The sequence below is a fragment of the Colias eurytheme genome, chromosome 5, assembly GCF_061535395.1.
Source record: "Colias eurytheme isolate Ceu_HAF_F1 chromosome 5, ilColEury1 Martin Lab GWU primary, whole genome shotgun sequence".
Taxonomy (NCBI): Eukaryota; Metazoa; Arthropoda; class Insecta; order Lepidoptera; family Pieridae; genus Colias; species Colias eurytheme.
Genome location: NC_142984.1, coordinates 5,414,944 through 5,474,978, shown reverse-complemented (window position 1 = coordinate 5,474,978; position 60,035 = coordinate 5,414,944). Strand labels below are relative to the sequence as shown.

The following is a 60,035-nucleotide window of genomic DNA, read 5'->3' as shown; positions in this document are numbered from 1 at the left end:
GTAGAACGGAGCCATAATCACTGTTAGCGTTATCTTAGATATAATTGATATTTAAATGCAGACAGTAATGTTGAGACTATTCAGAATACGTATTGTTATTTCTACATAATATGAATATAAAATTGTGTTTTTAAACAAACGAATATTTCAAAAATCCGATACACTCCAAAAGTGTAAACGGCCAAAGTAAATAAATAAAATTGAAAACCACACATTCGATACGCAAGTGTTTTATTTCATTTCAAAATTCTATTCAATCCTAAACAATTTGAAAACAATTTCCTCAAAATAAAGTATAGGTGTTCAATTGTAAAAACGTTTCATACGACAATAGATTGTGTTGTAAACGAAAGATAAATGATCCAATAAACCATGTATAATCTATTGCTATATAAAATAAATTAAGTGTGCTTTGAAACTGATGGTGTTTCAATTTATTTCCTTTCACTCTTGCAAATTGTACTGTTCAACACAGCACTTATTTAATATAGTATAAACTTTTTGGGGAATAAAGAAATTTCCCTTGTTTTGATTTATGACATCCCTATGGCGTTTTAGTTGCGTTTTATTTGTATGTAGATATGTATATGATATTATATTAACAACGTTTATAAAGAATTAATTTACAAACTGAATATTCCCGTATAAAATGGAAGAAAATAAAGTGCAGTCATTATTTAAAAACAATTAGGATAAGATATATGGGATCTCATTTACGAGATAAATATGAATAATCGCAAAGATTAAAATGAAGTGAGTTTGTCAATTTTGAAATCAAAACAAGGACGTTACTTGATATCGGACTTTGAATAATTACAACAACATTACTTAGCCGTCAAATTATTCATCAATATCCGGCGCCTCAATTTAACAAAAGGCTTGAAGAGAACTTGAGAAAATTCATCAAAACTTTATTGAAGTTAAAACAATACATCAAGGCGCTAAAACATCGTAATAGCCCCAAGATTGATCGCTAGCAAGCATTATCTAACGAAGGCATTGTGTCCAGCGCCGGCCTTCTCGTTCCTCTTGTAATGGCCAAGTTCGACAAATCTATACGGCTCTAATTGTATCGCTGTGTAAACGTTAATCCATTATGTCTTTTGCAATCAGATAATGTATTTCCAAAGAATTCAATGCTCTACATGCCAATTGTAATATGCTGCATTTACCCTTGTTTTTGTAAAATAACTAATATTATCGTAATTTCGACGTATCAGCACAGACCCTTCATTATCTACTCACTAAAGACAAACAATTTTAGTAACGTTTTCAAGGATGCAGAGCATAAAGAACCTCGACTCCTATAAAGAACTACCCTATTTAAAGTGACTAAACCTTTTTAAACTTTTCGTATAATTAAACGATAAATTTTATCCAACAACCGATAAAAAGAATTTCTAACTACAAAGTTTGTTTTCAACTGTCCATGTTTAAATATTGATTCGTTTTCTGGGAGTGATTCTCATTTTTTCATACCTAAATGTACAAGTTTCTGTTCGTGATCACAAAATAAAAGTTTCCGCAGAGCACTTTCCTTAATTCTTTTTTAATGCGATAAATCTGAAGTCTACTTATTACTTCCTCGTTTGATTTCATATTAAAATTGTCTTTAACGTACTGAATAAGTAATTGCCTTTAATTTTACTAGCTTTTGAAATCTCGTTTCTATCTAATATTAGATTCCAACGAATGATTTAACTTCGTTACATTATATTAGCATTTCATTTCAGTGATATAGGTATGTTATCAAATGTAGCAATTAAGTCTCCGTCGACAATCGACATTATAAAATGTTACCAACTTGGATTTTGTATTTATTTGTTTTAAATTGCTCTTTTTAATCTTAATTTGTTAATGGAAATAAGTATTAACTAGCATAATGTACAATTTCCTCCTGAGAATAAACTTAAGGAAACTTGGTCTAAAAAACAAGCAATGGATTGGATTGTTGAATTTGCTATATTAATCTTTAAATATTATTCTATATGTATTAGTAGTTTAGGGGTATTATAGAAGATGTATTTGAGTTGTACTAGTCTAGATTTTATTAAGGGTAGAGAGAGACTTTGTTTAATTAAAAAAACAAGTTCACAAAAATGCATTTTGAGATAAGAAAAAGTTTACAATGAGCTTGGAGACTTATAGTTTTAGTGTACAATACTCAGCTTTTTGCTTAACTAAGAACGATTTTTTTAATATTCCTTCCCTTGTATGTCTTTCTCCTTACGGGGTAAGGATTAATCGAATAGGGTAAGATTCAGCAGATCTATTTTTCTATTCAACCGTCAATGATTGGGCCCGAATCCGAGTCAGTAGGCTTCGCACGTATATCGTTCGTCTATCGCGAACTTCATACTCTGCCCATCTGCAAATTTTCGAAGTTATCCACTGGAGGACACATTTTTATAGGATCAAATTTAATCTAAGCAGTAGGGATCAGTCTCAGGAGTGCCCTGTGCGCACGTGTCTACGCGACGTGAACACGGGTTAACGATTTTTCACAGAACGTTATTACGTGTCCAGTCAGAACTTCACTAAAAACTGATGACCTATATTGGAAGGGCTTTCGATTCTCCATTAGTACAACATCATTTGACTTGCAAAACTGCACGATAAAAAATACATTTAAAATCATAGCGCTTTATTTGATGGAATGTTAGAATGTACTCTAGTGTGCGAATACCTAAAATTTTTAGGCATATTTGATTTGGAATACATTCCTGGCTTAAAGTATAATAAAAAATTGTGCCTATGTTGGATTTAAATATATTTAACAAACAAACAGTTTCAAAGTATCAGTGAAAAGTACATGGAATGATAACTTTAAAATACAATAAAATTGTTTCCCATGAAAAACTATTTTCATTTCAGTTATCATCAAGACCTCGCACTTTCCCAAGGGCTTAGCCTGTAGCATTGTGCGAAGAAATTTTCTTAGAAAAACAATAAATTTTCCGAGAGCAATGCTCGAGTGAGTTTTGGTGTCGGCTGAGCGGGAGCACGCTCACCATAATATATTGAATTTGAAACGAACAAACTTTAACGTTCTCTTCGCCGCGTGTAAAAAGATTTTCTCTAAATGTTTACAATGCAATATTTTATTTCGCGTCAAAGAGTAACACAATAATGCCACTCTCGCTTTTATCAATCCCTTTGTCTTGGAGGGTATTTTTCTTAAATAAGGTTATTAAATAAATGGCGTTTTATTTTTCATTCTTTTGTCTGTTTTTCTTGCATTGCTACACAACGATAGAAACGTAAATATCTATATATAAATTAAATTTGAAAGACCTTTGAAAAAAAATCGTATGAAAGTATTTACCTGGTGTTTTGCAAAAAAAAATTGGTGAAAAGGTGTGAACTCTTCAAAGCTTAATCTCCGACGATTTGCGAAGGAGGAAAAAAGGGTTCCCGAGGCTTAAATGCGACGGATCCTCTATATAACCAACCCGCTTTCTGTCCGCGCTTATCGTCTTTCAGTCCTTTTTATTTAGTAATATACAATAATATTATGGAATAATATGTCCTGATCAAAAAAGATTTACGAAATGATAGGATTCGATAGGTATGTGTAATCATTCATAAATAAGATCCCATATGGAATATTAGGTATACCTTCATGTTCTCATATTCTATTGTTTAAATTACGTTCTGAAAAATTACTTTTTTTATATTAAAATATTAGTTGAGTATGCATTATACTCAAAATATATCCAGGAATCTTGTTCATCCACACTATATAAATAGGAATGATTTTATGTCAGTTTGTATTGCTATTTTTTTACGAATGAAATTATAACAAGCTAGTAAACTATCAGATTATTAAAATATCATGTCATTTAATTACATTTTTTCAGTATAGTTTAAACAAACGTACACAATACAACATGTCAACAAATGCTGTATTACACATCAAAACTATTAATTAATATTACAGAAACTTGGCACATTGCTTACAAATTCTCCATTAGATCAATTGCCAGCAAGTCCTTGTGATACAACTAGTTAACTGTCTACGGCGCTGGAACGTTCATATTGACGCAAATCTTATTAATCTCGTTAGCTTCGGAGTCTAATTAAACGTGATATTATCCTAATGTATATTTCTGTTCGTGTAATCACAAACAATGTTCGCTAATGTAACGATTGTTTTATTTGATATATTTCCAAACAATCAAGTGATAAGTTCGAATAGCATGTTGATTTTCATTTATTACGAGTCGGTGATATAAATGTAACCAAATATTGATAAATGATTGGAACTTAGTTAATTAAAATGACATGTCGTAAATGTAAACGTTTTATTTTATATTTATAGATTATTGAATCTTTTTGCTGGTGAAATAAAAATAAGCCAACCTACACGTGCGCATATAAGATTTTTTAAGAGGGGACTTAAGTGACCTTACATACTTGAAAATCATGCGGCCAAGTAGTGAAAAGGTTAACTGAAGTATGAAATATAATGTTGTTTTTCTCTACGGATATCTACGTAACTAAAACGTAGCTCTCCAACATTCCACCGATCAAATCACAACATGCAGTCGGAAGCCTCGAATATCACTGGCTAGTTTGTGATTACAAACTTATATAGAAAGCTTCATGTTTGAAACTAAAACAATTTATTGAACACCAAAAACTGTATAAATAAAATTAGATAGATACTTACAGTGAACATGCGGAGGCATTTTTTGTTATGTACAGCAATATCTGAACCAAAAATAAGATTGTTTAAAAACTAATACATTTTTTTACACCACAGATAACGTAAATTATAGACTTGAGTTTGAAAAGCAAACACATATTTAAGAAAAATACTTAATTAAATAAAAGATCGTGGTTAAGACAACTTAAGGTTGAAATTAAAGTCATCAGAATTAAAATTATTTGCCTTAATAAGTATTTTTCCATAAAACTAGATCATGGACTAGTAAATTCTTCAAATGTTTGTTCTTGGAAATGTCAGGAAAATATTATAATGATATTGCGCCATAGAATTTACAGGTCATTTCCTCGTAATACTCGCAAATAAAATTCACATTATAACAGGTAATTGAAAATCCAGTGAAATTGTGTTGGATACAATTTAACAATTATTACTGTTATTAAATTAAATATTTTCATTCCATTATTGATTCCTGAAATTAATAATACCAGAATAAAGTATCTTAAACATACTTATCTTGTTTTTATCAAAATAATAAAGTAGCCACAAACAATTCTTTCAAGTGCCTCCATGAAAATTTTATTAGATTTTCCGAGGCAAGATTGCGGAAAAACTCGTACGATATTTTAATAAAACTAAATAAAAATAATTATAGGCCTACCGGATTATACGCAACTACAAGGTATATAAATGTTGAGCGTATTAAAATATACTAAAACCAATTTACAAAAAAGGTGCTGTCGAATAACGTATACCTAATCAATGTATTATTATTCTGCGTTATATTCATAATCTTTGAATCCGTGAGATTTATTGTGACCAACATTACCGAAACAGATGTTCATCCAAACCAAAATATCTGAACTTATATTAAAGTATTAAGCATAAGCTTAAGCGTGTCATTATTTCAAGTGAAGTTATCACCTGCCATATTCTCAGCGAGTTAGGGCGCGTTCCCACTATGTCGTAACGACTAATTTATCGTTCGACGACTGTCGTCTCTACCTGTTCCCATTATAACGATTGTTTGTCGTCAACATTTTTTTATCGTGTAGCGACTGTCGTATCTAGCTGTTCCCATTGGATCGCGACGACATTTTATCGTTTCCTGGCAGTCGCTTTGTCGTTTACACATCATCAGCAAGCTAATAATATAATAATAATCAAAAGCAATCTAGTCGCCTCTGCGTTCGCTTGGTGATTACCAGTGCGTTTACTCTCCTGAGTTCAATGGACGTCATAGAGTTGCCGTCCACAATTTTTTTATCGTTTTGCGACTGTCGTGCTTGCCGTTCCCACTGTCACGACAAAGTGTCGTCACTGCAAAAACTGTCGTAGACGACAGTAAATTGTGTCGTTCTAAATGTGAACACCTCCATGTAAACATATAAGCCACGACTCTTAAAACTACACGATTATCTGTCGTCACGACACGGTGGGAACGCGCCCTAACGCTTCGCAACAAACTTTACGTGATCACATTACCATGGAGAGTTCTAAACTTATTCAATGATATGATAAGTACAGCACATTAATCTTATATTAAAAATAACATTTGCAATAAGCGACTCGCTTTCGTAGCAAATTCCAATCTTTTTACCTTTTAAGGAAAATACGTTATTAGCAAGAGCAGAAATAAAACGTTATTGTTCGGTCGATTAAATAGTAAAAGAGACATTTTTATTGGAATATTTTTTGCAATAAAATTATTTTTGTGTCCTTTGACTAAAATCTGTTTTTGTACAGGCCACGCATAATATTTCATTATTAAATATATTATCCACATAATATGACATACTACTACTAACTACATAATAATATCCATTTATTGACATTAAAATACATTGATACATATTAAAAATAACTTTGACTACTCTAAACTCTTGCAAATAAATAATTTAAGAATTTTTTTGAAATATAAACCCATTTAGGGCCGATTTTTCAATGCTTGGATAAAACTTATTCGTCGAATAATGTATAAAACTACCATTTTAAAAACGTATCTATTCTAATTGCCCGTATAAGTATTAGTTTACGTGATATTTTAATATTATCGTGTAATACTTTATTGGACGGATAAGCTTTATCCAAGCATTGAAAAATCGGCCCTTAAGCAATTTAAAAGTAACATTTATTTACCCCTATTCCAATATCCAAAATACTTAAATATAAATAAACCAACTATCAATAAAATTGATTACACACAAATCAAAGTTCAAATAGCTATGATAAATACTATTATAGTATTCAATGTAAATTTGCCATTATCGTGAATTCCGACAAAGTTAAGACACGGTTGTCTTAATACGCGCCGGCACCTGCTGCGTTCACATTGAGTTCACGCTGATGTGCCAACACGCTCATATTTACACTACGCTTTCAATGCTTTCGTTTAGAAATTAATGCTCTAATTTGTTAAGTGTTAAGATGTTTGATGCTTTTATTGTTCCTTAGTTATTACAGATTTTGATAATGTGGCTGGGCGGGTGATAAGTTTATGTTTGTGAAGACCGTTGCGTTTGCTCTACCTGTAAACAATCAATGGTCGATAATAACTTGCTGTAAGTTTAAAGGAAAAATTATATTATGTGAACTGCAACATTGCTTTATTGAACATTTGAGAAAGCTACGAAATATTCTGTATAGATAAATATTGTAGGATCTCTAAGTTACGAAAATTTTAAAATTTTGTAACAATCTGAGTTTGGTTTTTAGGCTTAAGGAAGCGAGAAATTTAGAATTGTTACTTAGCATCAATATTTTATGTATCTACTTAAAGTTGAATCTCGTCATAATTAACATTCATTTAAATTTGAGATTATTCATAGCAGAAAGCGAAGTTGCGTAGGTATTTAACGCAGCACCTGCCCGAGGCGTCTCAGCGTGGCCGAAATTAATGCGACGCAAAGTCGGCAAAAGTCAATTACACTTTATTAAAACCGTCTCCATTTATATCAATTTGACGCAAACTGTTACAAATACTGGCAATGTTCTGTTCTTTCATCCGAGCGCGAGGTGGGAGTACGCACGCGCCGCGAGCGTACAATGCTCGCAGACAAAGCGCCGAGGCTCCGCGGAGCGAGCAGTAGGCAGCCGGAGTGCCCCGAGACAGCAGACGCGTTTTGGCGCCAAAAGCCGGCCCGTCTCACGCTCGCGCCACGCGACTTTATAACTGGCACCCGCTCAACCCACAATCGCCCAATGAATATTTAATTGAACCGATTCCTTTGCCGAGCCGGCGAATCAATGAGCGAACTTCATTGCCGCATCGGAAAAGTCATGATAGTATTTCTGTTGACATTATCGCAATAGTCGGAAAAGTTTGCTGGTAAAATGCCGATCGGTTAAAATTTTTAAACCAATATGAACTTTCTGCGATACGATTTGTGTTGTAAAGTTTTTTTCATACTTTTCGCAATTAGCAGTCCCATCTTGGCGGCTGACGGTAAGCAATTATGAAAAATATATTATAGAGTAATTACCTAGATTTATATTTAAGTTGATTAGCCGAAACTGATTTCGTTAGCTTTGATAAATGCTTCATCACAAAACTTATTAATCAAGAAATTGTATAATAAATTGTATTGCTTAAGAAAAGAGTGAGTGGGACGAATCTAATCGTTTTGAAACTTTTTACTTTGCGTTGTTACTCACAGCTTTCTTCTTTCCACTTTATTTAAACTTGAGTTAAAAGTATATTCTTAAATATTCTTTTTTGTTATTTTTTAACACCACGTACCTATTCAATAAAACCTACAATAGAAGAAGTAAAGTTGTATTGTGGTCTATTTTAGTTTTATTAATGTAAACACGTATAATAATTTGATATATTTTGATCCATTTTCTTACCATTAAAAGCTTATTTCTAAAAACAACCATCATAACAAACGATGCGATGCTTTACTACAATATCCATCTTCATATTTTCAGCTTTCTCCTTGTTTGTGTACATAACATACTATTATTGTTTTTATAGATAAAGCCTCTCTAGGAAATATAAGAATCAGTCGTTATTTTTTGCAAAAAAAACAAGTACATGTCTACTAATTAATACAGCATGGAACTCTTTCTTCACAATTTAATTTTACATGTCGTTAAAATTAGTAACTTAGAATATTAAATTTAGCATTAGATTCTTTTCTGTTAGGTATTGCTGCAAAAATATTTAAATGAATATTAGTTTAACTTTTAATTAATATAGTACCTACCTATGCTGCTACTTTCAGCTGTAGCAAAAGTGAAATTAAACTACATATATGTGAAAGTGAAATTATAATATAAATATTAAAGTATATGTATATACAAATAAACAAATATTTTATAGCAAATATTGTAACAATATGTAGAGTTTAACAACTCCGTTTTATTTTTACTAATGTTCGGGATGCGTTTATAATCCTACTTACCTTACTTCAATATAATCATAATATGGTATATTTATATAAATGTTTATATTGAATGAACACAACATATAAAAATGGTAGTATTAGAAGTCCACCTCCTCCGGACTTATAAATAATTCAATGTTTTTCTTCTCCATATTAATAAACATCGTTATGTTATTGTAGCTGAATGATAATGCGATAATTACTAAGATTATATAAAATTAAACACATATATGATAATAATATAATAATGTCTAATGAAACCCACTTATTTTAATTGAGAAATAATGAACCCAGAAAATATTTACAAATATAAATATTATATGGTATTGAAAAACTCACAATGAGATAGTTTCTGATATTTTTATTACAAAATAAGTTACAACTAATACATCCAGCAATATTCATTGTCATTTAGTTTGTAAGTTAAGTATCGCTCCAAGTAATATTTTTATTACTTATGTTACAATAAGTTAATAAGTAAATAATAACAGACGTTATTAATATAAAAGACAAGTGTTTAATATTTTACAACACTTAATTAAATATTTTTTAAGTTAATAATGTCGGTGGCCGGTGCCTTTAAATGTAAGCTTTCATGGTTATAGTTTAACCTCGAATTTAGCTTTAACTCTGATGTGCACGACAATTTTACCAATTGAATACAAAGCTTGCAGAAACTCTGATACCTACAGCTAACCACATTTACTACAATTGTTAGGAAACTCGCGGTCAATTTTCTATACAAATATCTATATCAAAATTCAAAATATGAAAATGTCATCATCGTTACTCAAAATGTATCTCAATGCTCAATATACAAAATTTTAACTAAATTAAGAAAATAAAAAGTTCGAAAATGTATTCCTGATATTATGTTAAGCGCGTGGAAGTGCCTGCATACATGGACAAGACTTTATTCTAATTATATTTTTTAATGATCCATCGCCTTCATTATTTTTACTCGGCGCCGCATCGATCAATGTTCACACATAATATTATGTTCCGAATATATTAATATCTAAGCATTATCCTTGGACAATGAATCATATTCAATATTCCGAAAGCCGAGACGAATTTGTCCCCGTTTATTAATCCGCAAAAACGTATAGATTCCGACAATTGGCATATTTTTCTGTCACGCCTGTTTCACTCCGATATCTATAACCCCATTATTCAACGGATTAGCTTTTTGCTGGATGAGCCATAGAATATTCAAAAGAGAATTGGATTTCGATCAATTTATATGACTATTAATCGCCCTTTGCATACATATTAATTGGTCTTTGTTTACTGTATACAAATCATTTTGTAACATTTGGTTAACAATAGCACCCTGAGTTAATATTGAATATAATTTAATTTTAATTATTGCGGATTGAGTCAACCTCGTCAACTTTTCATTCATTAATTAATTTTATGCTATAATTACAACGATTTTCGCATTGTTTTAAGAGACAGACCCGTACTAATGGTAATGTTCGGAACATCGTATAAACATTGAACGTTTTAATGCAATTCAAAGATAATAAAATAGCACAAGCGCGGTTTTCGCAAAGGGCAATGCATTGCGGCGTAGCCAACTGTACACTGTTCATTTACGTTTCGACCGCAATTCCAAAGTGAATTACTATCAGCACCAACTTGAATGAACTTTCCACGTTTGCTTGCTTCGAAACTTACCTAGAATCCTCGTGTATGATTATTTGTGAGTTGGCAGTGCTATGCTTCAATTTGTGTAAGCTCGAAATGCCTTTACAACTTTGTAGAGTGCGAGTTCATTGGTACGCCAATTGTCACATAAACAAGCCTCGACCGAGTTGAGTTACTCGACCGCAATGCCAGAAGTTACTTCTTTGCTTCATAACTTTCAATGACTTTAAGATCCACAAAGTTGACAACAAATATTCTTAAAAGTTATGCTATCTGCTTTCGCAGATTTAATATAATAGCATATTTTGCAATTTGCAAAGCAAACTATTCTCTTAAACTATCTCTCAAATTATGTTAATACTACATAAACTATACTAACTAGGTACATTAATGATAAAGTATTACAAGTATCATATAATCTTGTAAGAGTATATTCATTATAACTTGCAAATATCCGTTATTAAAAATATAAAGCAGATATGGACCGGACACTACGTAGGATCGTGTAGGCGAGTATAAGGATTCTTTCTTTCTCTGTAAAAACAGATTATTCCAAGAACTAGAACTAAACGTAAAGTTCTTATTTTTTCAGTAACGCCTCCTACAGACGAATTTTTTAATTAAAATCGACCATATAATATAGAAATAATAAACACAATCAGTATTTTATGAATTTGTTTGGTAAAGAAAACTATTAGTAATTGCTTTTTATTAAGAAATACCCTAAAAACGAAAACTGCATGGCAACCTATCAATAATACAATTTCTTATTTTTATTTCACAAGACTATTTTGAAAATTATTTTTAAATATTTCTGACAATTTAATTAAAATAAACCAACGAACGAAGTTGGTTGTGTTCGCATAAATAATTGCGGGCACAAAATTACTTATATTGCAATTTCATTTGTCCACAAAATTAACATATACATATACGTAAACATAATGGTTGTTCATGAGTGTCGAATGACGTTAAAAGGTCATATTTTTCGGAAAATTTATGAATAACTAAAAGGATAGGTACATATTCACCACAAACCGCATTCCGTTAAAATATTTTTGGTATTAAAAATTAATATTTATATTTAACGAATTTACTCTCGTCAAGATAATTCCCGGATCGAGCCCTGTAAAACTCATATAAATTGGATAAAATATGATTTGCATGCTATTGTTAAAACTGGCGTACACTAAAGGCAAAAATGCTCCCATTACGAGAGCACAGAAGGGTGATTATAACCACACACTGAAGCATTACCTCTTGCTTTAAATCTCTCCAGTTATGTATGATGAGACTCGCTGTTAGCCACTTGAGACTCTTTACGTGGGAGTCTTGTTATGCAGCATGAATTGTGTTGTGTTTACAAAGGGTCCTCAACACGTCCTTGTTGAAGATCAACATCATGGTGATACCAAATTCACGGTATGATATGATCACCTTCGTAGTTCATATCAGTGAAGCCGGAGATCCATAAATTTATTCTTTGTCATAGGCATATTGACTTATTTGACCAGTTAAAGTAAAAATTGTAGTTGTTAAATGAACAAGATTGGACCGGGGAGGCTCATGAGCCTCCACGCAAGTTTGAATTATATGCCCATATCTAATGTTTAACCTATCCTTATGAAACCAACCTACGTATACTTAATTCAAACTTAACGACTAACAATCATATCTACAAAAAAAACCCTACAGATATTCTACAAGAATTCATAATATCATAATTTATTCAAGAAGTTCAAATACATAGACGTACAATAAAATGTAGTATGCAAATTGAAAATATTTGAATTGTCTATAGCAGGTGTACTAAAATAATATTTGACATAATATTCTCGTCGACGCGGACGGATAGAACGGCATAGTTTGTTCCGCCTAATTAGGTATGGAACACAAGACTTCATAGTGGCACACCGCAAAGGTCATAATATTATTGCAAACTTACGCCCTCGCGTTCGTGTGAATTACGCAATATGAATACACAATTTACAGGAGCACATGTGCTTTGTGCGGTACAGACAATGTTTTAATGCAATAATGCAACTTCGTTTTTAGCCTTTTTTCAGTACTGCGGTGGGACGGATTTATAATTTACTAGCCGGCGAACTTCGTACCTACCGCCTTAGATTTAGATTCCGTGACTATGCTAAATATGTACCAAACGGCGACAATTTCCTTAAACTTTTTATCGTTTTAACATAATGAATATATACCAATTCATATCAAGATAATCTATTGAACATTATGAAAATTTATACAGCCATTTTTTGAGTCATATATAAACGCTTAATTCTGGCTTTGATAGAAAAAAATCGGTCCTCAATATTTTTAAATAGTTAACTACCTATATTCTGTTTATTACTCATACAAAGTATTTTCTGATGTTTGATTTTACGCGAGTATTATACATTTAGAAAATAAAGACTTTTTAACGGATTTTACGAGCGTGCTCACGGGGAGACTCCCCGTGACCACGCTCGCTGTAAAGTGTTCGAAACGTCGGGAAAATAATAGAATGAATAAATCGCGTTTAAAATCCGTTAAAAAGTCTATATTACTCATACAATCTAAAATATAATCTCGTGTAGGTATAATGCATAATAATACAATATTATTTACACATGACAATACAATATAAACAAGGCTAATGGAATCTTAAGACCGAGTCGGATCATAAATCATTAAGCTCGGCTCAAAGGATCCACAGAATACAGAAAAAGGTAAAGGATTTTGCAAGCCTACATTAATAATATCGCAATCTTAAACGTATTTAGTAAAAATTAGATAAGAATTGACGCAGTGTTTTTAAAAAATAACGTAATTTCCTTCTTGATTGAAGCAATAAAGGTTAGTTTTAATAGATACCATTACAATTAACTTAATATCCATGTTGACATTTAAAAAAAATATTAAAATGAAAATGGTATCGATAAAATATTCACCAGATAAATTTATTATTTCCAATTAACAGGAAACCTACACGTAGGTGTAGGTTTACTGTTAATTATAGGGATAGGTTTATTTTATTTAATGCTATAATTTTATTAGCAAATTAATCATATTATATTGAGCATAAATTGAGATGTAGGTAACATAACTCTTTTTTTATTATTATTTTTATAAAATAAATAATAATACTTCATTTAGCTCTAACACTGCCTGAATAAGTAACCCATCTAGCAAATTCATTATGTAGTCAATATAGTAGAATCGACAAGTAAAAATATATTAACAAACCTACATCTTGTTCGAAAATCGGACCCAAGCTACAAATAACGGTAATGTACTAACCCAAGCTACAACAAACAAATCGATGCCCACAGTCGGTACTCTAAAAAATATCCGGGACATACGGACCGGACGTCAGAATCAAGCTTTTGTTCTTATTATCGCTTCTTTGTATAATTTAATTTATTTCATGTAGACGACCCATACAACAATTATATTACTATATTTAATTATACAAGAGGAACTTTGTAAACTTTTTAAAACGGGCTATTTGAAAATTTCTGAACGGTTTCTTAACTTTATTGTTTTATTTAAAAATTGAATTTATAAATCATATAAAACATACTTTTTTCCTCGAGAATCACATTTTTCATTTTCTTAAGTGAGCTCTTTAATTAATTTTATTCTAAAAAAACATTTTATTCCATAACCCTCTTTAAACAACTTAACAAACATAAACTTGTTATTAACTAGATTACCATAGACACCGTTTATAATAATCTGTGGTACATTGACTCTAACGTCACATCTGTGTGTTCCCGCCAACATTTAATGAAGCCAATTTTCCGCGCCCGCTCCACCTTGCTTTTCCTTTTGAATTTTCTCGCGTATTTTCCTTGTCATCCATCTCCTTCCGCGTTTTCGCGTACACAGATTACTGTTGATTTCAAATTCCTCTACCTCTGATTTGTTTTTCTTTTCCCAAATCTGAACGATTCTTAACTATTTTCGATGTTCAATTTCTTGTAAAAGTATTGAAGGCTATCAGCTAATGTGAGAACTGTCCATGTAACTAGTTACAAATTGTTTGAAAAAGATGTATTTATTACTGTACATCTGTTAATAATTTACATACATTAGAGGTATAGTGCACATAATGAAAACAAGGAGAAAGACAAATGTAGGTTAAATATTTTTGATCTACATATTATATTATCTATAGTCCTTTTCACCTATGATGATTCCTGTGACACTTCATCGTGTTCCGAATTACGTATTTTATGCTTAAAACACCAAAATAATTTTAGTGCATAATATTTTTATTTTATGGCGGCATTATTACCAAAAATATAAAAATGAAACATCTTAAGCTTATAAATCAAAAACCGTATTGTTTAGTTTAATATAATGAAAAATAAAATAAAATAACACAAAAATATAATACCTACGCAATTCGTGTACATGAAATGGATCGTTGAAAAATCATAGAGTTGGAAAATCATATAATCGGCGCCCATCTTGTGATCGTTTGTCAATCGAGTCAATCGTCTGTACGAGTGCGTTAGCCTTGTATAGGTACAAGTTGCATTTTTATATTGATACTTTACGTGGTATTCTGTTATTGTTACTAATTGTTATTGTTGACTTTTTGTTGCTGTTGTTTGCTAAGTTTCATTAGTTAATTGTTGGTGAAATGATGAAAAAACTAATTTTGGTAGGTACTATATTCAAATCGATTTCATTACCATATAAAATATTATCGATTATCGAAAACAATTGATATGATTTCAGTAAAGGACATTTCTACACGTGTCAAAAATCGATGTGTCACAGAAATCATCTTAGGTGGAAAGGACTATAATAAGCTAAACTCAATCAAAGAAAGCACGACACAAAACATAAAATGTGACAAATTAGAATTGAAATTTAGCATATTAAAATATTCCCGAAGTAAAATACTTTCCTATTACCATTCTTGGCACTTTATTTTGAAATCATAATGATAGAAGGAAAGCATGAATAAAAGTCTAAGAGGCCGGCACGGGTCGACACGGGCTCCTATAGTGCCATATATTATTTCGTATGTGCGCAACGTTTGCCATATTTCTTGATGTCTATGCCGATGCCGGCACCAGTAGCATTTCACGCGACGTTTACCGGTTTTTCGATGTGCGGTTTCCGCGCCACAATCGTATTTTATTAACGGTTGAACAGCGATGCATCGTAGTCACGAACTAAATGCGGAAAATGTGGTTGCTCACGCGGTATTGTGTAATTCACCTTCGCGTCTCGCGTTTCCAATCTGACGATATGAGCCGGAAACCATTGTCAGGCACTCGTGCTGACGGTGTGCTCAACGCTTTAAAGTTTCGCTCTCGCAATCTGCTGGCTGACCCCAATGTTATTTTTCTCCGTTGTCGAATAAACGATATGCTGCGAGTGTGTTTATTCTTTCTCCTTAGTTTTATTTCGCTTGCTTGCGAATAGATCGCTTACCAGCTCAATTAGTAAATGGATGTATCCGATAATTGCATTACGTAACTAGAGATTCTCTTTTTAAATCTGACAACTTATAATTAGTCAGATTTTAAATTGATTTTGAATTGTTTTAAAAAGTGTTTATAAGAAGTTGCTAGTTGATAGTATGCTAAGGAACAAAAAGTACGTAAGAATGGTGCTAGCGTGTGAAATAGACATGGTGGTGCCCAGGTACAATTTATGCATCTGATTGGTGTCGCCTGCGAGGTGGCACGACGCTCGCACCGCCACTGTCGCCATCTTTGATTTATAACAGCAATATAACGCCAACCTGTCATGCAGATATTCTTATAACCATCGTCTCGAGTTGATATTAGGCACTTAAAGAGTATTCTTTTCAATATTAACTTTTGTTATCGGTTGTAGATGTAGCAATAAAAGTTTCATTGTTAAACTTTAACTTGGTCAAACTTTGAGCGATTGGTAATATAATTTGATAATTAAAAATTCAGTAGTAGCAAATCCCAATAAGTAATTAATTTCAATGAATTTAACAGTGTATAAATAAACATGGTTACTTCGGCGAAACTGAATTTATTTCCTTTTTATTATTAAAAGTTGGTGAATAGGTACTTACTTTTGGAGCGATCATGCAGTTTTCTTATTTATGTCTTTATTAATTATTCGGTAACTTTTAATTTATTGAATAAAAAATAAGATACAACATAGACCATATATCAAATTGATTGATTATTGGCTATTTCTCTATTTTCAATGTATATATTGAATCAATGTTTATGCTTTCCTTGGTAAAAAAGCTAAACCTATTATACTTGAAATACTGAGAACATTTCCAATAGTCTCATTAAATGCGGAAAGCAGCGCATTGTCGTTCGAATTGGAACTAAAGAGCCTTGCATTCCCAACTTTAATAACTACACAACTTCTAAAAGATTTAAGTATCCTTATTTTATTTCTGCAAGTGAATGGAATAAGGGATTAAATATAATCTAAAATACGTTGACGATAAACAAAGAATAATCAAAATTAATATTTTATGGTGTAAACATATCAAATGCCATACACGTTGGCTACTTTGATGATTCATTAACTTGCTACTGTAGCGCAAAAATAAACATTGTACTTTTCAAACACTCCTCCTTTATCGTATAAAACAGATTGAGAACAAAGATTTCAATTTAAATTATTTTACGATAATTATTTACTGTACACGTACCTTACTTTCTGCGTTTCAAAGTTTAATTAAAATCTCACTCTAAGGCGAGGGTCGATAGTTTCATTAAAGGCGCTAGTCGCTAATTGAGCGTCATGTTTATAGATTACTTCAATTCTCTGTTTCCCAGATCTCGATCGGATGATGCTGTATCTAACCATTACATGGGCTAGCATCGATACGACGTAATTGCTCGATACATAGGTGTTCCAAATAACACGTATCGACAGCGCGTTCAAGTGAATCTTGTTGCATTTTGCATAAAATCGATACTCATGAATGTACCATCGAAGCGGTAGCGCTGCATGAGACTCAACGATTCACATTAACCAGACTCGCTTTTATTTCCAAAATAATTCAAAATAGAAACGAACTGCTTATTTTTGACACTGGGACTTCCCAGTTTAAATAAATAATAATAATCAAGTATGTCTGTAACTTGTCGTCTGTCGAATGACTGTCGATCACTAAAAACTTTAGTCGTGCGTTCTATAAAATGATTGATTGTATCAACATATTTAATCGATCGAAGATGGTAGATTTCAAGTTCGCAATAATCACAATCCGGCAAAATGGAATACTGTTCTGGAATTTCAAGTCCGTAATCTGTGGCAGTTAATTTACGTTAAAAGAGGTAAGCGGGGATTCGCGTATTCGAAACAGGAGCCGGGGTTCGCGGAATCTAATTTGCTCGAACGTGGACTTTTGTCTCAGTGCACTGGACTATGGCAATTAGGTAAATACGGGCGGCGAGGACTGGACTCATCGCGTGCATCTGTAAACACTTATTGACCTGATGACACTGGCAGTTAAGTAATCAAATTTCGAGTGCCCAAATGACATTTGCTTGCCAACTCAGTTCCTATATTTAACCAATGGAACAGCTCTTTATACAGCTTCTGGTAAATCATTCTACGTGGCATCGTAAAACACAATTCTACAGCATGTACTTTAATAAAGTAAATTAAACATTGAATCGCAATTATATTTATTAGTGGATACATTGAAGTATAAACATACTAAAGATATTATATTTAGAAATAGTTAATTTCTAAATATAATATCCGTAATAACCGTATTATAGGTACATATCATTAAATAGATTGTAATTGAAATAAATTAATATAAAGCAATTAGCAGAGATTTTAATAAGTTTAACCTACGAAACGTACTTTAAGCTTATTAAAAATTAAATTAAAGTCGCGCTTATTTTCTCTCGACACGGACAGGGTAATTGCGTTCAAGTCAGGCGTTTCCTCTTCCGGCTACGGTCACTTCTTCAACTCTGTGTACTTTTTGGGTTTCAGAACTTAAAAAAAACAAACTGATCACCTCTTTGACATTTTGAAAGGCATCTAATGCTACAAAGAATACCTTAAAATTGTTTCACATTTTTTACGAGGAATATTCCAAGGTATTCGTTGAGTCGCTCGAATATTTTAAAATATTTTCCAAGCTCGACAACACCATTTAAATTTATCATTTTAACTATTTAAACCACATTTTAGTTTCCATGAGGATAAATAATGTAAAGAGTTTTTGGAATCCTTTTTAAGGCGATGAGCTTAAAACAACTTGAATTTTTATAATTCGAAGTGTATAGAAAAGATCGTATGTTATAATTTCGTTACGTATTAGCGAGTTCGGTAAAAGCGCCGCAGACGATCTGTCTTACGCTGTATATTAGAAACAACATTTTCCAATTGTTTGTACGCGCTCGGTAAGCTCTTCTTTCATTAGAGACGTAGACGTCGCTTGCAAGAAGCCCGTTCTCTGTACAGTCAAGATTGATGGGCCCTGGATGGATTTGTTCTATTCGCGTTGCCTCATCAATCATTCGCGGATATTTTTCCATGTCTCAGGTTGTTTATCCTAAATAGATTGTAGCCTTTGAAACATCGCTCATATCGACATGTATACCGCATTTACATAAAATATTTTCTGCTTGTTTTTGCTTTTACATCAAGTACCTCTGGCCATAGTTCTCATAGAATGGGTGGTTCTTTTTCATTTTATAATTCTGAAGTTTGTTCACGGGTTTGCTAGAAGTATGGAGGCTAGAAGAACTTAGATATTTCTGTGTAAAATACATAATAAAGATGTGGTACTAGTATGTATATCTATGTATCTGTAATATAATTGAACCGAGTCCAATATATGACAATAAATTATACAAAGATAAAATTGCGTTGATAAAAAGGGGATATTACTGCGGTTTCCGATGTAACGGAACAACAAAAAGCGCCAAATGCGGACAATATAGAATGGAATATATTATCACGTGTTTGTTTCAGAGTCCCTATTTCCGCGGTTCGTGGAGCCGGTTCCGAATGTTACGGTCACTGTGGGACGCGACGCGCTGCTCGCCTGCGTGGTGGAGGACCTTAGAGGATATAAGGTACACGATTTTATTATCACGAAATTCATGTGAAACCTAAAGCCTAATGTGTCTTTAAATGTAATTTTATTTTTGGAGATCGCGTACGTTCTAGTAATATGTTAAAAATCGTGTACATTAGAAAAAATTACACTATAAAAACTTTTATTTATCCTTATGCGAAATGTAGTATAATAACCCCCTCTTTATTCAATATATTATATACATATATACGAAAGTCCTTTAAGACATCATTGTATTCTTATTAAATTAATCCATTTATTCACTAAAACGAAAAGTCAAAACTATATTACATTACAATATCATTCAAATAATAAATAAGAAAATGCATAATCATTTTTATCGAAAACAACAAATAACAATATCACTGTTTCCTTTCTATGTAATAACGCTATGTAGTCCATAAAAATTCACTGCCGTTGTTAAGATTGTGCTATCGCATTATCATCTTGGGAAGTTTGGATATTCAAGCGTTGGGTTAACATATTTTGATCAAATATAACTAAGATGTTATGGTATGTATTAGTCTGTTAGCTTGGAGGATTAAATCGTTGTTTGATTTGCATTATTAAATACTAGCTGTTGCCCGCGACTTCGTCCGCGATTCGGTATTTTTTCGTCATTCGTCGTTTAAAAAAAATACGTGACACTTTATTTTTGAATGTTCTTAATTGTCTCTTATAACATTTAACTACATTAAAATTGAATACTCTGATAAGAAAATCTTAAAATCATCGAAAATCATAGACATCGAATATCTGAGGAAAACATGAATGAATGTGATTTAAATTCTACATTTCTTAGTAATTAAAATAATAATCTAAATTAAATGTAGATTAACAGTTTGAGCGCACCATTATAGAATATGTACCTAAGTAATAAATTACGTTAGTTTACATAGTAACTTTACTAAAAACACGATGACTTTCTTTCGCGCTCGGTACCACAAACTAAGCATGTTTGTGGTACGTGGCCCGCGTCACTTTACCCCCCACGAGTTCCCCTCCGTTGCTATGCGAAAATACATTCGTCGCCCTACTGTAGGAAAAATTGTAATACTGTGGCCTGGGCGTTATAACACGCTCAGGGAATTCCTGAGTGCTGATAGACTTCCGTCTATCGGCATTTATACCAATTTTATATTAATATCACCATCTTGAGGAAAAGCTTCTAATGTCGATTTAAAACGCATATATACGGATTAACCTGATGAATTAACATGTTCTAAAATTGTGAAATGAGTTCAGTTTTAAATTCGAGAAATATTGATTTCTTGTATTCGATTATTCGTCGTAGTCGAATACAAAATATATTTAAAGAAACTTAGGTTGGCCTTCAGGCAAAAGGGATCCTATCAAATGATAAACTTGACCTTGTATCTTAAAAGTAAGAATGAAAGGAGCATCTGATAATTGTTGAGCACCAAAGGATCATTTAAAACGCAATACTATAAGAGCTAATATTGTCTAAGAACTGTTTAGATTGCACATGTTCCTCTAAAACTTAAAAGTAGTGATTTCAAAGGTTCCAGCGTATCTTCAAACGAAAGCCGACTCCTTACTCCACTTTAAAGCATTACAAAAAGAACATACTACGTTAATATCGCCTATACAAAAGATGATCTGTAGGTAATCAATTGTGAGGTTATAAGCAAACCCACTTTTATATTTGTCGGCCCACCGCCGAATTTGTAGATTGATCTTCTATGTTTACCTCTAAGTCATTAAGACTATGTCGAAATCTGTCTGCAGTAAGACGGGCCTCTCGCTATTCGTCCGTTGCAAGAGACCAATAGTTTCAATTCTTAATCTTTCATTAAACAAACTTATTAATCGTTCTTGTCTCAAATAATGGTAATATTCGCGTCCCTACTCTAGTCATTGCTTATGCTCATGTTCATCTTCGAGAGATCGAATAATATTATGGTGCACCCTATTATTTGTCAAACGGTCTTCATATTGAGTAAAAGTTTCAGATTCTCGAGATAAAATATGACGATCGTGATCAGCTGTGAGACGTAATTCCCTCTCAGTGAGGGTTTCGGTCTCACGGGATAGTACAATATGCCATTTGCGATCAGCTGTGAGACGTTATACCCTCTCAGTGAAGGTTTCGGTCTCACAGGATAGTACATGCCGTTCGCGGTCAGCTGTGAGCCGCAATTCTCGTTGTGAAGCGGTTTCAGGTTCGGCATAACACATGTTGTTTTCGGTCAATAGTAAGCCTCTTATCTCTAACGATCCTTGAGAACTCTTATTTCTCATTTTCTTAACTTTGCTCGAATTTCGATATAAAGATTTTTTAGGTGGCACTGATGCGGGTGAATAAAAATTAAGTTAAAGCCTGATTCCCACGACATGTTTGCTTCACAAATCCGACCGCGCCACACCACACCACATGCCATGGAAATCGGCGCGCTTGTCGCTCGCCAGTGCTTGCCATACGCACACATGCCGTGGGAACGCTCAGTTCAAATCGCGACGGATGGCGACAAGCGCTTGTCGTCTGCCAATGCTTGTGAAGCAATACATATAATAAAATTGTGGAAAAGTGATGTCTGTACAATTAAAATATGTAGAAAAAATTAGCAGGTGTTATTATTATCGAGAAATCGAGAGAAACCATTTTTTTCTCTTAAAAGCTCCCCCCCCTCCCACTTCCCGAACTCCGATTGACCGTAATTTATTTTTCCTTACATTTTTATCATATCCTTTTCTAATGGGTTTCATCCTACTGCGATTTTTTTTTGTTTCAAAAATTATCTACCCTGGTGTATAGGTAAATTTTCCACATAAAATGTCCTTTAAATTATGTCGTATTATATTTTTAACCCCCGACGCAAAAAGACTGGTGTTATGTGTTTGACCGCTATGTATTTCTGTGTGTGTGTGTGTGTGTGTCTGTCTATGGCACCGTAGCTGGCTAACAGGTAAACCGAATTAGATGCGGTTTTTTTGTTAGGCAGAATATTTTCCGACGCTGGTTCTTAGATAAAGTGTATCAAAATTGGTTCATCCACTTATTATACCTACATAGGGGTAAAAGTGGGAATGAAAAAAATGAAAGTTATTATTTTTAAAGATCGTCGGGAAGTTTATGAAATTATTTATTCCTTTTTCTATACACTTTTCTTCGTCTAAACGGTTTAGTTACGTGCTCTCTCTCTCTTCAGCCTTTAGTTACGTGCGTGAGACAGGAAAGATCTAATTTGGATTTGTTGCTGGATTTGATAAAAACTGAGTATCGATTAAGCTGATCAGTGGCTACACCATAGATTATTAAAAACATCCGTTTAAGAAAGGAAGGAAATAGAATTTGCTCCTCTCCCCCCCCTGGTTCCTAAAAAATAATATGACATAATTTAAAAGAAATTTTACGTAGACGTACACGTACGTAGAATTAGTTAGGCATTTCTTTTTTGATTTTCGATATTATATACTAATCATAATTTTTAATTACATTATGTAGTAACTATTTGGTATAGGTTAGGCATTTCATTTCTTGATTTTCTTTAATAATTTGGTACGTAAGTTTTTTAGCTCAGTTTAGTAAGAAATTTTAATAACAATTCTTTTAATTATTTATGGTAAAGTCCGGTCGCGGAGCAGGAAGAATTTCGTACATTAACCTGTCACTGTCACTCCCTTGTAAAAATAATGTGTCTTGCTCGCACAGGTGCAATGACCGCCGTCCTTAGGGATTGTAAACCTTTAAACTGAGAGCGTAAGGTTTGTGTTTGCTTGATTGGTGTCAGGTGTTCAATTATGATTTTGTGAATTCAAAATTTATAAGAATAAACCTCAAACTCTTTATGTCCAATCAAAATCCGCCTAAGTCGAAATCGCGTGTTAGAATAACGTATTTCTGTAATATTGTACCTACATAGTAAATTATTTTTTGAAAAATAAGGTCATAAAGAAGTTTCACTTCTTATGTGTGTACACGCACACTTTTTTTATATAATATATCGTTGTTATTGAAAAAGTTAAAATGTAACTAACTAATAAGTATTGTAAATGAATAGAGGACATTTATTTAATAAATTAGTAAAAAACATTTTCTCCTCCAAATATTTCATGTAAACTGCACTTCATTCAAAAATGTTTGTGACCACTGTCAGTAGGTAAAGAGGTCATTGTACGAAATTCTTTCTGCTTCGCGACCGGACTTTAGTACGTATTTACTCAATAATTGTATCTTAAGTAGTAATTCAGCATGGGCGTAGCCACGGTGGGGCTGGGTGGGGCGCTTACCCTGACTTTGATCTGGTAGGTACTAATTGTGAAGGGGAGTGGGCGTGGGCGTGGGATTGGGACTGAACGTGGCATATGGCGTGGGAGTGCGAGTGGGCGCGGGAGTGGGAGCATGAAAATAAAAATGATTTTTTATTGTTGCCCCACCTTGAGCCCATGGTCATAGGTCCCATAGTCACTATTCCACGCGAAAGAAGTCGCGGGGACAGCTAGTAGACAAATATAATCAGAAAGCTTTGAACTCCTAAGCTCAACCATAAAAGATAGACATTTATGATGTCGGAAGATATTTTTTATATAATATGGAGAACATTTCTTTCATACTTGATTTCTGTGTAGCTTTAACCATTAAGATACACGCATTAAGAACGCACACGCGACGAAAGCTTAAAAATGGAGTTGCTGCTCTGCTCACGAATATGAAAAATAATAGTTATTTAGGAAATATATTTCATGTGCAGAATTGACCTCTACAGATTTAATATAAGTAGGTATACATATATTTAGATTCCAATTTCCATGTAACGTTAAATTCGACTATACAATAACTAACAGACAACGCAGGTTACTCTCGTTTCCGTAAGTTGAGGCGGCTACATATTCGGTCCTAATAACATGACTTTTTGTGAACGAAACGACAGCGCGGTTTAATTCGATGGCAACACCATCAGAAAAAAGGAAATATTTTTAACTTTGAAAAAATATTATGATTTACACTATTATTAATACTATTTTAACATTAACACAAAATATAAGACTGTGAGTGTGTAAAAATAAATCCAGCTAGTTTCACATCACACTTATGTTTATAATTAGGTATACGACATGAAAATATATTAATTACCAAGCAATAATCATATAGATAAATACTGAACAAAAGTATTAACAGTCAAAGTATATTATTTTTTACTAACAACATGTAAATGATGAAGGAATAATAATTATCAACGAACTAACCTTTTTGTATTAGAGTCCCGCCTCGTGATCGAATTATTAAAACACGAAGATTTTTAAAAATGTAACCAATGAACACAATCAATATTAGATTAACTGTAATGGTGTCTAGTTTGACTTAAAATAATATACATCTACCCTCACTTTTAAAAATGTAGTATATTCACACGAATTATAAGCGCACCTTATAGGGAAGGGAAGATTTATTATGGGTTAAAGAGTTAAATAAATAACTAACATAATTATATTTAAATTATTAATTTTTAACATTGTGTTCAGTAGTGTTAACATGTAAATTGATTTGATTTTTACGAAATCTCATAGATGGCGCTGAATCAAATTTGTCTTTATAGTACTAAGATTCATTAAACAGTTTCTCTGCCCAAATTACGTAAATGACGTAGTTTTTATAGTGTAAAGCTAGATAATAGCATGGCTTACTCAAAAACAACATTTAAACATGAGTCTTTAGATTGTACGCTGTCGTAGTACACGGAATACGTAAGAAAAGTAAAGGTTCACAGCTCCTCCCCCGGAGGTGATAGCATGATTATATGTTTAAAAAAACCTCACTCGACCTGTTAGTAATATTCATGCAAAATTTGAAGTCAATCTATGCAGTACTTTTCGAGATTAGCTCGGACAAACATACAGACAAACAGACAAACAGACAAACAGACAAACAGACAAAAATTCTAAAAACTATATTTTTGGCTTCTATATCGAATATAGATCATGGAATATGTATTCTTTTAAAAAAATATTCAATGTACAGTTTTGACTTTCCTACGATTTTATTATATGTATAGATTATTGTAAAGATCTAGATGCTAAACAGTCACCTAATAAACAATAGGTTTATGGTATTCAAAATTGATAATAATTGTACTTTACATACCTAATAGATAGTAAAATAAATCAACAATAAACTAAAATAATCACCAAACTTAATATTAAAATACAACATTACATTTCTTTGCGTATTATGCAACAGCAGCTTTTTTAATCTTCATTTATTTAGGGATTTTTGTGCAAAAAGACGATGTGAATCCCATCGTACCTTTTACAGATGCTACACTTAAAAAAACATATACAATATACATAAACTAAAAATTAAATAACATTCTAGCTGTGTCAGAGATCCACAGCTTAATAGGAGAAATACAAGCAAGAAGAGAAATGTAAACAAACGCTGCATACGCATGTTTCACAGCGATTTCCGAGTAAGCACGATAATCAAACAGATGATTGAATCCACATTCATCAAAGTTAGCCGAACAAGATCCACATTACATATTCTACTGAGAGACCAGTTACAACTATAATTGCATAAACGGATACATAGTAACTGAAATTCCATACAACTTCGCTCGTGCGACGCACTAAAGTTTTAACAAGCCAACTTAATATCACTTTGCTCTGAAACGATTCGCCAGTTATTAATCATGCAGGACGGCTAGTTAGGAAAATTGGAGTGGCGTGTAATATGCAGATTTAATGTTAGAAAAAGGATTATGTCCATTTTTCTCTACACTATTAAAAGTTACACTGAAAATGCGTTTAAGTGTAGAAATACGTTTAAGATTGTAAATTTAAAAAGAAGATTGGTGAAATCTAAAAATCGGCTGTAACATGGCTGGCATACTCTCAAGACATTTTTGCTCCAATCCAACTGATGTCTTCATATTTGTAGCATATAAAATTTCTATTGGGTTATAAGATTAACTGTGACGTCATTTAAATGATACAGGACATGTTACCTCATAGTTTGTTTATCTAAATATGCATAGAGCTTTGAGAGCAATAGAGGAATAGCTGAACATGCTAATGTACACAGAGCAAATACGCTGAAAAGCTGCTGAAAACGTAATACTCTCGATTGAACTATAGCAGCGAGCATAAAATGAAGCTGTTTATAACATAATTATTGTAGATATTAAATATACTAATAAGAAGAATAAAAATGTATTGCAAAGACGTTCAAGCATTGGTCGCTATCGTCTAAGCTTAGCGTCTTTGGGACGTTCAGTTAGCATAATAGAAATGGCTCGTACCCATTGCCTAGCTTCACAGGGATGAAGCGTAGGGTAAAAGCCGGATAGTTGCGCCAGTTGGATACTTGCCGCAGTTTCGAATACACTATGTTACGGACATTAGTGGCAATAACGATTTACTATAATTGTAAGTACCCCTCCTGCAGACCTCAGTGCCACGTCAATCGTTAGTGTAGTGTCAATCGTTTCATCCGTGCGAGCGAAATTGTTCCGCGGTGAAACTTCGATAGGCGTTGAAACTATATTGGTAAGTCATTTGTATTGAATATTTTTGTTACTAATTATGATTTCAATATAGTTTATGGTTCTTTGCGTGCATTAGACTTTAAATTATACTGTTAATTACATTTTATTGCAAAATATTGTTGATTTATTTCGCAAATAAAAAGGGCAAGTATCCGTATCAAAAAGGATAGTCGCCTTAGAAACTTGTGCGGATAGTTGCTCTCGGGGCAACTATCCGCAACTATAAATTCTTTCACTAGCAAAGGCAGATATTTTCTGTTTGTGTTGTTTTTACTCATTGTGGTTATAACTTAGCTTGAATAAAATAAGTATTCCGATTATAGGTCCAATGCTCCCAAGGCTCATCCATGTAAAATCAAATAAATTGTTAACGGTTTTAGGTGAGCAAAATGCCTCGCAAATATCAACGTAAAACAGGCGTGGTACCACGCCACATAAGCTGGACAGAAGAAAGCTTAGGTCTTGCGTTCAAAGAGTTGGATAAAAAACAAAAAAAGTAATCAACGAAATATCTTGAATGTACGGAATACCCTCCCGTACATTAAAACGACGCTACGAAAAGCAAAACCAACAACTGCTAACCCAAGGTCAGTAACACTCCAGAACGTAGCCAAGTTAGAAGTTTAATATTATTGCGTTTTTATTGGTAATAAGGCATCTCCGTGCCGGTACAATATTCATTTCGCTAATTTTTTATTTAACTTCCAGGAAAATACCCTGTCCTTGGTTTTGAAATTAAAAAAAGACTAGTGACTCATATACTGAAGCTCGAAGACGCAGGATTTCCTCCTGAAAGATGAATAACAGAAACTAAAAATATGAAAGCGGTAAATAAAGATTCTAATAAAGTAAATAATAAACCATCTGGTAGCAAGAAAAGCATTGCGAAAAAACGAGGACAATTTCAAAGACCAAAAGATGTATTGATATTACTAGCAGCGAAACTGAATCCGACACAGATTATATTAAATTGACCAAAGGCTCTTCCTTTTTGGCTTTGGCTCGACCCACAAAATTTCGGGTCATTTGTAACAGGATGGCGGTTCTACAGGGATCTTAGTACGCAATGACAAAAAGAAAAATGATGGTCAGAACGCTGATACCGGATACCTTAAGATACTAAAACGTTTTATATTAGATAATCTTAACATAAATATTATAGTATCTTCACCGTGTGTGATGCGCATAATGCCAGAGTTGATTGCCATATTCTTCTTCTATCTTTAAGATAAATATCAATTATTTTACTAATATGTGATTACGTATAACTAATTTAGAGGCTATTTTTGTTATATTATTATAGTTTTATAGCAAAAAAAAATTTATAATGTTGATTAGTTCTTAATTAAAAAGCAAAACAAATAATAAAGACTGATTAAATGAATTGATATAAATTTGTTTTTATTTAAAAAAAATATTGTGAGGCGTCTATCCACTCACGAGGCAAGTATCCTCTGAAGTATTATTTACGATAGGCAACTATCCGCTAGGTTAGGCAACTATCCTTCATTTGAGAGGTCAAATAAAACCGGATTTACTCAAAACCTTTAATAATTATGTTTAATAAAATAGGCTAATATGATGGTTCAAAGACCTATGTTTTGATATACATGTTGCATTATTCTTATTAAGTACATAATTTTTCATAATATAGCTTTTTTGAAAAGTGGCGCAACTATCCGGCTTTTACCCTATAGGACGAGAGTTTTAAAGACGATTTAATATTCTTTGACGAATAAATAAGTCCACGCTCGCGTTCTGTGAACCATTGTGGTCTGGAACAAAGAGATTATTGAATTACCTCATTGTGTGCTCGGAATTGTGAATTATAGTGCAGAATACGAAATGACTACGTGATTTTTTCTATGAGCTCCATTACGGTCGTGTGATGTAAAGGATAATTTATGTAATGTTATTATTATTTAGTAACAACAAACATTATAAATCGAAAAAGAAAGAAATTAAATTCTGATAAATAAATAGTTATACATACCTACATAATATTTACCTTCATTTCAAACCAAATTCTTAGAAACATAATTATTGTTTATTGCTAAACGTAACCCAATTTTTTATAAGTAGGTTCTTTAACTTCTTTGACTTGTAATGTATGTAAGCTATTGTTAAAATATATCGAAGTAAACAATTAAATTACAAAACTTTATTTTATATTATTTTTACAGTGACATTTATTATAACAATAATTCTGATAAGAACAGATTGAGAAAAGACATCATCATAATATTATATCAAGCCAAATTATATTTTACAAGATGTCTTTCTCATGTGGTGCTCATAATTTAAAAAATTAAATTAACACTAAAGTCTCAACCCTTAAGTCTTATCCACTTAATGAATATTCAGATCTTAAACTGTTCTGTAGGTAAATATTTTTTCTTTCACTAAGAGCAATCCACGTGAGGTTAAGAGGCATCGTCGGTAAAGAGGGCTCGATATACGTATTCTATTTATAGACTTACAAGTATTGGAATGTGTTATAATTAACCCATTTTCAGAACTGAAATAATTTTAATAACGTTACATTGGTTTATGTAAAGTGAACTTGCGCGTAACAATATTGATTGCTTTATTTATTCATTATTTTACCGGATGTTTCGAATTTATTGTGTTGTTGCTATTTTCGTGAAATAATATTTGGAATATTCCTATGCTCAATAAGAATGTTTGCGAAAAATATTGTTGATACGAAGAAATGGAACACTGTAATTAAACCTTTTAATTGTTTTATGATTTAAACCTTTTTAGCAATAATGGTAAAAATGGCTGGAAAAGTAGCTATTTTTAAGGCAATGTTCCATGCTCAATGGAACTTATATTTTATCATACGCTAATTACATAAAAAATAGGTAAACTACAAAACAACGATAAAATATTGTTTTGAATTTATTTCCACGTCAAATACTTTCATTTTACTGACAATCTTGAATTTTAATCTAGGTAGCTTGGGTGCGAGTGGATACCCAGACAATACTGAGCATCCACCACAACATCATAACGCAGAACCCGCGCATCAGCCTGTCGTACAACGACCACCGCTCGTGGTACCTGCACATCAAGAACGTGCAGGAGGTCGACCGCGGCTGGTACATGTGCCAGGTCAACACTGACCCCATGCGCTCCAGGAAGGGCTATTTACAAGTTGTAGGTTAGTTCATTTCAGTTTAATACCATTGAAGTATTTTCCCAATAGAACAGTGTATAAATAACTGTTTGTCATATACCTGGTATAAGCAGTTTATTAAAGAAAAGAAACTGATTTAGATTTCAATTACGAAGTTTATAAATTCACGTGATTTTCTTATAAACCGTAGTGCCACCAATGATCATTGACAACATGACGTCCACCGACATGGTAGTACGTGAGGGGACAAATGTCACGATGGTATGCCGGGCCACCGGCTATCCGGAACCGTACGTCATGTGGCGACGGGAAGACGGCCAAGAATTCAACTGTAATGGCGAGTCAGGTAAACGAACAATACAATTTTCTAAGCTATTTCCTTTTGTACTCAGTGAAATATATTTTATTACGAATAACACAATCGCAACAAGATGGAATTTTCTTAACAAATATCCGGTCAAAACATCCTCTCCGGACGATAATTATATAGACTCACTCGCAAAGAAACAAAACAGATGGAAAAAGGGAAGTTTTTGAAGCGCGAAAGTACAAGCTTGAGATCGAGTGAGAGGGCTACGGAATACTTGAACAAATCGAGTTCATAGATTGTCGAAAATAAAAGGAAACGGCGGACATTTTTAGATTTATTTCTCGCGGTATAATTTCGCGTAGAACGAATTTTATGTTTCCGTTCTGGATTAAACAAATTTGAAACACCAATGGCTTGTAAAGCGACCTCTTGGCGAAATGACAACTTGAACCAATCGTTTCGTTCAACACAACCCAATTGTACAATCTTCGCATAGTCGAAATATTTACAAGATTGAATCAGAAATTGAAAACGGAATTTGTCCGCTATAATATTGTATTAGATTTTCTTTTACATTTCGTCGAACAAATTCCTTTTCATACCTCGCAGCATGTTTGATATAACGTAGAGCGAATAGTTTTGCGAATACAGTTGTGCGCAAAACAAAGACTGGAATAATACGATTTACGAATGACATTTCCTTGATGTTGTGTATGAATCTTATATTATTAGTTTATTTACAGTGAACGTGGTTGATGGTGAAAACTTAACGATATCAAAAGTGTCACGTCTTCACATGGGTGCTTATTTATGTATAGCATCCAACGGCGTCCCACCATCGATCAGCAAACGAGTAGTTCTCATGGTTCAATGTAAGTACTACATTAGAAGTTAATTGTAATCCTTCTTTTTATTTTATTTCAATCTTAACTATCAAATTATTACACAATTATTATACATTGAGTACATTTCACTAGCTCATTTTTGTTGCCACTGGCTTTCCACATAGTAAAATACTGATTAAGCTTACGTATAAACTGTTTAATCGTCGTATAAATTAATCACAAATTTGATTTCTTACTTAGCTTAAAAAACTTGGAAGTGATAGGGGTACAAAACACTGGTTACAAAAGATATTAACCAGTGCCAGTAATAAACTAAACTTAACTAAACTAAAAAATATTAAATCTGTTAATCTTCTCTCCTTATAGCTTTAGGCCAGTTTAAACTAATAAGTACGTCATCTATTTCATGAACTATTGTCAATTTCTACTGAATTGGCCGGAGATTCATGTTTCTAATCAAAGCTTATTGAGCGACTAGCATGTTCTCTATAGCTAGCTACATACGAACCGATTAAACTGACAGACAGACATCAATATCATTCCAACTAGTACGATCGCTATACTGTGGCTATACCTAGCACCTTGTACCTACAATCATGTTTCATTACCACATGTCACATTCTCACCACCTCATTTAATTATTTAAGCCCTCGTTATGAACTTCACGAATAAATATGAACGCTATAATTTCACATATAAATTTGAAAAACACGACGAAGAATATAGAAATGTAATAATGATAAGTTATAAAAATCATACCAATTTTTCATTAAGAGACGCAACGATTTCGCCTATTAAGTTTACCTCAAACGCTTCCGCTCATAAGTACGTGAATACTTTCTCGCCGTTGCCTCCATTTAAGAGTCAGCGTTTAGAGATATTATTTTTCTAGGGGCGAGTGTCGTTAACGAGTATTTACGAGGACACAACGTCTACCTGACTGTGCCTTCCGTCGGATCGTTCGTAATTGCGCCCAATTAGAGCTTTATGCTGACTTGAATACGGCGAGAAGGCGACAATGGCGATACTATCTCTAACCGAGCGCTTGCGCCGAGGACGTTTCATCCTGAAAACTAATGGGACGTTTCTTTCCCCCAAATCACATTCCGTATCTCAGCACGTTCGCAGCTCTCTAAATCTCATAAAGGATACGTAAAATTCTCACGTAATTTTCACTCGATTAACTAAGGAGACTTCCTGATGAATTCACCGTGATTTTCTATTATAGCTGCCCTAGCCATCCGCCCGCATCTGAACTATATAAGCTTAATATAATCTGTAAACTTATAACAGGGAAATTGACAGTTGCAGTCTTCCTTATAATTAAATTGTAACTTCAATAGCAAAAGTTTCGTAGACAATGCAGGTTTGTAATTGCATTGTTATAATTTTACAGAAAATATTATTTCAAGTTAGTACAGCTGCGTTTGTTCTCAAAACGGATATGACGCCAGTTTATTTTGCTCTTGTATTTAATATTAAACTAAATAGGTGAAGTTCAAAGTAGCTACGTACTTCGCCGGACTTCCGGACGTAGTAAGTTCTTCTCAGATTACGATTATTTTTGGAATCGCTGTTTCCATGGAAATGTCGTCAATGCTGACAAGTGCAAAACTACCATACTTAATTTTATTAGGTACATCAACTACCTTAATAGAACACGACTATCTACTAGACTTTTATTTGACTGAATTTGAATTTATTTGAATTATACTTAACCACCATAAGCATCATTTCATAAATAAGCGCTTTAGTATCACCACATAGTGCGTTATAGCTATTAACAAGGTGATTTATTAACGTATTTGGATGCAGTCCCACCGATGCTATCGATCCCAAATCAGTTGGAAGCTGCGTATGTAGGACAAGACGTAACGTTGGAGTGTCACACTGAAGCCTATCCATCGTCTATCAACTATTGGACCACGGACAGGGGCGACATGATTATATCAGGTCTGTCATATATTCTGTACCAAACTTATTTCTCAATATTATGTTTATATTTTCTAGATTGTTTAAAAAAAATTAAGGATATGTTTCTTAGAATGAAGGTCAATCTTAAATCCAAATAAAACTTATTAAGTATATTAAAAAGGAAATTAACATTACTAAAATCTAAACTGTAAAATCTGTAAAGATCTCGAAATGTAAATACCTAATATAAAAAATACAAGTTAAAAATATTGATATCGATATGATCATATTTTATTGCAGGAAACAAATATATCACATCGCTCAACGACGACGGTTACAGCCGTAAGATGAATCTTATCATTCGAAAAGTATCTTCTAAAGATTTCTCATCGTACCGCTGTGTCGCCAAGAATTCCCTTGGAGAGACGGACGGCCTTATACGACTTGACGGTAATGTCTATTTACATTCTAGCTTATCATTCGAGCTAAGTGCAAAATATCCTTTCATTATTCATAACCAGGTTACATCCGATGAAATATTATGGCAGTATGGTATTGAAACTATTTTCATTATTGAGTCGTATTGGAAGGAGTATTTTAGAGTTAACAATCACATTTCGACGTTCCATTAACTAAGACAGTCGCATTCAATTACAAAATAAAAATCCATACTTATATTATAAATGCGAAAGTAACTCTGTCTGTCTGTCTGTTACTCAATCACGCCTAAACTACTGAACCAATTTTCATAAAATTTGGTATGGAGATATTTTGATACCCGAGAAAGGACACAGGCTACTTTTTATGGGAAAATGACGCAATCCCGGAAATCCCATGGGAACGGGAACTATGCGGGGCGGAAACCTAGTAATAAATAATTAGTGATAGTTTTCATCATTGGATAATGTTTTGCTATTGCAAACTAATTATAAAACAAACAATCTAATTCACAGAAATACCAGCTCCATCAACTATAAGTACAACAATCAACTACGTCCCTACATTTCCACAAAAGAAAAAAGGTAACAACAATAGAAGTATAATAATTAAAACTTGTAACAATTTTATTACAGATTTAACTGGACTCCGATTGGGCGTTTAAAATAATTTCAGTGTCATAATTAATGTCGAAATAGAAAGTCTCTAACGAAACCCTCCTTCAGCCGTGTTTGACAATTTCAGAATTAATTTTTCATGTCCGTCTCGATCCACCCTTTATTGTCCGAATGCTTATTGGGAAAATTGAAAATTCGATATAGCCGAGTAAACCACGATTAGACGAGCAATAGTCAAAAGTTCGGTCGGGCCCACGTGCCTTTTATACATTCATCGTCAGTAGGTGTCGAACAGAAAAGGTCGATGGTGGATTTTGTATTTATTGGTTTTGCCTCCGTCGCCCAATGCTTCCGTACAATTGGGTCGTTAGTAATATTATTGTGGGAAAGCGATTTTGTTTGCTCTTTGACTTATAATGTGCGTTTTTATTGTTACAGATTTGGGTTTTCCTCTTCATTCTTTATAATATTGTTGTGGCACAAAATACTTTGCCGTAATAAATTTAGAAGAGCAATATTGGTATTATTTTTGATCCAATCAATATTTTCGTACCCAGGTAAACATCGAAATCGTTGGCGAGATAGTTCAGCTGAAAACAGAGTCATCGGGGACTACGAGGTCGAGGAATGGAAAGATATTGGTGAGTTATAATGTATTATTGGCACTTAAAAATTAATTGCAATCAAATTTTTATTTGATTGCAATTATGAGAGATCACTATACTTTTACAATCATCAGCCTGTGAACATATTTATTATAGTACAACTTTTTGCTTGTGCTTTCATTTAATTAAGTTTGCATTATCAATTAGTTAAATTATTTGTACAATAGAAGATATAAGAAATTCTCATAATTCTTATTATTTCAACCAGATTATGATTCAACGCAGTCCTCGAGTAGCGGAGCCGTCCAAGAACATTATATTCTCATCACGTTAATCTTAGCAATTATTAGCTGACATAAAACGTATATATCAACATTATAGTGCCAATGACTCTCAACTAATTAACACCTTTCATTAATAATTAATATTAGAACAGTGATACGAGGCTTTGTGTCATAGCATTGTATAAAATATAGAATACTTAGAATGTAAAAGGACGTTTGAAATATCTCGTACCTTCGTTATTCTTTTGTGTTAAAATTCCGGAATAGTGAAGTCTGACAACGCAATATGAACAAAATGGTTTGGAGAGATCTCGTGCAAAAATAGTCGAAAACTGCACACGATTGGATCCTGGTTGTAAACCTATTGCGGCTCCATTGTAACATTCGTTAGTCATAACTCCAGTCGTAGTATTTTCTGTAAGTTCCGTTGACACTCTTGTGACTTTGTTCATTTTTCAGTTTGTTGAAGTATTAGGTTGTTTTAAAGGCAGATTGTAAATAATTATTCTTATAAAAGACTGATAGACTCTATGAATAACGTGCCATACATCTATCTGATCTCATTATTTTGTACAAAATATTCCGTTGTTGTGGTTGGACTAGATGGATTTCTATAGACTTAGCAATTTAGAAAGACATTACGTAAACAAAAAAATCTATAGAAATAAATCAACGTTGTTAAGCAAGATAAATTGGTATGCTTTTGTATAGACTGACTCTATAGAGGCTATAATAAAAATAGCTCTTCCTTGTTTATTGTCATTTCTAAGTATTGATTTATCCTTTTTTGTGTAGATAAGTCAATATAACCGACAACATACTAGATAAATTATTTGTGTATCATGCAGTATGTGGAAAATTAATTGTTTTATTTTATGCATATACGTACATCGTTATATTCAGTACCAACATTAAACAAAAATGAAAACTTTTAAATGTTTACCTACTTTAAGTACCTTTACATAAAAAATGTATATACTATTCTCTAAAAAAAGACAATATTACGTGCTTTTTACATTCATAAACAGATTTTGTATAAACATAGCTTAAATTCAATTGCTAAATTATAAATAGTAACATAAATGGTTAATAAACTTACCTTAAATTCAATTATTATGTAACAAAAATAAGAATTACGTAATATCTTCAATATTTTTTTACGAATCTGTTAAGCTGTTAATGTTCAACATAAAAAATATGAAAATCACTTTAGAGTAAGAGATGCTGGCACATTCAAAGGATGCATTCTGAAAACTTGGTTCTGAAGGAGTGTCTAGAGTCTAGACCCTCTGCTGGCTGTATAAGCAACAATCACCTGTGCGGCTATATTACGTGAATTTGTCAACCCATATCAATAGAAGATTTATATTTAACATTTGTAACATAAAATTATTGCAATTCAGTTTCATTAAATGTGACAGTAGTCAAATTATAAGATGATTAAAAACAACATCGATAACTCCAAACCAAAAAATATATATTATAACAACTAAGTTGCTACATTCGAAAAAATACGTACTCGACTGGTAATCTTAACTATTATCTAACAATATGAAAGTACTATTTTTTCGCTCTAATTTACGGTTTCTAACTCAAAATTCCTTTAATTAAAAGTATACTTTTTAATTGAATGTAAATAGTAATTATTATGAGTAATATTGTTCTTAAAAGGACACCTAAGTTTCCCTTAGTTTGGGGTTGGAGTTGTCGACGTTTCTCTGTAAATGTAACATATCTATAGAAAATGTAATTTAAGAATTAATTATAAATAATGCCTATGTAGATAACGTTACCTTTAGTCGTTTATGTAAAATAAATGAATGTTTTCAATAAAACTTTGTGTATCATTTCAGTACAACACCAACAATAAACTTCTTTTCAATTGCAAGAAATACAACAATGATAACACTACAATAGAATTGAACAATACGTAGTTATGTACAATATAACTTAAGGGTATAAGTCACGGACCACTGAACTGATTCAAAGAAAAGCTTAGATATCTTGAGGGCATTGCGTTACTGAATACGAGCAAAGTATTGCACGACCCACTTATAATATGAAACTTTAACACTTCACAACTTTATTTCTCTCCCGTATCGCAGTACAAATCGCATTGTAGCCTAGATAATGTGGAGGACGGTGGCAAGACTCCATTGTTCTCGAAATTATTATACATTTGCTAGTTAAGCTTGTTTTGCATAAAATAATAAGTGCCTTGACGCTAAACAAGATGCAACCTCACAAGGCAAAATAAATTGTGGACTCGATACGACTTTTTATTTTATGAATTGGAACTAAACTAGATGATGCTACATTTTATTTTAGAAATTCGTACAATATCTCGCATTTATACTATATTTAAGTTTACAATTCTAAGATCTGTAAAAACATAAATAAAGAATAATAAATCTCCTCAATGTTAAAAATCTATTTTTTATGAAACATGAAAACATACACAATTCGTATTGAATTATGTACATCCAAATATACATTTAGAAATTTTGCATAATGTATCAATGAAGAAAGGACTATCATTGGGACTATCTATAACAATACACAATAATACCAAAAATTTAAACAGTACAGTAGGTACATGACTTTTCATTTATAAAGCCTTACTAAAAATAAAATTTCCATTTGAAAAATAACATAGGCCTATCATTGTGATGACTTTCATTATTTAAAAACTTTGAATCCATAAAAATGTACCACCATTAATAACGCCTCTTCACTATAATGAATGATATCAATTAATTATAATGCTCATTTGTAGCATTTGTATAAAGGCTTCCTTTTGTCCAAAAACCATACCGAATTATTTCACAATATCTTTTGAATAATATTACAGTATTCATGGAATAAGTAATAATGGTTACATTGATATTGCGTTCCCTGCTGTGTGGGAGATTTTTGTCTATTTCGTCTACCGTTTATCATTCTGCAATATTTTTTGTCGAGGTAAAAACAAAACTAAAATCTATCTAATATATGTGCAAAAATTCGTTCACAGTTATGATTGCGAAAATTTTGTTTCAATTTAAAAATTGAAAAGTATTGTTCAACTATTTTCTATTAAAATTTATCATATTATGTCATTTAAACTAGTAAATAATAAATAATTAAAACGAGGCGTATCAATGGATCCATACCCTTTACGTATTCGCAATTCACGTTCCTATAAAATGAGCATCGTGTCTTTCATAAAGAATGTGTGACAATATATTACTAAGTTATAAGGAAATAAAATTCGCGTTTCTAGAGGGTTCAATCAAGCAAAAAACATTTCATTTTTTATAGCCGATAACCTTCTATAAAGAAAAAGTATAAAAATAATAAGGCGTCATGGAGAGAAATAAAATATAATAATGGCTCCCCCTTCTTCGTCGTCCAAAGGATATGTGTATTGTAAAGCTTTAAACAATCTTTCGGATTAGCGATACACGTATGTTGTAAGTATTAGATATACAAAACGATATCTGGGTAAGCGACGAATTTGTACAATTTGAATTTTATATTACCCACAGCGTTCGCTCCCATAAAGTATGATATTGATGACAGTTACATTTTTGTGTACATTTATTTGTGGCCGAATTGTCAACAAGCTGTAATACGGTGCTTATTGCTGTCTTATCCTCTTACCCCTATGATTTAGTTGTCCTCAATTTTATGTACCGATTCTATTCTCATGTTTATAAGTATATATTTTTTTGTATTTTGTGAAATAATACCACAAAACATTAAATATAAACAACGAGTCATATTTGAAATGAAAAATACTGTTTTCTTTAAATATCTTAGTAATGTTCATCCAACATTTTAAAAGGAATCGTATCGGGGGAATCATTTTGTGTCCATCACATTAATGACGAAACCGACACTATATTTTTATGTCTTCCTACCATTAAAATAATCACTTCCTCACTGCGCATTTTAAATATCACAACGCGAGGCTTATATTACATAGACTTTATACAATCGCGAGTAAATAGTGTTTATTCTGTAAAGCTTTCACTATTATTTTGCAAAGATCGGAAAATACCAAATGCTGGGACAATGCCAACTTCATTTGCAAGCGGTACACACCTAATGAATAACGGACAACGTAATTTTACATCGCCGTTCCCAGTCAATATTTTAATTATATTTCGATTAAATATTATATAATAGTCCTTATTAACTAGATACAGGAAACTTCATTTTTATAATTAATAATTTTCATATTAAAAAGCTATTATTTCAAAAGGTGAGGTCCAGCGAAGGAGATGGATGATAACAGTAATATTATGACTTTATGAGTAAAGCATCTACCTATTAAAAATTTTATTCAATATATTTTCGAAATTTTCATGACTTTAATTAGTTTAATTAAGTACGATTTTTTACTAAAGAGCCTTGTTCGGCTATACGTTTCCGGTATGTTTTTCAAATTACAATTCACTTTAACATAATTGTGTTAAGTAGATGCTCATTAATGTTCCATAACTGTAATAATACCTATTATTTAATTGTCAATCTGATCTATTGTGACATCGGATCCCATTAACATTCTCATTTCATACTGAAATCCTAAACATGTCGTGTGAAACATGAATCGTTATGTTGATCTCAAACAAGGCTGTTGAGAAGAGTTCTTGAACTGAACCAGCTTATTGTGTAACCAACACAAGTTGGTTTTATTTTTCATCTACCATTTCTGGCGGCTTACGGCGCAGACCCGAATTGAGAATTGTAAGAGGAAACGTGCATCCACAAGGAATACACAGGGAAATAGAATGTAGATGCTTTCTCGTTTTATCTTGGTGTGCAAATAACGATGTTATTTCTACGTCTATGTTAACTTTGTTCGACTTTTGCAAATTGGGTCGTTTCTTTTAGCTAATTGGTGTAAACATAAAATTTTATTCTTATAGCTAAGATTCTAAATGCATCAAAAGCACACTGTTATTATGTTTACGAAGACTTTTAGATAGTTATCTTTCTACACCAGTAGGTAACATAATTTATTGCGGTAAAGTAAACAAATATTTTCATTATTAAGTTCCACTTTCATTCGACTTAAACACTAAGGAAATTTACACAACTGCATTATATTGTAGTCGTTTAACCACAATTTCGATTCGAAATTCGTTCTGTGGTTGCAGCAGGAACGACAGCGACACATTTTGGTAAACCCACAGCAAACTTTGAATAAGATGGTTTTTTTTTTCAATTTATTATGAGTTACATAAAGAGAATAAATACATTATATATTTAATACTAGCTGCAGCCCGCGGTTTCACCCTCGTGGCTCCGCTTCTGTAAGTCTAAGCGTGATGATAAATAGCCTTCCTCGATAAGTGGGCTACCTAACAGCGAAAGAATTTTTCAAATCGGACCAGTCTGTAGTTCCTGAGATTAGCGCGTTCAAACAAACAAAGAAACTCTTCAGCTTTATAATATTAGAATACATAAGTATAGATTTGTAGGTGAGTAATAGATGTTTAGTGTTCAAAACCTCAAAATGAAAAAGAAAAATTAACTAAAAAAGAAAGTTGAAAGTTTTAAATTTTATCACGTTCCATGAAGTATTTTAAGTTGTTAATAAAAATGTTATCAATCATATCTTATACAATTTATGTAATGAGGGTCCCCTAATTGCTCACAAATGACGGAATCTCTGAAAATACCCCAGCCCAGACCATTAATACTTGTTACGCAAAAACATAAAAGGAATCATATCGTTCTGGCTAGAAAAATTATGAATTCACCCTAAGTAAAATTTAGTACATTACTTTTTCACACACTTATTGCTGTAATTGTCGCCGACATTGCGTATTTATAAAGGAAGAAGAAATTATACAAAATTGCTTCGAATACGTGCTGAAATAAAATTATGATATGTATTAAATACTGTTATTATGTAAGTGATATAATAATAGTGATATTTATATACAATCTTAAAAACTTAATCGTTTATTTATCTACTCAACCACCTCATTAACAAGGGTTAAAATCAATCGAATAAATTATTCATTTTCCTCACTACCAAACGTACATTTGATATTATATTCTCCAATTATTTGAAGGGAACGATAATCTTAGTAAACTCCAGAACACTTATTGAATGTGTTCATTGAACAAGGACAAAAAGTTTTTTTCCACGACTTCACGTCGAACGATGGTGTTTTTAATAAAAGCGGATCACCGCATCCCAACCGAATACTGTCGCGCATATTTCAATATTGGTGGGATTAGCAGCCTATTTAAACATCAATCTCAATGCTCCTCCGTCATATTGAAATACAATTTCATTCATGGCAACCCCTGAAAAATATTTACCAAACGTTTTTAATTTTCCCGTGCGTGTATCAGTCTATTGATGTTTTTATGGATAACAGGAAAATTATCTGAGCGCTTCATATGTAATATTTGATTTTTGCGCTGTCCTATTATTTATATTTCTGAAGATACACGCTTTCCGATTCTCTTTTATTTGAAATATTTATGCATCTTATTCATGATTTATATAATTTCGAATGTTATTTCAAAACAGTCGTGTATCATTAAGTACACTTAAATTTGATAAAACTCTGTAAAAAAATTTACTCTTTGTACGATCTTCGTACATAACGTGTGACTCTACATAAAAATCGTATAAAGATACATATTATTTTAAATAAGGGTTTTATGGAAATAAATAATTTATTTGTAAGATTTGTATTTACCGGTTTATAAATCATTATTCTAAATCTTTTGGTACAAAATGTTCGTTCCACAAAACCCTTTTACACTATAGAGAAAAGTCTTCATTAATCTAAGACCATTTATCAAAGCCCTTCATAAAACAACTATTACATTGTTGTCGGATCGGATGACATTTATTGCTACAATTTGATTGGTCTGGTAAGTTATAGCTCGAAATATGGTTTTCAAATGGCATTATTCTGATTTAACTTGATCTGTGTAAGAAATATTTTATAGTATTGACGTTCAAATATGTTTTAAACTTGCTTAGTTTGGGTCCCGACTACACATCGTATACGACTCAAAAGATTAGATTTTTTTTGTTTGCTGAAAACACTACAAAGAGGTTCGAGAAATTATTCGGAAAATTTTACATTTTGCAGCCAAAAAGTAATGGTCCGGGAGCCAGCAGCAGATTTTATGACCAAGTTCCTCTCAAGCGGTAATTAGTAAAATGCATCAAAGTATAGTATTATGAAGCCTCGTGAACGTCAGCTGGAGCTCGGTTGGGGGGAAGAGCGGTTGTAGCCTCCCGTATCAGCTGACGGTTTTTCCACCAAGATACAGCCAGCTGACATATATATTTATCCACAGTTACATATAAGCTATCATCAGGTAAATTTTTGTTTGAGAGGAAATAACGGAAAATATTTTTTTCTTTAAATTTAACTTTCATGTTCGAGACACCAGCTGACGTATAATACACCATGTTGTAACCAGCTGACTATTTTTTTTCGTTGAGATATTGGGTTAGCTACAATTTGACAAATTTTTAGCTGAGAGGAAATGAATGAATGAATGTATTTTTTTTCCTATGTGCGTGGGAGGCTCACCCCCCAACCGAGCGCCAGCTGACGTTCACGAGGCTTTATAATACTATACTCTCATGCGTCTGACGAATTATCTCTTGAGAGGAAATAGTTAACCAAATTTGCACCTGGCTCCCTAACCATAAAGAAAACGTTGCTAAATTCTCCGCTCTAGTTTAAGTATAATCGAATAGATGGGACGAGACAATATTCTCTGGAATTCATTAGAAGCTCACAATTTCTCACTATCCTACGTGACGCAATTTATATAAACACAAAATATTCACAATTGTCACAGACAATTATCGGGAGAATTTGTAATTTAATTTTATATTTAAAAAGAAAAAAAAAACATTATTATAATTAAAGATATAATATGTATTTTACTACACAATAATATTTGCGGATAATTTAAAAATGCTTATTTAATTACTAATAATTTTAATTAATGTTAAATTATTCCCTAACCAAAGGGATATCGTTTATTTAGGCCTATTAGTTATCTCATATCTAAGGTTCTATTTAGGTAAGAGAATGTTAGGTAAATTCAACAGCTACAAGGAGAAGTATTATATAGGCAATACTAATAGTGCCAAGAGGTACTAAAAATAAACAATTGAAACGTTACCCGTTACTCCTCAGATAACTATAAAGATCAAACACTTTCATAATTAATGGGCAAAAAGTGCCGGCTTCCCTTCTCTGGATTAAATGGATTTTTTATCAACAATTAACTCCAATGCGTAGCTAAAATGAATAAATAAGTAAGGTCCGAACAATGTTCACTCAAACTCCATTAATCAACAACGGGCCCATTCCACAAAGTGACATTTTCATTGTTACATCGCCCTGAAGTTCGCATTTACCCATTTTGCGTTCATAACTTCACCCGAGGCTAAACCATGCAAGTCTCATAATAAAACCACTAATTAGTTTCGCAGCAGACAATATGCTCGTATGGACGACACGTGTTTTTATTGCCAACTGTATTACAGATTAAACACCGTAATGATATTTGTTTTTCAATAAAGCGAACATAAACTTTCATTATTTCTATGTGTTTTACAGTCCTGTATTTAATTATATAATTTATAAAAAGGGTCTATTTCACTCGACAACTTTCTATTATATACAATATCATCGTATGTTTGTGCTTATTAAGATAATAATACAGTCTATATTAATTGTCACACGCAGGATATAGGATTTTCTAGTATTTTTCATAAATGGTTAGAAATATGAATATTACTCATGTGTCATTTAGAAAAAAATCATAAGCAACTTTTTATTCTTCTTCAAAGCTTCTTCAATATTCGCGTCAAATTAAACATAAGAAGTACTAATTTTACGATTAGTACGATTTTTATATATAAAGCCTATTTACCAATTAATACACACATCCTTCGTACTAAGATCGCAAAGCTCTTTCGAATAAATGAGCCCTTATCTAAAAGTTTCTTAGTACCAAGCGTGTTTCAAGTTACTTCTTAATTTAAGAGGAAGCGAAACTCCCTAAATACTAGATACACCTGCGTAATGTCGTGTACTGGTATAGAGGCACGAAACTGGCTAAATTGCTACTGAAATCCGTGTGCAATATTCATTTTATCACTCCTCTGTACAAGAGCCATGTAATTTGAATGCCAACTACTCGGTCCGCCAAATATATGACAGTGATACAACGTACATAAAATTTTGTTGATATTGATCAGTGCATTCATGGTATTTCGCTTAATGTGCGCTGTATTTCCCTCATTAAGTTCTAGCTGAATGAGTCAGAGATATAACAAATTGACGATCTAATCAACTTGCTATTAAATTTTTGCTTCTCTTAATAATTAAAAAATATATTTTTATACACATAACTGAATTTGAGAGTATAGCACTATTATGTGCCAGTTCATGAATATTATTTTATACCCCTTGGTAACCATTAATTCAACAATACGAAAATAGCAAATGGGTATTTTATGACCAATGATTTTACGATCTAAAAATAAATGGTACGTGAACGTGACTATAAATATTAAATTCAATAAATATATATAGATTTTTATTATTATTTCCCAATGCATGTCGAAAAATGGCAAAAAAGGGAGGATAGAAATGCAAAAATGTATATTTCAGTGTATTCAACTAAACTATTAAATCAAATGTTTTGTTCCGATAATAGCAGTGAGTACTTATGACATAGAGGAACTTAAATCTAAGAATGTGAAAATCATTATCATTTCAAGCTTCAGGCGCGCTCTATTTCCTCAGTAACCGTATCGCAGGATCTGAACAATGAAATGCTTTTAAAACCTGAACATGATTCGTATAATAATATAAACTTAATTCGTTGCAAGCAAAATTAAAAACGTAGCATAATATTGCCACAAAGCAAGCTTTTATTGGTTGTGAATGTAACAAAACTGTCACACTAAGTATTTCAACTCCATTCGTTTAAACTTGCATATTAAATAATATTATTTTGCGCAATATGAACATTGTGCAATAAGGCCTTATTGCATTTTGCAATATTACAACATACGGCAATGGTTGAAAGTTCATATTTTTAAATTACCAAAGCAGTTTATTTTAGTTCTGACTGTGACTTAAATTCTTTGTGTTAAATTTTCACGAATTCATTTTTGATGTCAATTTTATTTTTATATAAAAGCACTGTATAGGAAATTTATGAGAAATGCAATCAATGTGTACAATGTACATTGACTATCATTAATAGCCCACATATCCTCAGAACTGATAATTTTATGTTATGTTACCCAATAGCCAATACCCTTGTATCCTTTAATTTTTATTAAAATGGAGCATTATGTTACAATTCTTTCTTTTTAAACTTATTAGGAAAATGTAGTTATAAGTATATAACATTTTATTGTTTAGGACTGGATGTTTTTTGACTTAAATCAGGTTTCTATGTAATTGCTATAGGCCACATCTACGAATATGTCTGTAAAACACGAGTCGAATGAAAAGCACACTAGCCTTCGGTGGCGTTGTAGAAAGGACGTTTTTAATGAATATCGCGAAACTTTGCTGCGTTTCTATCCTCGCTTTTAGAAAGAAAAGTACACAATTTGTGTGCTCGCTCTCCGCCCGCAGCGCTACCTGCATATGCTTTACCCATTTCAATATAATAGCCATGTTATTTTAGAACACGTTTGTATCCCAACGTTTTTAAAGCTTCATGTAATACTCAATAAAATTATGTGCAGGGTTAGAATAAACATTATAGTACGTAAACAAACCACTTCTTGGAAAAGCTCAACAAGTTACGCAAATATAACGTTTGCGCAACAAAATGAATTATAAATGCCACAAAAATCACAAAGATAAAACAGGATAAACATCTACAAATTCCTTTTTAAACGCTATCTTTGTATTTAAAATGAGGGAATTCAAAAGCATCATATTTTAAAATATTTCAACGTAGAATATGCACTGTCACGTTTACGGCAAACTGAGGTTGACCATAATTTATTCTCTTAACCATAACTTCAGTTGAAAATTCGTTCTGGTTTTTAAACATCAACGAAATTCGTTAGTCACTGCTCCTTCTACTCCACAAACCCTTTCGAGTGCTCGGAGTTAATTGGATCTTTTGAAAAATTCTTGCCGGAATAATTTTTCATCTATCACTTTGCGCGTAATTTGCGCTTGTTTGTCGAGCAAATATTCCTTTGATGTTCGGATTCAGAATATTTAAGTGTTCTAGAAATTTCTTCGTGTCAATGACTTGTACCTACGTACTTATTAGTACGTTACAAATATTTCGCTATGCGAGTGTTTTACAGTTTTTCCATGTTATGTGATGTTATGTCATGCTTGTAACCTAAAATTTGAACTAAAGAACGTTTGTCATAAAATCCGTGCTTTTAACTGTACGTTAGTAGGTACCTATATCTTGTTTTTTACGTGGTATTTTTAAACGTCGTTTAAACCTCGCGAAATTTTTCTCGTAATTTTCACACCAGATGTGAATAACAAAAATTCGTCAAACACGTTCGTCTTTACGACTTTCATAAAGGGTGCTTCCATGAAATTTCATGCACAAACTTAGGCGCTTACTGCTTGTTTATAATCCATTGTTCTCTCACAATACAGAATTATTGTTAATCATATTATACGTGTTTATGTGTAAAGTTAACTGGCATTAATGCACTGCTAATTATTAATGTACGAGATTGAGACAGACTGTAACAATTCCAAGTAATAGCCACTTAATGGTCATACTTGACTAAATTATGTTTCCTGTAATTGGTTGTACTGACTATGTTCAAGTTGCTTATACGAATTCGAATTATTTCATTATCTATAAAATCTCCCTGGTTGCATGAATTCATCAACAAGAATTCATCTTCCACGAAAAAGCTATCTACATAATATATCTTACTTATGATCTCACTATACCTACGCACACTATTCATTTTAGTAAAAAACAGAAAAACAGTTTATTTATTATGGAATTCTCGGAACTACCCGGAATGCCTAGTGCCTTCTCTTATTTTATTGATTAAGCAAAATCCAGTAACAAAATCGTATGTGAATATACCGGAGCTTCGCTGTTAATTTAATATCAGTTTGTTGTGTGCGGTGCTTGTTATTCCGTTTTGGAATAGGAAAGTTTTATTAATGTAGATTAAGGAATAAGGAACGATTAGTTTTTGTTTATTATAATAATGAATAAGGATAAGAATACAGTTAAATCATTGTATTTAAACAAATAGAAGAGAACAAGTACCTATTACTATCAGGTACCAATCTCTTCGAATTGATAAAACATTGTCAAATTGTTCGTATAACGAAAATAAGACTTAAATAGCACGATGATGAGACCTATTATTATTGCTCTACAATTTTGAACCATAAATATTTTTTTATATCTCTCAAGTTATTGTACTACCTATACCAAAAAAAAAATAACATTTTAATACATAACAGGATAAATAAATTCAGATGCAAATAACCATATTAACTACTACATAATAAACGACGCTAAGCAGTTACACTTGGGAGAGGTTAGGGCCGCATACAGCACGTTTCATAGCTATCTACCTACATCAATCACTCTGACATGACTTCAGGGTGTTCGTCTAAATGGATTATAGGAAGTCGCAGCCCTACCCGTCAGAGGTGAGTTTCAGATTTTACCTCGTGTCACCTATGTACACATTATTTGGCAAAGTGATGCGGTGACGCGGCTAAGTTCTGAGGGTAATCTTTACAGGTGTTCTCTGCTGGTGTGAAACTGGATAAATAAAGTGTTGGGGACGCGAGCTTTTATGTAACTCTCGAATATAAAGATTGTACATATTTCAGCTTGTTTTAAATTTCTGTTTTAAGAAGAAACGTATATTTTGTTATTTTATAAAGAAATTTTGTAAAATAGAAATGGCATTATGATTAAAAATTTTTAGCTTACACATATTCAAAAATTATACTGAACGAACAATAGTCGCTAATCTTTCGCTACATTTCTCGTATTAGTAATGCGAATCCATTAGACTAAGCCAACTATAACTCGCGTAAATTATGATCTTAATACAGCATATAACACGTTATTTAATACCCAACATCTGCTACTTTAATAGTCTACAACAACGTGAAGCAGTAGGCTTTTATCAAATCAATTTAAATGTTCACGATGTTCGAATTAACGAACCATTAAGCAACGTCGTGAATGTCAATTTCAAAGAGACATGGATATTTACGATCTTTTCAAACTGCGGTGGGCCAAATTGTTTCTTTGTCATCCATATTTTAAACGTGTATTTAAGTAGCCCGTTCATTGATCGCTTTGTTGTTTAAAGAGCTAGTTTGCTGAAGGCTTTTAGCCTTCATTCCTTATATTGAGAAATGTTTGGAGTTCATAATGTATTAAAAATAATTGTTATTGTCAACAATGTCCGTTAATTCATTATAAAATAAAAATAATGTCTCTAAGGGCCGATTTTTCAATGCTTGGATAAAACTTATTCGTCGAATAATGCATAAACCTACCATTTTAAAAACGTATTCTAATTGCCCGTATTTGACAGTTTACGTGATATTTTAATATTATCGTGTTATTGGACAGATAAGTTTTATCCAAGCATTGAAAAATCGGCCCTTAATCAAACTCAATTAACTTCAATCTTTTGAGATAATTGTTTTTCGCACACGAGATATATTTCCCAAAAAATAAAAATTTCCCCCTCTCATCTAATTACGGACGACAAATTTGTTATTTTTTAATTGTTTCCGTTCAAAATATCGCTTCAATAACAATACAATTGATATCGCTATTCTGTATCATCCTCGTGTCTCCGATTTAAGTGTTATTTATTATTATATTCTGCTTCTGAAGCTTAGTGATTTTATGCCGCGCTTTATGGCGCATCCGGTACAGGCCATAAAAATAGTCTTCCAAGTGATTGCTATCGACCGATTCGCCCAAAATGAATATACATTAAAGTTTCTAAGGGCTTATTTAAAAATACTTTTACATTTTGGCGAATTCTTTAAATGAAATACTATTTTTAGCTTTAAACAACTGATATTTTCATACTTTAAAAGTAAAATAATAAGATTCGTTAATTTCAAGTTATGAAAAGTTTATCTAGTAGGTATATTTATATCTATAAAGTCTTCCTATAATGTTACACTTGCATTGAAAAATCAAAACTCTATTACCTAGCTAATATCTCCATTCATCGACACCATGAATGTCATTTGGCGAAACACAATCGAGTAAACTTTAGGTTGGCTCTAATGACGCTCTGCTATCACGACCTTGTTTGATTTGGATTTATCATTGAAACAATTAACGATCTTCGTTGTTAGCTATTGGTCCGACCTGCAGATCCACTGTGAAAGGTCTATTAAATGAACAGATAACTGAAGCAATTAGTCAATAAATGTAGCTGATTTGATGGATTGTAGCCGCGTACAAGTATAGAATATAGTTTTTATAATACAGTGTGTTATGTACGTTTCTTAACCTTTTGTTAAAACGCTTCACCTGTATGTTTGTATACAACTTTCAACTCAATTTTGACCCACTTTAAACGGACGCATTTAATTCAAATTTTGTAGATACTTTTATCAAGGACCAGTGACAATACGATCATTTCATAAGTTTAAGCGTGCTTTTTAGTTTTTAACTATATTTAAGATAATTTTCTGTAAAATGAAGTAATAAAAACCACAACCAAGCTTCAGTCTGCGGTCTTTTTGCGTTTACCATTACGCCGCATGTGCGCTTTAATAAGTGTCATAATACGAATTCCACGATGTTGTTGTTTTAGAGTAACCACCACTCGCATAATTATTTCCTTCTTGAGCTTTCTTATTAAAATATCCAATAAATGATTTCAGTTCAGAAGTTCTTTTGATTGCATGTTATGCAATGTCTGCATCTTAGTTATAGGAAAAACACGAAAATTTACCAAGTTTTGCATGTTATTTAAATATTGGTAAATATATTAACGACTTAACATTGAAACCACTTGATACATATTATGTAACATCGTAAATTGAACACCGCACGAAGTTAACACATTTATAACTTTTGAATGATACTCAAATATCTACGTCCAAAGAAAATAGCAGTTTCAATGGCCAGGGGTCAAGTATTCGCATTGAGAGCACTTATCTGAAATGTAGGTGTGAGTGTTGTGTCGTCCGAGTTGGTCTGACTTCTGCTCAAGTATCCTTTGAGACCTGATCAATACGAGCGAAATTTACCCTCAATATCCTTCGACTTTTTCAAGCAATCCTGTGCCTGGATGTATTGGTTGAATTGGTTTATTGCATACGTAAATTAAAAAATCTTAGGACTCAGATCTTTTTGATCAAAGAAGAGCGAAATAACGAACGCTAATAGGTTCAATTTGTTTATGCAACGATAGCAAAACACATAAAAATCACTTATTCCTTCATCAAACACCGCAGCCCTTATTACTCAGTTGATGCGAACGGTCGCCTTTAACCCAGTTACCGTTTAATTAGCCTGCCTTTCTAGCTCGGCTCCACACAGTCTAATTTTTCACTTTTCACAAGTGTAATTTTCTAAATATCCTACGCAATTCTTACAACGAAATTTCTGTTTATCCGCAACTCGTAATTATGATATTGTTTATTTAATGATCATCATTTCTTTCTTTTAAGTTTTTATACCTTTAACTATGTTTAAAATTATAATAAATAAGATCCTGTTTGTAATATTTGTTTATGTAATGTACTTATAGAAATCAAAGCTTCTTAAAGATATATTTACTCTTCGAATAATACCTGCGTAGGTATATTTGTGCTTTTCCCTTATAGCTAGCTAATCGTTCAAATAACGCTGAATACAACCAAACCAAACACTCAATAAGCCCTCCCTAAATATAACAGTCATCAAATGAGACCGTCTCTATACGTATTAAAATACCGCTAATTTGCACAAACATTATCATAATTCGCAAACAATGCAACAAGCATATGCTAACCAATCCCATCCTAAATCTCGCGGGAGTGTCGCGTTGCAGTAGGTATATTTGTAGGCGTGGAAGCTGAACGTTTATTAACAGTTTGTAGTTCCGACGATCCAGTCGGAAGCGATAATGTCCATGCTCCACATTTATGGTCCGTTGCGTGCCGTTTGTTCAACCGCTGCACTGCTGATTCATTCTGACTGCACTCGACGGAGATATCGGCTTTGTCGACACACGATACATTCATTTGGAAACGCATCATATTTTGGACAAGAATCAGATAAACAATAATAACCTAGTGACAACCAGTCAGATACATACAAACCATTACAAACTCAAACATTTATTCAACTAGACCATTATTCTATGAGCTTTTGAATCGTCATAATACATAAAATTTCCATCCAAACATAATAAGGAAAGCACTTTCAATTGGAACTGACAATAAACTCTCCTATTGCTCTTTTTAAATAATATAAATTGAAATTTTGAATTTCCATTAATATGTAGGTAGGTATATGAGTTATAGCAGGCACACTTAACTTAAACGTTTTTAACATGGGGTTTAAGCACAATTGAATTCTATAACTGGGTTTTTCATTGCGCGGTATAATCAGAATGAGCAAATCTGACAAGAACTAGAGTCAGCCGAAGCAGTTTGGACAGACATCAAACCACTGCCACTTCAACTAAAGCAAATTAATGATGAAAAGAAAGAAATGATGATCATTATAGAATAATAATTGAAGTGGCAGAGATCTAGACCTAAAGGACCTAGAGCTAGTATGCAATCTGTGAGGCTGCGCAGCAAAGACGCATGCGCAGCCTAGAACTAGATGATAGACGTGGCAGGTACCCGCTGGCCGCTGGTGATCGGCGGTTCTAGAAAGCTTAGTCGTTGGCCTATTTCCAGTGGTAGATGACTTGAGATGGAGATGGCGATAAAGCTCTATAATGCTAATTATAAGGAACCACAGAAATGGCAATTAACAGCTTTATCTTGTGACCAATTCTATAAGTAAGTAAGAGTAAGTATAGACTCTCCCTTCACATAGTAATATGTATAATAATAATAAAAAATTTTAAAATTAAAAGATATAATCAGGCATCATATCAAGAGGTGAAAGAATATAACAAAGGAAGATTAATTAATAATTTGCTTCTCAATATTTGAAGTAATTATAGCTTTTTTCGTAATTTAGGTAAGTACTGGAATCCGATAGTCATTAATTAATTATAATGTAATTCTCAATGTTCATGCATGCTTCATAATCACAAAAACTTACTTACTTCCTATGCTAGAAGTGCTGATAAAAATTGCCTTCAGCTCTCGATTTTTAATATTCATAGTCTAGTTAATTTTATGCTGAACATATGTAACGATTTTGTTCGATAAAACGTGGGATTTATGATAACCTCGTTTACCTTCACCTTATTTGTGAAATAAACAGAATACTTAAGAACTGTACAAAATATATTAACTACTTCTTTTGAGCAAATAATTCCAATTTACATTTTAACAATGGTTATATACAAAAAGACACGTTAGAACATGGAATAGAAAATCAGAATTTTATAAAACAAAGTCCTAAAATAGCGCGGGCGATGTCGCAGGCACTAAATAGGCATAAAGGAATATAATTTAAAGTTTTTGTTGTATTTTACTAACACTGTTACTTGTTTATTGGATAAGATTTAATTTATCAATTTTACCGCACAACGAAAAAGCGATAACGATTAATACGATTACTTACCATTGAGATAATATTACTACGTATGGAGGAGACACCACGAACAAAATCTGTGCGCCATTTTTTTGCTCTAACTAAGTTTTAAAAATTATTATTTAGTTAGGTACTTAACGATGAAAGTTATTCCTTTGCACTTTTCCGTATTATTTGTATTATTTGTGCAATATCGTAACACACACGAAGGCATGTTTGATGCGTTTCACTTTAAAACCATTAACCCTAGAGTGGGCGCGTGTTTTTGCGTAACGTCAGTAGGCGCGTGGGGAGCATTTTGCCGCCTCATTTTCTTTGACTATTTTGACTAGTAATACAGCAATTTAATATTTTTTTCTTTTAGGATTTAAATAAATAAACAGTAAGTAATAATAAATCCACATATTTATTCAACTTTGTTCTATAAACTTTGGTTTACAAAAGACATTTAGAAAACTTAATATTTTAATTGACTTTTTTTCTCTTATGCTACATAATACTTTTTAATACTTAAAAAAAATGGAAAAAATAACAAAATTATATATTTTCTAAATCTACAGGATACGCTTTATCAAAACAGTCTTCACAAATATATGTACAATGTTCATTGCACAGTAACTTTTCGCATCTGGAACACCCTTTTTTCGTGCGCTTGTTTTTCTTTGTGGGACATATGCTGCATTTGCCCTCCTTTTTTGAAGAAGATCCTTGTTCTACTGGGACAAAGCGAGCAATTTGGGTCCTCAAAGGAATATTTAAAGTGCCTATAGAAGCCCTTGTGGTCATATGTTGCTTCACAAGTACCATGGAAATTTGTTTCAAATATTCTTATTATTATCAATGAATTCTTTGAAATCCTAAAACAAACAAATTTTTAGTTGCAAAAATGATTAATGCACCATAAAATATAGTCAACATTTCGAGTTTGCAAAAAATACATTATACAAAATTACTTACGTGAGTGGGCGCGCAGTGAGCAATTTGCCGCCCGGCGACACGTGATGGTACAAACCTTCTTCTCCGGCGGTCCCCCGCGCACTGACAGCATCCAGATTCTCAGCAAACGTTGCTAACGAGAGTGGGGGCAGCTACTAAGAAGCGCAAGTCTAACGGCTATTTATTTTAAAAAATATTAACGGTTTTTAGCGCGGGCGGCAAAATGCTCATAGCGCGCCCACTCTAGGGTTAAAAAATACCGCTCAACATACGTCACATGACGTATGTTGAGTGGAACATAAGTGATGTAGGCGGTGTCGTCTCCTATTAATATTATCTCAATGTTACTTACTGGCTTTTTCTGATTTAATTTCATTGAAAGGAAAATCACTGTGTAAAAACGTTAAGAGGTGACTTTAACAGATCGATGAATGCAACCAGGAATATGTATGTTTATGTATAGCATTATTTATTATATAAAAATGAAACAAGCAATAAAATAGAAAATATAGTCATAATAGTCGTTACACATTGATCAGTAAAAGACGATATAAAATGCATCTTTTAATTGAAATGGCTAAGAGACAATAATTACTTCCTCGTCAATTTCAATTAGGTATTTAAGCAGTAAGTTTGATGAAGGTAAATTTAATTTGACAATCAAATTAAATTGTGAATATACCTAGGCATAGATATGTGGCCTCTTACCGCATTGTTCCTCCTCACAAACTCTAAATCTTGGTATTCTTTCATTGTCTGCTGAATAAACGGCCTTAAATCTTTTTAGTTTCATTTGGCTTCACGTATGCTTTCACATTATTGCCGTATGTTACTGAATATATGCTATGTATATCTTACTCACTAAGAAATGAAACGTAGGTATAATTAATTCCGAAAGTTACTCATGTTTAATTAATCAAAAGTTCTTAAGTGTTACCTTAATTGTAACAATTATACCCGAATGAGTCAAATATAATCACGGTGTTGACATTTCGTAGATATTTGAGCGGGAGGCCTAATGGAAAATTTTAATTGGCATCATATTACAGTTGCGACTTGCGATCCTGACAGTATATTTGGTAAATTAAAATTAGACAGTCGAGATAAGACACAGAGCAATGTTTGAGCTCATTATTTATTTAAACAGTAACTATAATTAGGATACTTCAAAAGAAAAATTACAACTGTACAAGTATTTACGAAAAAGCTTTTAATACAAAAATTAAGAGGACGCTTAAATTCTTCGTTACAATTATTATTTAACATGAATGAATCAGCAAATGAAAAAATGTTCGTAAAACATTACATAATATGTATTATCTAGAATTGATTCCACGAATGTACAATTAAGAAAGTCAGCTCAATAGAGATAAAATAAGAGAATAACAAACTAGTTATTATATTATAACAACAATTCACTACAATTATATTTATTTATCTAAAAAAAAGGTAAATATAATCATTTATGATTGAATGGTTTTTTCATACAAGAGAAAAATCATTTCGACTCTTCGTATGATCAAACCTTAAAACAATTATAAACTATTCGTATATGTCAAATGAATTTATAGATGTTAGATTCCCATTTCCCATGCTATACACAGAGCGTGGTTTGATTTTCACTCACAAATCCTATTTTATAAAATTTTCTAAACTTCCGATAGCAGACGTAAACCTATATTCTACGCGTATTTTTCATGTACGTACGTTGCACACCAATTACTCCGAGCTTCTCGACTGAGTTTTATGTGTTTTTTTTTGGAGAATTTTCCAGAGGTCGTCTTGCATGAGTGCCGTACATAGTGCCGTAGTTTTCGTAAACGTAGTAAATTCGTTAGGTATGACATATTGTACATATTGAGTTTTTCAATCAATATGAAGTTTATAAGAACAAAATAATAATTCTATTCGGTTTTTATAAGCTCTACTAAATGAGGCATCAATACATTGCGTATTTATATCAAACGTACAAAGCATTTCACAAGCGTAGGTTAAGCACAAACTCTTTTTGACTAAGCCCTGTACACGGGAAGCTAAGCTGTGTCCTTGTCCGTAATGTTGGTACATTCGTGAACACGAGACTGCCGGCTCCCATCGGTGTACTCGGCTGAACTATATGCTATAAACTTAAATGGACTTCGTTCTTTTAGGGTTCCAATGCTACTATAACTAGCTTGCAATTTTAATTGCTTGTTATCATTGTTATATATTTCATGTTAGACTCTATAAAGGTTATTTTATGTGCAGTTCTAGGAAATGTGTAATATTGTGAAAAGTTTAATACTGTTCGTATTCTGATATATTTATAAAATGGTATGGTCTATTGGTGGATCGTGTATGTCTCAGGTTCGAGTAAAAAAATAAATAAATATTAAATAGGTACTTAATATTTCTGAATCTTTACGAAATATATACTTTCTACTTATACCTATGTGAGTGTGAATTGTTATTACTTAGTAAATCGTATCAATAAACAAGTATATTTTAGTATATACATAGAGCAGGTAATAAAATAATTATAATATTCATTAATGATCTCTAACATTAATTAACCGCGTGACATAATTATTCAATTGAATACAAAATGTATAGATAGATTCCATCGCACGTAAATTGTGATGAAACAACATACTGATACTGCTATAAACATTGTACGTATGTATAAATTGAAATGAGTTTTCAAATTAGTGGGCTTACCAAAATCGTGTACAATGTAAAACGACACGCTTTGCATCTTTGTACTTGGAACAATGCAAGCCGAATCGCAAGGTAAGTGCGCGCCTCACATAAACTTGCTGACGCCCGATTAATAACAACAGAGTTGTGTATGCACAAAACTGCGCAAGTTGGCTTGTTAAGCCTTTGTGCTGAGTAACCCGCCCAACCACTTCATCATAATATCTTCGTATAAGCTCCAAATTGACTTTTCCGCTCGACAACATCGTACATTTTCATGTTGAACAAACTTTAACAATATGTAAATAAAACAAAGAGTGAATCACTAAAACAATTACGAATGACTCTTTGAAACTTCACGCCCGCAAGGAAAGTTTAGTTTAACTAAATTGATCTTTTGAACTATTAGTTCCAAAGTGGGAACCGGTTCATTCTATTTGCATAACTTATAATGTCTCATCAATTTCCCATTCGATATTTGATATTAATTTATCTTAACTAAAATCTAATTCATTCGGTTAACAAAAGATTTCTTCGGGGTCATTTAAAGAAAAAAATGTTAAAATAGGAATAAAAACAAAAGGAAATAGTAGGGGCGGTCCTTAGGGAGTCGTTGTTAGTCTTGGGACGGTACTTAAATCAAATGCTCGCCATTTAAGGAAATTATAAGAACTGAGCACGGATTCATCGAGAGAGATCGTGCCCTTCACAGTGATCTCTTACGATAAAAATCTACCTTCTAATGTATTATTTACTTTTTAAGTTATGTACATAATATTAAAACGCCATAGTCTTACAACTTTTCATTTATTTAACTACCATAAAATAATAAGTTTCAACAACAAATAAATAATCTTACGAATAATAAATAAAACTCAATTATTATTCTTTGCTTATCATCTATGTCAGCCCTGTCATACTTTAAATGTCATAGTATTAGAATCGTTCTTAATATTGATTGGATAAGGAAAATGAAAGCACGAATTGTATCGTATCGTATTGCAACAACTCATAACATCAATTTTAATTTTTACGGCATGTGGCTGGGGTACGGAGGAAAACTTAATTATAGTATCGGTAAACATATTCAAGAGTGGGTGCAGAATCAAGATTTTTCTTTTTGCTGTTTTCAAGAATATTACTTTACCTCGCAACAAACTTTAGGGGCCTAATCCGCTTTCAACTCCACTTTTACTTGCCTTATGACAGCGAGCTTAAAGCTTCGAAGAACATTGTGGAGAAAGTTTTTAATCTTTCTTTGCACACATCTGATAATAGGACAATCGTGTATTCAATACTTTATCTGCAGTTAAGGACTCTTATGTGTTTATCGCAGTGCATGAATAAAATTATGAAAACAAACTGTAGTGCTGAAATAATAAATAAATTCGCGCGTTTTCAACATATGTCCATGTGTTGAGATTGTCTGAAGTAGGGGTCCCATTTTGCGCGATGAATAAAATTTCTACGATAAACTGGAGTCGCGCGTTAACATGTCGATATATTTATTTATTCTTTTTCTTGGCAATATTTAACTTTACTTTCGTACAAACAAAGTATTCAATCTCGCTAAATGATCTTATAAGATTTGTTTACAAATGTTCTCTTTTATTTCTCTAATTTGCTTTTCCTACGAATGCGATATATAGGTATAAAAATATTATTTGACGACAATACCGACTGTTACATACATATTATTAGTATTGAAATGTATGTTTGTATTTCCAATATGTATATAGATGATAAGATATATCGAAGGCAATAACAATTTATAATTTGCTAGATGCCTATACCTAACTACCGCTATTTAGTGCTAATTTTAGTAGAACTGGTACAGTAGTCTCGACCGTAATAAACATTTGATAATAGAAAGGGTACACTAATATGGCCCTTGTAGCTTTAAGTTAAAGCTTTTATTGCCCTGTGGTATGAATAGATCAGCGTCTGACTTACTGTATGCCTCTGCTGTTCCAGACTCACCACAATTTACGGCAAGAACAATTAAAGTTATGACGGCACGTTCTGAATACGTAAAACATATAAAGGACAAACATAATATAAACTTAGATCTTCATTCTGCCTCTTTTATTATATGAGAGCTGCATCAGTCCTAAAAAATATTATGTTTTTAAAAACATAACAATGATGAGGTTAATTATTAACAACTCGATTGAACGAACAGTCGAATTTAACAGAAGGAAGTGATCAAAATATAGTCATTATCTAAATATATTTTGATCACTTCCTAGAAGTATAGCTATTTATATAGTTCACCGCAAAACAACTTAACAACGATGTTTATTTTCGAATGTATTATAGACAGCCCCTTTGATCGCTATTTGTAAAGGAAAATTACCTGCACCGGAAATGCAAAGCAGTTTACGTAGGCAGCCGGAGGCAAACTATTTTATTTTAAAACGAGAGTTACGTACCTATTTTATTTGAATTCTTTTACCTAAACGCAACATAACACAAAGTACTTATAAATACAAACTTTTAAATCCCCAAATAAATGTGGAAAGTCGTATCCAAACAGAGGTGTCAAAGGCTGAGAATCAAAAAAGCAATTTACTTTTTTCTACTCTCTCAAATTGGTTCCAGATTCATTCCTGTTGACAACTTTATCGAGCGGTTTTCGATAAATTGCGGTGAGGGAAAACTAAATAAATCCGAGAAGGACTTTAGATAAGGTAATGGCTTCAGTAATGTCTGACTGCCTTCGCCGTAATGCAATCGGAAACCAAACGGACCGCACTCCACACAACGTATCGGACTAGTTTTTTCTCAGCTAACAAGTAAAGTAGTTTTCCATTATCCCCATTTCAACATGTTCAACTTTGAACTGGACCGAATCAATAATTAAGCTATAAATGAATCGGAATAAGAAATACGACGATAAAGTTATAATGAAGCCATCAATTGTGATGTTTTTTTCCTTCTGTAATACAGTGTTACATTCACAACATTAACACACATAAAAACAGATGAAAAATTCAATCATCCAATAGAAATTGCATAGTCAATATTTATATGTATCTACGCCTATAGTAGCCATTTTTAGTACATATTTCATTTTATATTTAGGAACTTATAAAAAGTTGATATGTTATTTATATTTTAAATAATGTTTTGAAAACAAAGCCATTATGCAAAGAACATGCCTTAGTATTCCGTAAACACCTCTCTTTCCTAATATTAAAAAAGAAAAAGATTTATAGCGCAAGTATAGAACCAATAAAAGTTAAAATTAATATTTTCCAAAACATTGCTTCTT

At 32.5% G+C, this 60,035-nt stretch overlaps 1 protein-coding gene across 1 annotated transcript; it reads left to right on the top strand.

Moving 5' to 3' along the window:
- Positions 1–7,776: 7,776 nt before the first annotated feature.
- On the top strand, positions 7,777–36,362 carry LOC149908452 (lachesin-like). Its single transcript, XM_090102279.1, has 10 exons — positions 7,777–8,114; positions 19,663–19,766; positions 30,232–30,439; positions 30,606–30,761; positions 31,469–31,597; positions 33,386–33,523; positions 33,785–33,934; positions 34,438–34,506; positions 35,097–35,180; positions 35,413–36,362. Exons 1-10 carry the CDS (start codon positions 8,033–8,035, stop codon positions 35,496–35,498), a joined length of 1,206 nt encoding a protein of 401 aa, XP_089958405.1. The 5' UTR covers positions 7,777–8,032; the 3' UTR covers positions 35,499–36,362.
- Positions 36,363–60,035: the final 23,673 nt, after the last annotated feature.

What these genes read in the sequence shown, in the direction of transcription:
- LOC149908452 (XM_090102279.1), top strand. Translation starts at nt 8,033, where the DNA reads ATGAACTTTCTGCGATACGATTTGTGTTGTAAAGTTTTTTTCATACTT. An exon ending in TCCCATCTTGGCGGCTGACG is followed by an intron (nt 8,115 to 19,662) that starts GTAAGCAATTAT and finishes TGTTTGTTTCAG; the next exon opens with AGTCCCTATTTCCGCGGTTC. An exon ending in GGGCTATTTACAAGTTGTAG is followed by an intron (nt 30,440 to 30,605) that starts GTTAGTTCATTT and finishes TATAAACCGTAG; the next exon opens with TGCCACCAATGATCATTGAC.